Genomic DNA, 72089 nt, shown 5'->3' with positions numbered 1-72089 from the left:
GGACCAGATGCAATGACTAATGACTCTCTACCTTAGTGTTGACCAATCAGTAGAGACCATGACCCTGAAAGGACACAACTGGAAAACTGATGAATATTCCACTGAAATCCTACCCTGAGACCTCTCCTAAAATCCCTGCCTTTAGAAAACAGATAAAAACTCTTAAGACAAGGGACCCAGTTCTCTCTCTCTCTCTCTTGCCCCCCGCCCCACCCATTCCATCTTTCTCAGGTGCATGCCTTTGCTTTCTCTCTTCTAAGCTCCAAGGGCCCTTCTGTTGCCTCTGTAACTTATATCTTGAGTCCATGAAGCCCAGCCGGCTCACTTTTTTCTACCTCTGTGACTTTCTAGATAAACTTCTTACATTAGAGTTCTTGGCTCTTATTTGAACTCAAGAACCATGTTCTAACTCTGCATTCACTATTAATACTTTATTGGTGAGTTTTGGCAAAAGTAAAATGTAACTTATAGCCAATTATTAGAAACTTGTTTGTGACGATATCATTAAAACTTGGGAAATGGAGGTTACATATAATAGGTTACATATCATTTCCTCATAAGGTTATTATGGGGGTTTACCAACCAATCACAGTATCCAATAGAGTTTAATAACATTGCCCAGACATTTCTTGAATCTGCTAATTGGCAACTAAAATTATTAAGGAAACTTTTTATTGATACTAAAAACAGAAAGCTAAGGGTAGAGGAGAGTAACTTGGGGTTTGTATTTTTAACTACAATGTGGTGGCCACACGCTCTCCATTTCCTCCGACTGTCACCCCAGCCGCCAACTTTCAGTACTTTGAGACATTGATTCTATCTTATCTCTTTCTCCTCCACAACAGCTAATAAAGTGGCTTATTGCACTAGAAATTCAATATAGATGTGCCAAATGAATAAAATTATAATTACAAGTCCTTAGCAGCAAGGAGCGGCAGTACTCATGCAGGTGACACCGCGCTCACTGAAGTATCATTTAGGAGCCCACAGCTTGGAAATGCTATGCTCATGAGGTGCACTGTTAATTAATGAACAGCCAAGTGCTGAGTTCAGGAACAAGAGAAGACAATTATAGCTCTGTTGCTGGTGAGGCGGCCCTTTCATCAACATGTGAGCCCTGCATAAAGCCTTGGAAACTTCCATTTTAATAAAAATAACCTTGGAGAATCATAGGAGACAGGAAAGTCTCTTTTATTCCTGGCAGTTTGTCTCCTAAGGTGAGCTTTGTCAGCGTGATGCACAATCCTGGCTGCAAGTTTTGTTTACATTTATTTGCAGGCCACCTCCACGTGCTCTATAAAAGAGATCAGAGAGGGGTTGTGGGCATTGAAGGCCCACCAGGCCGCATTTCATGCTGATTAGAATTAGATTTCAGTCTTAGGTCAGAGGGAAAGGGGTAATTGGGGCAAATTTCTATCAAGTCAGGTACTTTCTCATATGATTTAGGTTCTGAACTCAAATGGGTTTGACCCCTTGAAGATTCCTGCCTCTGTGTGGTATCTCCTAACTCTCCTCAAGTTTCCTGCATTACTAACAGCCCTGTGCACTGGGCAGTCTGCTTTGGGCTCTCTTACTCATTATCTACGTGGGGTTTTTTTATTCTCATCCAAGGATATGTTTACTTTTTCCTGATTTTTTAGAAAGAGAGAAAGGTGAGAGAAACATCAATCAGTTGCACTGCAACTGGGGGGCTGAACCTGCAACCTAGGTACTTGCCCTGACCAGGATTCTAATCCGTGACCTTACAGGACAATGCTCCAACCAGCTGAGCCACACCGGCCAAGGCTATTTATGTTCTTGATAACCCACTCACTCTTTTCCCATAAGATCCCAGTTTTCAGCAGCCTTTGCAATCCGTTGCAACTCTAAAAGAAACACCATTACAATAGTTGTTTGTGGATTGGCAAGAACTGGCCCCAGTAGGATAATTTTTCTGACATCAAAACTCAGTCAGAGATGAGCTGGGAAGCTGATGGCATTTTGTTTAAAAACTCTGCATAGAGAGTTCAATCAAAATAACTAGGATTCAGCCATGTGTTGAAATAGAAGTACATTTGAGCACTGAGGAGGGAAAAGAAGACATAATATGAAACCCCCTTTGCCATAGGATGATGCCAAAGAATCTCAGGAGGGTTTGTATCCTTGTCAATGCTGTCTCCAAGAGCTAAGAGTGGGTGTGAGTGAAAACAGCCAGAATTTAAACTAATTTAGTGATGCTCTGTAGCCGGGGACTCAAGGTCAACAAGGAGTTAAACTGGTCCAAGCACAGTGAGTAGAGGTGGCTTGGTGTTCTAGCAAAGCAAATGCCATGAACTGTGGGAAAGGCAGATTCCCACAGATCAGGTATTTGGAACAAGAATAGCAAGACTGGAGTAACTTGTCCTAAAATGACCAAGGAGGAGAGTAAAAAAAAGAAATATGGTATTTTTTTTTTTAGTTTCCTATTGCTGTTTTACCAAATTACTACAAATTTAGGGATTTAAAACAACATGGATTAATTGTCTTATAGCTTTGGAGTCTAGAGGTCCAAAATGCATCTCACTGAGCTAAAGGCAAGGTGCTGGGAGGGCTGCCTTCCTTCCCGGAGGATCTAAGGGAGAACCCATTCTCTTGCCTTTTCCAGCTTCTATTGACTGCCCCAATTCCTTGGCTCATGGCTCCTGTCCATCAAATCTTTCTCATTGTGTCGTTTATCTGGTTCTACCTCTTCCACTTCCTTTTTCCACTTTTTGTTTTGTTTTGCCTTTTTACTCTATTTTAAGGAGATTTCCTTAATTTTATCTTCTAACCTTTCTATTGCCTTTATCTTGGCTATTGATTGTATTTTTTATTTCCTTTTTCATAACACCCTAGTCCTATGGATATAACACATTCTTTTATACATTTAAGATTGTTAGTAATACTTTGCTTTTTAATCTTTCTCCTCTTCCTCAGATGATCTCTATTTCCTCTACATTCTGCATATTTAACCTTAGGTTCCCTGGGTATCCTCTCTTTGCTTCCTGAACACTGATGGTAGTCATGAGCTATACTTCTCAGTAAAGGGGGAGGAGTCCTCTCTAGAAAAATGGAAGAGCCTCAGAAACTATGTCTACATATTGTCGGTAAAGGGATACTTGATAAAAAAGCCAAACCTTTGGTCGACCTGCATGCTGAAACCCACTTGTTGGCCAATTCCACCTATGCATCCTGACTTAGGAGGACCCTCAGAGCTACTTAGAAGCTCAGGGTCCATGGGTGTTCCCAGCATGCACATGCTTACATAAAATCTGTTTTCATTCCCTAACCTCACAGAACGTGGTGTCTAGGTCTATCACATGCTTATCAATTTCTCCCCAGAATTAGTTTTCTGGGATGTGAGAGGTATTATATAGCAGCTGTTAATCAAAAGAATATCTTGAATAAGGAATTGAAGCACAAAGTGTCTGATCCAAAGAAGGCAAAAGTACAGTAATACTGATATACATTTAAACAGAGAAGGATACACATTGTTTTGATAGGAGTATGCTGAGGAGTTGATAAGAACATAGTAAGATGAAAACAAATGCAATTCATGGTGGCAGAGGAGAGAAATGTTGTCTGTATTGGGGCAGAATTTTGGAAGGCATCCCAGCATGCGGAACCTTTGAAAGAGGAGATTCTGAAAGGAGTGTATAGACAATAGGATGGAATCTTTGAGCAGCAAGAGGTGTTGAAAAGGTATCAAAAAATCCTAAAATGGGCTGTTGTATGATTAGAAGTTATGGGTGTGGAATGTTGGCCCTCTCAATACCAAGATCAGCAGCAGCTTTGCACCCATATCATGATGTTGTTTTGAAAACATGCAATTTTAAGCTTATTCCTTGAAATGTTTTCTTTCCTTTTAAATTTATTTAATTATTAATTTTTTTTATTGATTTCAAAGAGGAAGGGAGGAGATAAAGATAAAACATCAACGACGAGAGAGAATCATTAATTGGCTGCCTCCTGCATGCTCCACACTGGGGATAGAGCCCGCAACCCCAGCATATGCTCTGACTAGGAATCTAACTGTGACCTCCTGGTTCATAGGTCAATGCTCAACAGTTGAGCCATACCTGCTGGGCTAGGCTGCTCATTTTCATTGTCTTCCTCACTGTGATTCAGTCTGCCTATTACTTACTCTTCCCTTAACTACTGTGTTTCCTATTTCTTGCATTAACTTTGTAATTCAGGAGAGATCTGAGGCTTATTGAAGCAAAAGGAAATGGAAAAGAGTAATTTAAACATGTGTGATGGGATGTACAGTTTTAACCTATACCTAGCGCTATCAGAAATCTTGCTAGATCCCAGCTTTGGCTGTGAGTTTCATGAGAATACATTAAAGTATAGATAGTTACAACTAGAGGATCTTTATGGACTAGACACGTTATAGTGTTGCACAACATTAATGGCTCTTAACCCCTGTGCTTCAAAAATAGGTTTCTGGTATAACATGTCAGTACTCTTCCTATTTTGCTTCAATTCTGCTTAGGCCTGCAGAATCAACAATTATCTGGGTTTCTTCCTTCAGTGGAAACAGGGTCACAAGCCACCAGGTGGCAGTGGTTGTTAAAAGTGGCTACAAGTCAATAATACTCTGTACTTATTGTTCCTCTTTTTATTCTGGCCATATTTAAGGACTTGTACATGTTCCAAAGGTTCATATAAAACACCCAACCAGGTCTTTCTTTTCTATGGAAATGTTATTCTCTCAATTTCCCATTTTGAAAGGAAATTTTAAATTATAGTTCACCCTTCTAATTCCTTATTGCTAATATTCAATTAATATTTTCTTCTTACTAAAACATTGCTGATATCATGATACTTCTCTATCAGTCTTCACTTCTTACTAAAACACTGCTGATATCCTATGAATCTTCTCAGTTACTTCCGGTGGCTTCTTAATTACTGAGCAGGATCCAGGCATTTAGTGCTAAAAATCAGAGCTCTTACATCCATACTGATCCATCTTTATGTAACCATAGGATCATATGGTGTTGTCCTTTGAAGGTACTTAATAAAATTTATTCTTTAATTGATATTTGTGTATATACAAATTGATATAAATGAAAATATAAAGAATATTGTCCTTCAACCATTTTTATTACTGCTGTATCTCTCTGCAAATAATATATTAGAAATAAATAAGTCATTCAAAGCCTATATATCCTTGAAGAATAAAGATTACATAAGTTTTCGGTACCACTTCAGAATTTAATCACATACCTATGGCATAAGACATCCTCCTGTGACAAGAACCAGCTTTTTCTTAAATTAAATGGACTAGTTTAGTTCATTTATACCCAGGAAACAAACTCACCAATGGATTTAAGATTTCATGTCGACAGTACTAGTAATACTGTAATGATTTTATTTCATCTTGCATGCATAGAATAATGTATAAGTGCATAGGATGACTCTAGTTATTATATCATTTGAATTTATTTTATAATTTGAGCCTTACAGGTATCATAGGAGGTTGACAGAAGAGTATTAAGTTATTCTATTTTACAGAAAAGGGAATTTAATTTTAGTAGAAATAGGTATTTGTCCATAGTGACATGGACATAGTGGCAGAAATATGACCTATGCTGAATCTCCAGGCTTCTGGTTACAAATATAAGCTAGAAAAACTTTGTGGGTTTTTTTTGTTGTTGTTGTTTTTGTTTTTTGTTTTTTTTACATATACCTGTTTATATCAGTATTTAATAGTCACCTGAAATACCGTGACCTAAAAGAACAGAAGTTGTGCACTGAAGTGAAGCTGGGTAGAATTTAGAGTTCATAGTGGTAAGTATGGAAGGGCTAAGAGCAACAAACCTCAGCCCTACATCAAAGATCCCTATTTCTCAAGAGAAAAAATATGAACACAGTCACATTTTAACATCAGCAATGGAAATAAGAATTAACCAGTCAATACCAGATGCACAAATCACCTTAAGAAAAGAGTTAAGTACCTGCTTCTGGATGGAAGATGAAATTGACCCTTTATTAAAAACAAACAAACAAAAACTCCACAAAAACATGAGGACATCTAAGTTTTGTTTGTTAAGAGCGATAGACTCAATTTCTTGACTATAAAAAATCTTGGTAAACTTCTAGGAATATATTCTAAGAAACTGGAAGCACCAATCAGAAAGAATGTATGCACCCCTATGTTCATAGCAATTTACAATAGCTAAGATCTGGAAACAGCCCAAGTGTCCATCAGTAGATGAGTGGATAAAAAAGCTGTGGTACATTTATACCATGGGATACTATGCAGCAGTAAAAAAGAAGAATCTTCTACCCTTTGATATAGCATGGAGGGACCTGGAGAGTATCATGCTAAGTAAAATAAGTCAGTCACAGAAAGACAAGTATCACATGATCTCACTCATATGTGAAATCTAATTAAGAAATGAAACAGATGAATGGAATGGATCCAGAGACATGGAAGCCTGGAACAGAGTGTGGAATCTCAGAGAGAAGGCTGGGGAGGGTTGGTGGGTGGGATTTAACCAACCAAAGCCCTTATAAGCATATATGCATAACCCATGGACACAGACAATAGGATGCTGAAGGCATGGGGCAGGAGCGGTGTGTGTAGAGGGGACTGGAGAGGGTAAATGGGGGGAAAAGTGGACATATGTAATATTTTCAACAATAAATAATTATTTAAAAAATATCTATAATAATAAAAGTGTAATATGCTAATTAGACCCGCAGCCGCAGCGGCGAGTAGGGGCCAAGGCAGAGGCCTGAGGCCACCATGGTAGGAAGGGGCTGAGGTACAGGTGGCTGCTGTGGCAGGCAGGAGTGAGGCAGAGGCCTGCAGCTGCCACCACAGTGGGGGTGAGGCAGCTGCCATGGCAGCGGAGGCCAAGCCCTTGCAGGAATTTTGTGCATCAGGCCTCTAGTCTACATACACTGAGTGGCCAGATTATTATGACCACCTGACGTTTATAGGCAAATTAGCCATGCACTACATCATATGGGATCTGGAAGCCGAAGGCCTGTTCGAACACCTTTGCTGTCTGCAGTTATAAAGATAAAATGTCTCCAATTTGCAGAAGAACACAAGCATTGGACAGTCGAGCATTGGAAAAAAGTCATGTGGTCCGATGAATCATGCTTCCAGTTGCATCATGCAGATGGCAGAGTGAGAATTCAGTGGAAACAGCATTAAAGCATGCACCCCACATGCATGAGTACAACCCTTCAAGCTGGTGGGGGCAGTGTTATGGTTTGGGGCATGTTTTTCTGGCATGATTTGGGCCCTTTAATTTGTGTGGAACAATGTCTGAATAGCACAACATACTTAAGTATCATTGCTGATCAAGTTCATCCTATCATGTTGATGGAGTATCCCAATGGAAATGGCTTCTTCCAACAAGACAATGCTCCATGCCATGGTGCTCGTATTGTGCAGGAGTGGTTTCAAGAACATGAGGGAGACTTTATCTTGCTTAGGTGGCCCCCACAATCACCAGATCTCAATCCAATTGAGCATTTATGGGACGAAGTTAAAAGAGCCATCAGGCAGCTGGTTCCACAATAATCAAATCTCACAGAACTGGACAGTGCTATTCATCAGGCATGGTGTCAGATTCCTCGCATCACCTTTCAACATCTCGTGAAGTCAATGCCAAGAAGAATTGTCGCAGTATTGAAGGCAAAAGGTGGCCCAACGAAGTACTGATGGGGTGGTCATAATAACCTGGTCACTCAGTGTATATAAAAGCCTAAGCAACCGCTATGGCAGAACGACTGGCGTGACAAGTTGACCAGTCATTATGACACGCACTGACCACCAGGGAGCAGATGCTGAATGCAGGAGCTGACCCCTGGTGGTCAGTGTGCTCCCACAGCCAACCTCCCGTAGCCGGCCAACCTCCCATGGTCCCTCCCCCCAGTCGGCTGGCCAACCTCCCATGGCCCCTCTCCCTGGCTGACCAACCTCCTACAACCCCTCCCCCAGGCCAGTCAACCTCCCGTGGGGTTGAGGGAGGAGGGGCCATGGGAGGTTGGCTCCAGGCCCCAATCAGGACTGGGTGAGACAACCCCAATCAGCCCTGATCGCCAGCCAGGCCGAGGAATCCCACCTGTGCATGAATTCATGCACCAGGCCGCTAGTAAGTAAGTAAATAAATAAATAAATAAATAAATCTATCTTAGTAAATTAATAACACATACCACTGTGCTAAAATAACTTTCCTGAAGCACCTTTAATCCACTATTTACATGGGGAGTTGCCACACACTGGAGAAGATTCAAGTCTGTTTGGGACAAGCTAGACAAACTTTCCATGTTGGAGAAGGAGCAGGAAATCACCTTGGCTCACTTAAAACTGCAATCTTCCAGCCAAGTGTGGAAGAACAGCTCTGCTTTTGTATCCAGGGAAAGTCCAGGAAAATTCAAGGAATTTTATAGAGAATGAAGAACTTCTTCTCTGCCACCCAAATGTAGTTTCTAATCTTCCCCTCCCCTCACCCTCCAAAACCCTTTTCCATAAGAAAATGTTAAGTTGAGCTGTTCTGATTGAAGGAGATGGAGAACCCAGAGACGTGCAGGCTTGGTTTAATTCTGTCTTCTCCATATTGCTCTTGAGATACTTAAGATTCCAAAAAAAGTATCATAAAAAAGAAATCATTTGTAGTATTCAAGATCCTTCTTTGCAAGCAAAAGAAACTGAGTCTAGCTGATATAGGCAGAAGAGGCATTTATTTACTTTAATCCTCTGAAGAATTTGGATTCTCTTACTGGGAGGCCTGGAGAAGTGGATCCTGGGCTGCTTGTCAGAAATAAGCCTGAAGTGGTACCTGGAATTGATGTGATGAGGATACTGCTGCTGCCGCTGAAGCTGATGCTATGGTGGAATTGTTTCCATTGTGCCCTAGAAAGTCATCATTGGGGCCACAGCCACTGGTGGCAGAGCAAGTCCCTGTAACCTCAGTGTTCTGGGGTCTCCAGTTCCCATGCTAAGTTCAGGATTTAAGAAGCCTCACTCACACCCTTCTTCTAGCTGCAAGGGAGGCTGAGAACCTGGAGTCAAGGTGCTGCCTCCAACACAACTCACCAGGTGGGGGATTCCCTGAGCACAGGGCCTGGGTTCACATGCTGAGTAGCCAAAGTGACAGATGTTTCTTATACCTTTGGTCATATTTGTCATTCCCTAAGCTGGCAGCACAGATGAGTTACCTGAGGAACTCTGAGAACAAATAAAATGACAAAATACCACAGAGACCAAATGAGTCTGAATCCCTAGAGCTGGAGCCCAGGCATGCAGACATTGATTCCAGTCTCCACTGGGGATTCTAATACACAGTGAGGGAAACATCACTGGCTGTGATGGTCTCTGAAGTAGTCCCAGCTCTGCTGTTTTAAGGATTCCATTACAACAAACCTAGTGCTCTTTCCACAACTTTTTGCACATTTTGCTTCTTAGGAAACCAACTTTCTTATATTAAAGTGAAGAAAAAAAAAAGAATAATAATTCTAATTTTTGCCTTCCAGCCTGTCTGCATTTTAAAAGAGAAAACCTTTCTCCTTGCTCTTAAGGTAGAAAGAGTGGCTTGCTATCCTCCCACTGCACCCTTGCTGGACTCCCATGTATCCAGAATTGTCTGACATGAGACACAGTCTTCCTATTATGCAAAGTGAGGAATGAAAGAAGGGATAAAAAGTCTCTCTCTGGCCTATAAAGGGAAGGCAGGACAGCTTTTCTGGAACATAGCATGGGCACTCCATAGCAGTCCACTCCACTTATTAATTTAAACTATAGCAGGAATCAGGAACTATGAGAGGCACTAGAGAAACACACAGTCCATCCAAGGCTCAAACACAATTTCTTATCTCCTTGGCATTTCATCCTAATGAAGGACATGTTTTATAAATGTTTTGAAGGAAAATGTCTAAGTGATATCCGAGAATAATAGGCTGGAGGGGTCTGCTCCGGGAAGGGTATTGGATTATGGGCAGGGACCATCTCTCTGATGAAATGACTTTCATGGATTGTTCTAAGAGTTAACATGATCAGATCGGATCTGGAATGGAGCCACTAACTCTCTCTTCCACGATTTTCCTCAAGTCAAAGGCAATTTATTTTTCTCTATTTAAAACCAGGAGGTTAGGCAACCAGATGGGCATTTGCTCAACTGGTTTGCTATTTATACTTTGCAATGTACTGATAAATATTGAATCCACTACAGCAGCAGTTCTCAACCTGTGAGTCGCGACCCCTTTGGCGGTCGAAAGACTCTTTCACAGGGGTCGCCTAAGACCATCCTGCATATCAGATATTTACATTACGATTCATAACAGTAGCAACATTACAGTTATGAAGTAGCAACAAAAATAATTTTATGGTTGGGTCACAACATGAGGAGCTGTATTTAAAGGGCCAGAAGGTTGAGAATCACTGCCCTACAGAAAGCAAAACACACACATTTGGCAAAACCAAAGTCTCCTGAGGGAATTTCTCAGGAAGTGCTGGGGCCATCTTTCTTGCTGATGGTTAACGGGTCTAGATTTGTGCTTTTCCAGTTAGTCTTACCAAGTCATTTGTGGAACAAGGCACAGAATAAATAAAGATACTTACCTGTAGTTCATAACCTTCTGCCTCATGAGGGAAGACCTGTCTGATATGTTCATCCTTGAATTGGTCGAGTTTCCCTCCTTTAATATATGGGAAATGAGATCTCAGGCACTACTTCCTGATCTGGAATTTTCAATGTGATACTGCCTGTTGTGAAGGTGGCCTCTGATGGAGAGAGAACAGTGCTTTAGTCTTAGTTTCCCACTTCTGTAACTTTTCTAGATCAAATTAAAACAGTACGAATAAACTCATCAACATGGAATTAGCTAGAATGCCATCCCTAAAAGACAGGCCCCAAAGTCTAGATTGCTGACTCACTTCCCACACACACCCTTTGGACAACCGCTGGCAAGGATTTCACTGGGTGTGATATTGCTGTCCGTAACTCTGGCCTCACAACAATTGGCAGAAACTACATGGGCTGTAGACTGAAACTAGTGCTTAAGACCGAGAATCCTAGCTCCAGTAAAGCTTTTTTAATACCAGCCCTGTGACCATGGGCAATCCACTGTTCTAGGCCACACTGGCCTCATCTGTAAAATGGAGACAAAGATCCCCACCTTCGTTAGTGGGTTGATGAAGTATCTGAGAAGCTAGTTTAAGATTATTGTAAATTATCACACACTTTATAAATATAAGGTAGAATTATTATGACATTCTTCTCCATTCCTTCACTACCACTGCTTTCCCCCATCCCCCGCCCTTTCAGGCTCACAGGAGTCTTACAAAAAAAAAAAAAAGGGAGCTACACACACACCCCAAGTCAAACTTCTATCCCAGCAGCCACCACTTTGAGAGTGAATCTATTCCCTCAACTCAGTTTCCTCACCACCAGAATGTTCTTTCCCAGGTCTGAGTTCTTTTCACCACCATCATTAATCTGAGGCCTTGGTTCCCAAAGTTGTTTTATTTTCCCAGAAAAAAAAGAGGAATCAGGAAATCGTAGCAAAACCTGGGGAAGGTAAAGAGATATGGGAGGGGAGGGGGCTTTGAAATAGTAATTAGGAAGGTGGAGAAATACCAGTTAGATGTGTCAAGTCTACTGGCAAAACACGTATCAGAAGGCCAAACTGACACACTTTTTTTAAATGTAGAAGTTGATACTGTTTACTTGTTTATTTTTAATTTACATACAGTGAAATTCCCTTCTCTTGGCATACAGTTCTAGGAGTTTTGACAAAGGCCCCCAAATACAGAATAGTTCCATCATTCCAAAAATACTCCTTCTTGCTGCTTCTTTGTAGTCCAATCCTCCCTTGACCTTTAACCCGGCAACCACTGATCTCATGTCTGTCCCTGCCAGAATTTTAAAATTGGAATTGAAAATTTCCCATATGGGTAGTAAATATGGTTTCCTTCTTATCTCAGCATTGCCCTTGGTCTGGATTTTTGTTGTACTGTAGTTCACAGTAATAAAGTTCAAAGAAGAGCTATGGTTTTCTAAGCATTCCTATCATTGTTTTGGCAAATGCTCTCCTGCCTGGATGCCAGAGAAAGGTCCGGGGGTGGGGATATATTGTGTTTGAAAAAATGAACACAACCTCATAGAAAAGCCATTTTCAGCACAGAATTGCAATCCTGGTATAAAATTAGAATTGCTTCTCAATGAGAAACAGCCTTTATTAAAGTAAGAACAAAATCTTTCAGGAGAATCCCAGGTTTGATATAACTTTTAATTAAGTTTCTCAAAAGCTGGAGCTCATTTATTCTCCCCTCTGTCTGCCATTTAGCAGCTCTGTATTCACTGAGACCTTGCTTTGAATTCTAATCCCAATTTGAGTTCTTACACATAATTTTGGTTCGTTCTATGGGTTTTCTAAGATGGTTTGCTTAAATATCATCAATATCTACTTCCTCTCTCCCTCCATTTTCACTATGGAAATCTCTCTGGATAGGACTATTAAGGAATTCAAGCTATCTCTTCTCCATACCAGACTGCAGTTAGTATTTTAAAATGAAATTAAACAAAATGAATTCCCTAAACAAATTAAATTCCAATATGCATTCATTTCTTACTCTTGACTGGAGATAAAAAGGTGATAAAATGAATCTTAGGAAAATGATTCTAGCAGCATTATTATGAAAACCAGGTGAGCTTTTTAGTTTATCTGACTAATGAACAGCTCAATAGTGTGAAAAGTTTTAACCAACTCTGAAATACCAACCAATTTTTTTTGACATCCAAACTAAAAGCAAATGGGAGGCAAAAATCACTGTGGCCTTTCTTTGTTTTTCTTTTTTTTTTTTTTTTTGGTGGCATGATGTTTCAGAGGCAAGATAACCTACATATGCCAAAACCAGTTTGGCTCAGTGGATAGTGTCGGCCTGAGGACTGAAAGGTCCCAGGTTCGATTCCGGTCAAGGGCATGTACCTGGGTTGCGGGCACATCCCCAGTAGGAGATGTGCAGGAGGCAGCTGATCGATGTTTCTCTCTCATCGATGTTTCTAACTCTCTATCTCTCTCCCTTCCTCTCTGTAAAAAATCAATAAGATATAAAAAAAAATTTTAAAAAAGATAACCCACATGTGTATTCAGAATTCCCAAAATCATATTTTCAAAAGTTACCAAGTTAATGCACCTTCACCACCTCTGACCCAATCTGCATTTCAGTGCTGCTAGTATTTATTTGGACTAGCAGGACAGAGGTTTTATATGCACTTAGTATTATGATACCTCCTCCTGTAATCATCTGTTTATTGACTGTAAATTTCACTTGACTGCACAAAAATGCATTCAGAATTGATAATCCTCAAATGTAACAGCAATTGTGTTCATCGAAGGCCATCTTCTAGCTACTTAAACTGGCTGACACCCCATGTATAACATCTGGTTATAGAACATCCTGGGAAAGGAGCTGATTCTTCAGATTCTGTTGGTCTCAACAACTCTTAGATGCTTATACAGGAAATAATAAGAACATACATACATATACACAGCTATGGTTTTGTTTTGTTTTGCTTTTAATTAGCCAATCAATAAACAGTACTTTATTATTTTCTACTATCTGAGAGCATATGGGTAATCATTATGATCACCTTATGTTTTCCAAATAGTGCATTATGATGACATAATCCATGCTTAAAAAGGAAAAATAGCTTTGAATTTAGGGAAGGAGGGGGTAACAAAGAGTCAGAGAATGAGGTACACAGAGTGCTAAATTTCTGAGAAGAGTTATCCTGCTTCCAACCTGAAATACCAACCACACCTCTGAGTAATGGGTTTAAACCCAAGTAATCAGAACTTTAGAAGTGGAAGTGAGATGATGTGATTGAGTTCTTTACATGTGAAGAAATTCAAGCCTAACAGAGTTAAGTATTTGGTCAAAGTCACACAGCGAGCTAGTAAGTAGAGTCACAAGCGGAACCAGGCAGAGGTCACACACTACTCTACTTACTAACTCCATCTGAGTCCTGAGGAGAGAGGCACCTATAGGCCCAGCTCATGGCCAGCTCTCAAACTTTCAGAGGCTAGAAGAGTCCCAGGTGCCCAATGATGGTTCTTTCTGATGAACTTATTGAACCTTGAGGGATTCCAAAAAATACTTTCCAACCAAATACCCTCCTCAAACAAAGAAGATCCTCCTGATGTTCTGAGGGAGTTAATGGACACAGTCAATCATCTCAGCTCTTTAAGATTCCATGAATACCAGCCTTCCTCTGGCCTTGTAGCTATCATAATGATTATAATGGTATCAGGTATATAACATATAATATAATAATAGCATAATACAGTGAAAATAACTTTTATTTTCACAATTTTACTGGAATTATCTAGTTTTCATTGAGCATTTAATGTTATAGGTGTCTTGCTTTATACTTTAAAAAAAATTTTAACTCTCACAATAAATTAACCTAGTGGCCCTTATGCTGCCCATTGCCTGCATGTAGTCAGATTCATATCTAGTCCTTCCTTTGTTCTGTTCAATATTATAGGAAACTGAATCCTGTACGTTACATTGCCCAAGGTTTCTTGCCAAGTGGCTTTCAGTTAGTTTTAGTAAGGGGGAAACTGGCAAAGATGAGAGGGTAGGAAGAAGGGAGACGCTGGGCATTTCTGCTCATTTCCTTAGGTTTCAGGCAACCCCTCCAAGGGTGCCTGTGCCCCTCCATCATTCTAGCTCATCCTAGGTAGCCTAGGGTCCAGAGCTTTGGTAACACAATGTTTTCCCTTATTCTCCCAGCCCCAAAGGTAGCAGGAGCTTCCTGGTGGGTTGCCTTTCCATCTCTGCTTGCCCTTTCAGTTCTCCCAGTACATTTACCATTAGTTTACAGTCCTAAAAATTTCCTTTGGACTCACTGGCATGGATTCTGCCATTTGGATTGGAACTTGGCTCATAAAACATTATTGTCTTCATCTTACACATGAAGAACCTGAAGTCTGTCTCACACCAGAGAGATTACTATTTACTAGATACTATGCTGAACACTTTATGCATAGTATTTCATTTAATCTTCACAAGAGGTAGATTATTATTTCTATTTCACAGGTAAGAAAATGAGACTCGGGGTACATATATGATCTGCCCAGTGTCATACTAGTTAGTGGGAGACTTAGGAGCTATATTGAGAACAGTCTCTAGATAACAGTAATTAATTAATAAATGCTGGAAGACGGGGCCACCTCTTGCAGAGTTTAATTGGTCAGACTTTTCTGAAAGTTTATGAGACTGGAGAAAGGAGAACTTTGCTGCATTACATTAACTCAGTTTACAAGAAGGTTCAAGGTCATGGCAGCTGCTTTGTAAATAATCACAGGACTAAAAGCAGTGGGGTGCTACTAATTGTTTAACAACTAACCTCTGGGGGCGGGGGAGGGCAAAGTCCTGATTCATAGCATTTGCTAATTTCCATAGAGTAAAGGATCCCACCATGGCTGATTTCAAGCTATTAAATACACACACACACACACACACCACTACAAGACTCTTCTAGAATAGATAAATCAATAAGAAAAGAAACAATACAGTTTTTAAAATGGATGTAAGACTTTAACAGGTCATTTATAAAAGGCTATACACCTTTTATGACCCACAAGTATTTGAAAACACACTCAAAATCATTACTCAAAGAAAAATGCAAATTAAAACCACCAAGAAATCCCGCAGAAGTAATAAATCAAAAGTAACTGGCAATACCAAGAATCTATGAGGATATGAAGCTACTAATATCCTTATTTATATTTTGCTGGTGATTGTGGACATTTACAAAATTTTTATGCAATGCCTTCTAAAGTCAAACATTTGCTTATCCTATAACATAATTTTCACTCATGGTAGCAAAATTGAATACATATATTCATCAAAAAACATGTAAAAGAATGTTTTCACCAACTCTATTCATAATAGCCAAAAGTTAGAATAGCCCAAATGTCCATTAAGATAAAAATAGTTTCAAAAATATGAAATATCACCCTGCCATGTGGCTCAGTTGGAGAGTCATCTCATACGCCAAAATCTTTCAGATTTGATTCCCAGTCAGGGCACATACTTAGATTGTGGGTTCCATCCCTGGTCAGAGCACATACAGAAAGCAAATGATTGATGTCTCTCTCTCTCTCTCTCTCTCTCTCTCTCTCTCTCTCTCTCTCTCTCTCCTTTTTCTCTTCCTTCCTCCCTCCTTCCCTTCTTCTCTCTAAGGTCAATGAACATAACCTTGGATAAGGATTTAAAAAAGAGAAATATTTCCCTGCCCAGGTGGCTCAGTTATTTGCAGCATCGTCCTATGAACCAAAAAGTTGAAGGTTGATTCCTAGTCAGGGCACATACCTAGATTGCATATACCCAGGGTTTGATCCTTGATCAGAGTGCATATGGGAGGCACCAATCTATGTTTCTCTCTCACATCAATGTTTCTATCAAAAAAAAAAAAAATTCAAACATATCCTCGGGTGAGGATTAAAAAAATTTTAAAGATTAAAAATATGAGATATTTATACAATATAATAATGTCTGGCAATAAAGAATAATGAACTTCTGATGCCCTCCCCTCCAAAAAAAAAGTATAGGTGAGTTTCAAAAAATATAATGAGCAAAAGAATCCAAAGACATTCTGTATGGCCTTTTTATATAAAGTTCAAGAACAGAAAAAACTAATCTATGGGGATAAAAATGAGAATGGTGGCTATTTGAAGTGGGAGGAAATATTAACTGCAGACATGAGTTAACCTGCTAGGAAGTACACATATGTAAAGCTTTCTCAACCTGTACACTTGAGATTTATATGCTTTATTATTTATAAATTATGCTTTGATTTTTTTTTAAATAATCTTTGTGTCCCGTGGACTTTTTGTCTCTGGATCATGCAAATGTAAGGTTTCCCAGATGCGAGACCATTCAAGCCCAGCATATACTTGAGCACATGTTTCTGAACCAAATGCCAGAGAAGCTGTATTAACCTTACTACTGTCTTTAGCAAACTTACTTTAACATGAAACCTTAACCTTCACCAGCTCCCTAATTCAATATTACACTTTCTTCTTAGGGTCACTGACTCAGTAACTAAGAAAATCTGAATCTTGGACTCAGACAAAGCTTGTTTGATGAACTGCATTATTTGTGTGTTTTTTATGTTTTATTTGTTTTCTGATAATTTACCAGGTTTTAACATATTTACTAACCTCTATATTTGAAAGGGGATCTAGATCTTTCCAGTGACTTTTAATTTTTTTATTTATTGAATGGGAACTAAGTTCTCAGACTATTTCTTCTTTCCTTGTTTCATTAGTTGTTACTACCCTTAACAGTTCATATAAGCTTTATGTCTCTATAATATCACTAGTTACTCTTCTATAGCTTAATTTAACATTATGTGTCTATCCATCTACCCTCTTCCCTGTCAACTAATTACTCCCCAAATATTTCCTCTGCATTATTTCATTTGGTTTGTCTCCTCTTTGACTGGTTATTTTGAGCCTTTAAAAAAAAATGGTCTAAGTCAATTAAAACAAAACCATTATAAATTCCACATAAATAAAGTGCAATTGAAACAACTATGCCATTAAAACAACAAAACATATGGCATTATTACCAGCTGTATGAGCTTAAGGAACTTTCATTGATAAAATGTGGCTCATGACATTTTAATTTAGGTTATCACTTATGATTTACTGATTATTTGGATACAGTGGTACTATTAGTTATGAATATATCTATTTTTAGTTTTATAAACCTACTAGAGGCCTGGTGCACAAATTCGTGCATGGATGGGGTCCGGCCATGAGGCCGGCCAGCCAGGGAGAGGGGCCGCAGGCAGTTGGCCTGCCGGCCCCGCCCCCAATAGGGGTGTTAGGGGCTGATCGGGGGCCAGGCAGCTGGGGAGGGGCCAATCAGGGCCTGGATCAGGCTGGTTGGCTGCCACAGTGGGCATTATAGCCACCAATCATTCTGGTCATTCTGGTTGCTCTGCCATTCCGGTTGCTGGGCTTTTATATATATTAGTATAGATAGTTATTTATCTTTTTCAAAATATGAAGACTAAGTAGAATTTCAAGAAATATTAAAGATAATTCTACCTCTATTCCCCATATTTATATATAGTGGGAAAATGGAAAGGGAGAAGTTTAGAGTAGTTAGATAATTTACCCAATGTCTTTTACTGAGGAAGAAGCTAAGCTTGTCTAGCACTCAGGTCTCCTTGACAAACTATTGAATGAGAGAACATATTTGCCAATAATACATATGATAAGGGGTTATATCCAAAATTTATAAAGATCTTATAAAATTCAACATCAAAAATCAAGCAATCCCATTAAAAAATGGGCAAAGGACCATAAAAAGCATTGGTAAGGATGTGGAGAAAAGAGAAGCCTTCTGCACTGTTGGTGGGAATGCAGATTGGTGCAGCCACTGTGAAAAGCAGAATGCAGTTACCCCAAAAAATAAAAAATGAAATTGTTTTATGACCCAGCTATTCCACTTCTGGAAATATATCTGAAGAAACCCAAAACATTAACATGAAAGAATATATGCACCCCTATGTTCACTGCAGCATTATTTACAATAGCCAAGATTCGGAAGCAGCCCATGTGCCTATTAATAGATGATTAGGTAAAAAAAGCTGTGGTACATTTACACAAAGGAATACTGATCGGCCATAAAAAAGAAATTTTACCTTTTGCAACAGCATTGATGGACCTGGAGAATATTATGCTAAATGAAATAAAACAGAGAAAGACAAGTACCACATAATTTCACTTAGATATGTAATCTAGTGAATAAAATAAATTTATAAAACAAAAACAGACTCATAGAGAGAACAGACTGACAGCTGTCTGAGGAGATGGGGATTGGGTGAAAAATTGAAGGGATTAAGTAAAAAAAAAAAAAAATTACACAAAAATACAGAGACACAGTGTGGTGATTACCAGAAGAAAAGATGGGGTAGGGGCAGGTAGAAGAGAGCAAAGGGGAGTTAAATAGTGACAGAAGGAGACTTTACTTTGGGTAGCAAACACACAAAAATATACAGATGATGTATTATAGAACTGTATACTTGAAACCTATATAATTTTATGAAGCAATGTCATCCTAATAAATTCAATAAAAATTAAAAAATATAGAAATTGAGATTAATCTTACCTTTGCACACCAGACTTTCCCTTGCCAGTTACATTCAAATTAACTTTAAACAGATGAGTTTAAAGTTCAACTGTTAAGGGACATGAGGGCATAAACTCTCCGCAGAAACAAGAAAGCGATGGCAGTCATATGTCAAAAATTTCAGTTTTGAAAATTTAAAAACAAATTAAAAGGGCGTGTTAAATGCTCCATTTTTCTTAAAAAGGAAAAGAAAATTAGCACAGCAAGCAAAAAAAAAAAAAAGAGGGAATCTTAACTAGGTTAGAAATATTGAGAATGGAGAGAAAAATAATTAATGAGAATTACATTCAGAGCAGATCGTTGGGGAAGATTTGACAAGAGAAGCAGATGATGAATTCAGGAGAAGATTGGGTTTTAGTTAAAGGCAGGAACTTTTGAAGATAAGGTCAAGGATATTTCTTCTCAGCAGAATAGCACACAGTAGACCCTTACTAAATATTTGTTTAGTAGATGAATATATGAATGAATGATTTGGGTTGAGTTCTAAAGAGAAGAGTGGAAGATGGTAATAGAAAAACTTAGAGAGTCAGTTTGAGGAAGGTGGGGCTGGTTGGATAGAGATGGGAGTTAAACAGCCTATGTATAGAGGCCTAGAAGCTAGATTAGGGGTTAGCCAATTATGGCCCATGGGCCAAATCCAGCCCAGCACCTGTTTTTGTACAAGCAGCCCATGAGCTAAGAATAACTTTTTTATTTTTAAATGATTGAAAAAATCCAAAGAAGGACAATATTACATGACATGAAAATGATATGAAACTCAATTTGCAGTGTCTATAAATAAAACAATGTTTTTGTTGTTTTATTATTGCAGAAGGGAGCAGCCTGCACCTTACAGGAGCAGTAATAATGTGCTTTATAAAAATTATCTCTTTAAATTCTCACAACAACTCTATGGGATATAATTCATTGTTCCCATTTCACTGATGAGCAAGGTCACAAAGTTCATTAGTGGCCGAGTCAGGAGCTATACCCACAGCTATGTGCCTTTCCAGACTTTCCAATTTCTCCTGGGATAAAAGCCATCGCTCTGGAAGTAGTGAGACTATAAAATGCTTATAAAAGAGGGTGTGGGAGTATGCTGAGCACTTAGAGGGCAATTTGGAACTGAATCAGAGGAAGGAGGGAATGGTTTAGGCAGACACATTTCTAAGAGATGTATATAGATTAATTCATTTAATTCTCACAACTCCTCCAGGAGTTGTATACTATTTTTAATAATCCTATGTTGGTTAAAGGATGGCTTCCTTTAAGACCACTTTCCAGGTAAAAGGCCCAGGATCTGGGCACTCAACACCTTGAGGCGCTTTGTCATAAGTGGTTGGGGTGGTCTCTGGCTGGAGATAGCCTCTGGCCAGATTCAGTACTCTGCGCCTCTGTGTTGTGTTCTTGTCTTGCTTGTAGGAACAAATTTAAACAAGAGACAAGTAGCAAAAGCAGGTGAGGATTTATTTGTAGGAAAAAAGTACACTCAGAACCTGAGTGGGCAACTCAGCCGGCCGAAACCATGTTTGAAAGTTCAGAGAATTTACACCCCAAGGCTGAAACACCCCTAGATAAGGAGCAAGTCACCCCCTCTCTCGTGTCTCAAAAAATATATATATATATCTTGAAACGATAAGGCTCTTTCACCTGGGTGTCATGCCACAGGCAGACCACATCCTGGAGGGGCTCTAAAGTTTTCCTCCTCACATCGGGGTCTGGGGTGTGCATCTCCATTGTCTATTTTTGGTTTGTCTCATCTGACACATCTCCCCTCCAAACCTCAACTGCCTCTTCAGCTCAAATCTTTCTAAGGACCTACTCTCACATTTTGATGGGTGACACCACTGGGTCTCTAAAGGCTCATCCAACCCTAAGCATCTATGATCCCACCTTCAGAAGCACTTAGGGAAGGTGTCCAATGGACTCAGCTTCCACCCTGGTGCCCTGCATTCTTGCCCTAAGACTTCTCTCCCAACCCCCCATCCCCACCCACTCCCCCCATAGGCTTTTGAGACCTTCTAGCTAATAGCTCTCTGGTTCTTCTCTGATAGTTTATTCTAAAGAGACTTCCTAAATCACAACAAATTAATCAGTATTTGAAGAAATGCAGCAGATGAGTTTAAAGTTCAACTGTTAAGGGACTTGACGGCTTAAAGGTCCACAGAAAGCAGGAAAGTGATGACAGTCGTATGTCAAAATATTCAGCAGCTGTAAATTTAAGGAAGCTCTTTGTAGCTGGCGCCTTTACTTCTGATTGTCACCTTTGGCCCTGAAAGCAGCCACTTACTTCCCCACTTGGAACTTACTCCTGGGAGGCTGCTGACAAAACAGGAAGTGATTAGAATGTCATTTGTTTTTACAACTCTCTGAACTTTGGGAGTTTTAAATCAGGGGTTAAAGTATCAGTGCAAAGTCCCATACAAAGACTGACTTAGTACTGAGCTTTGCACAGCAGCCTTTCCCTTGCCAGTTACATTCAAAACAGCAAGCTTTTTTTTTTTTTTTTTAATACAAATTGGTGGGGGTGGGGAGAGAAAAAAGGAACTGGGAAAAGAAGGAGAAGGGAACTTAAACCTTCCCTCCCTCCCTGTCTTCCTCAGAAAACCAAACATGGCATCTTCCATGAGGAGCTTGTTTTCAGATCACAGCAGATACGTTGAGTCTTTTCGGAGGTTTCTCAACAATTCCACGGAACACCAGTGCATGCAGGAATTCCTGGACAAGAAGCTGCCAGGCATAATAGCAAGGTAACAAAAAAGGACGCTTTGTCAAAGGGACAAGCCTCGCGTTTTCCTTTCAGTGATCGATGGGTGGAGCCCAGCCTGCAGGCTGGCGAGGGGGATAAGAACCGCCGCTGATTGCAATGCCGGCTCCGCTCCCTCTTCCTCCCACTGGGCTCCTTTTCCTGTGATTCTTTAGTTCGACTTTTGCTTTAAACATTCAAAGGATCCCATTTGTGCAGCACTTCCAGCTGCGTGAAGATAAGCATTAACTATTTGAAGGCACAAATCCATGTTCACTTGGGAAAGGAGAAGATGCAAATCTTTGAGTTCAGATTTTTTTCATCCCTCCTCTAAATTTTGCATTAAAAAATGGCCCAAAAGGAGTCTAATATTCTTTTCATTAGAATCAAATATAAATAATTACCAAACGATATTTGCTCCTGAGGACTGAGTGGGTGCCTCTTAGTTCTCCTAATATCCATTTAAATTCATTTTTCTTATCTATTATTATAGTTATCACGCTCCAAAAAAATTGTCTTTTCCTTTCAACTTAATATTAGCAATGTGGCCCAAAAGAAAAAGCATTTTCCTATTACCAGTGAACCTCACTAGTTCCTATCCTTCGAGCAGACTGCTTTTTTTGGTGATTAATGTGTTCAATTTGTGCCAGGGCTGATAAGCATTATGGGAGTAACAGATTCCACATGCTAAAGATAATCAAATCACCTATGTAGGGGTGGATTGCTGTAACTTACTCTGCTTCAGGAAATAATGATGGAAACTGGGAAGAAATGACTGACTGTCGATCCAATCAGCAGCAGCAAGGGAAACTGAAATGTTATTTTTTGCTGGCTTTCTCTAGTATAGGCCTGAAATTCTTTCCCCAATATGGTACTCTGCCTGACCAGAGAGACCTTGCTGTATGTATATGGGATTGTTTCCCTTTCTATTTTTTATGGCTTAGTTTTTAATATGTTTTAATTTTTTTTTTTTAGTATTTCAATTTACAGTTGACAATTAAATGTGATTTTTAAAAGCAGAGTATTATATAATTTTAATAATTAAAAAGTAATAGAATAATGGTGCAAAAATTAAAGCAGACAGCAAATACAAACTTCTTATCTGGGATCTAATTATAGTTTATTTCTTTGGGTCTTCTTGTTAATTTCTAAAGTTGAAAGTAATGAGTTAATTTCTGAGTTCTTTTGCAGACCTAAATGTCTGTGTTCATGTCTGTAGCTATCCAGTTACTTGGTTTTCTTTAGCCATCAGTGTGGTTTGAAGAGGCACCATGAATGGATATACATAATAAATGATGACCCTTCTCTTCAAGGTGTATACCATCCAACTGGAAATATTGAATGTGGAATTTGTAAAAGACTCAAGAACTTTCAAAGGCATAAATAAATTTTCATTATAGTGGTAATATATAATTAGAAATTATCTAAATCAAAGTATCATTTATTTAAAAATTAATCCCTGACCCCTACCCCCTGCTACTCCCTCCCAAAGTGATGTTTGGAATGAGCTTTAGCTGAAGGAGCTTTAAAATTGCTGCTAAACGTCGTTTCTAAGTTATATAAATACACAACATGCCTGCTTTATTTTTCATTCTAAAAAAACGTTCTTTGAAAGTCAAATGGTTCTAAAAAGCTTATAACAACAACAGCAAAAACAAAAAAAAGAAAACACAAGAAAAACTGGTTCCTTGCCTTACTCACTCCCAACCCTGACTCCCATTTTCCAGAGGCAAGCACTTCCACCATTCTGCCAAAATCTTTTAGTTGTTTCTGATAGAATTTTCTTTCCTAATTCTAAATAATAATTGCTAATATTTGCTGTGTGCTTGCCGTGAGTAGACAGGTCTAAGAGATTTACATGAATTAAATCATTTAAAACTCATACTCCCCAATGAGTTAGATACCATTATTGCAATCCTGTAACATATTATTATTATTCTATTTCATGGGTAATAAACAGGCAGAGAAGTTAAATAACTTGCTCAAGGTAACAAATCAATAAACTGGGATTTCAACCTGGTGGGGAACGTCCTGCCTGCGGGCCTTATAAGGCCCTCGAAATCATTTGGTCTGACCCTGCCAAGGCATTATGGGTGAGTTAATTAAATGTTTGACCAAATATATCAGGCTAATTTTTAAAAATATATTTTTATTGATTTCAGAGAGGAAGGGAAAGGGAGAGAGAAAAATATCAATTATGCAAGAGAATCGTTGATCAGCTGCCTCCTGCATATCCCTTACTGAGGATCTAGCCCACAACCCAGGCATGTGCCCTGACAGGGAATCAAACTGTGATCTCCTGGTTCATGGGGCAATGCTCAACCAATGAGCCACACCAGCCAGGCTAGCAGGCTAATTTTTAAGTAGATAATTGTGTACTGCCTGCAAATAATGTTATAACTGTCCAAATGGGCCTTGGCATAAAAAAGGTTCCCACCCATATGATCCATAGCCTCACTGTGCTATCCACACATATAAGCATTTTAAAAATTAATCAAGAACATAAATAGGAATGGGTATATATATTAAGACTCATGATTATGAGTTGGAAGATAATTAGAACTAAGGAAGGCAACTCATTCATAAAAGTCCTTGACTCTACTTTCCAATGTCTTTAACTTTAGCCAAAGAGCAGACTTGTTTACATCCTAAAGCCCAACAAACAAATGTATTTTCAGTTCATGTCTCCCCTCTAGCAGTTAACCCTTTTCTTTTCACTCTTTCATCCTATTTCAACAATCTCTCTGGATCTTTCTCCTCTTTATCAAGCACACTTTAAATCCCACTGTCTTCTGTCTTCTTCCCTCAATCTACTTTTAAAACTGATATTATCAAATATATTAATATTGCCAAATTCAATGGAGATTTTCTTTTACAAAAATTTTCAGTAGTACACTCTGCCACCTTTGACACTACAGATGGCTTTCTCCTTCTCTAGTACTCCTATCATATCTCTGAGCTTTGCTGTTTTCCTGTCTTCTTTTTGTATGTCCCATAATCCAGTGACTTTTAAAAGTTGGTATTGCCTCATTATCCCACTACCCTTCTAAGTATCTGCAATATCCTTGGGTGATTGGAATCTACCCTTCTAATTTTGACCATTACTTTATGACAATAATTCTCCAGAATACATCATTTATCCTGATCTCTCTCACCCAGAGTAAATCTTGCATATCAAAATGTCCAAATGAGTTCAGATTTATCAAAACAAAATAAAACAAACAGACAAAAAAACAAAAAGAAAAGCCTTGAGAACACATACTAGTAACATTGCCATCAAGCTGTATTCTCCAGTTTCCTTTTGGGCACCATGCTTCACCAAGTCATTGTGCATTCGCCAAGCCTGAAACTTGGCAGTCATTGTGCAGTCAGACTTGTTTCTGACCCCTTTACATCAACCTAAAGTAAGTCATAGTGTTGTTTTCCAGGCCATAAATTCCACTCTATTTCTAATACTAGAGCTATAATGTCAGGCTTTATCATCTCACATATTGCTTGAGAGCAAAGGAGTGTCTTATTCATTTTTATCTCCTCAGTGCCTAGATTAGGCATACAATAAATGTTTGCCTGTTTGTTGAAAATAGCAAGAAGAAAGGAAAGAAGGCAGACATAGAGATAGTATGAATCACCTCAACCTTTCCCCATATACAGCGAATGCCTAATTACATCCCAAGACTCAAGGACTCACTTTTTCTTTTCTTGTTCTCCAAATCAATTCTCAACAAATGATTTACCTTACCTCTGAGCTGTTTATAATGTGCTTCTAAAAGTCTACCAGTTCAAGATTGTTAATGAATAGAACCTATATTTCTAAAGATTTCTAAAGGCAGCAAGATAACTGCTGAAAAAATTGGAATCTTTCATGTTGGCCTAGCTTTTGTTCGCTGTAATTTTAGGCTGCTCTCTTCAACTAGACTTAATAATCAGATTTTTCCAAGCATCTAGCACATTTTTCTTAAACTACATATTTTTTTTTTTTCAGGATTGGAGACAAAAAATCCGAAATTAAGATTCTAAGCATTGGTGGAGGTGCAGGTATGAATAACATTTTAAAATTTGAATTTCACTCCAGACTAATGTTGTTTGATGGTAATATTGTACATTCTTTCGGAAAGCTACTTTGGGAAGAGATTAGGTTATTAAAACTAGTAAGGGCAATACCACTTCAACTAAGGTTAATGTCCCCATAGATCTAAAGGGTTTATGACATCAGCCTTCATTACTATCTGTAATGTGGATAAGTGTAGCTTTATTTTTCATAAATGGAAAAACATAGGATATATTTGATTAACTTTTATCCAAAATGATTTTAACTGTTCACAGAAAAGGAAAGTTTCATAAGACATTTCTTAAGGTTGTACCACTTTAAAGTGTGGTTCGTGGACTGGTTGCTGGTTTGTAAACAGTCCAGGCGGAGATAAGAAGCCTGAACTGGAATGTAAATAAAGGCACAGCTCCCTTCTTTGAAAACTTGCTGCTATGGGGAAAACTATGCTGAATGACATAATTGATTTACCCTCTTGTGGACCTATTCTTTGAGTTGCACTTGCCTAATGCATTCCCTTCCTCTGATTTTGTTCCAAATCTGCCCTCTAAGAATTCAGCACACTCCCCAGCCCCCTTTTAAAAGCTTTTCATTGTATTACTACTCCTAGAGTCAGTACCTTTACCTTAGGGAAAAATGGGGAGTCTGGAAAGGTATATTGAGGTGGGCATAGTTTCTGACTCTGCCACCAATGAACTATGCAGCCTTTGCTGAAACCTAGACTTCAGTTGTCTTATCGGCAAAATGGGAACAATGAATCATATCTCATAGAGTGGTAGTGAGAATTATGTAGATAACACTTATAAAGTTGTTAGCACATTGTTACTGTTCCTATAAGGTGCAGGCTGGTCCCTTTTGTAAAAACAAAACAAAAAATTTCATCACCACACTTAGTCTCATATCAAACTCCTGAATTGTTTGCCTTATATTTAAGTTGCTAGTCATCTGGAGGCCTGAGTTAATATATTAACACAAAATTCGTGCACGGGTAGGGTCCCTAGGCCTGGCTGGCGATCAGGGCCCATCAGGGCCTTCTGGCTGCCGGCCAGGACCTTCCTTCATTCCACGCCGCTCCCTGCTGGTCAGTGCACATCATAGGGAATGGTCAAAGTACCAGTCGGTGGAACTCCTGAGGTGACAATTTGCATATTAGCCTTTTATTAGAAAACTAGAGGCCTGGTGCACAAAAATTTGTGCACTTGGGGGGAAGGGGGGGTCCCTCAGCCCGGCCTATGCCCTCTCGCAGTCTGGGACCCCTCGGGAGATAACGACCTGCTGGCTTAGGCCTGCTCCCAGGTGGCAGAGGGCAGGCCCAATCCCTAGGTGCAGCCCCTGGTCGGGCTCAGAGCAGGGCCGATTGGGGAGTTGGGGCGCCGCCCCCTGTCATACACAGAGCAGGGCGGATTGGGAGGTCGTGATGCCACCCCCAGTCACGCTCAGGGTAGGGCCGATTGGGGGGTTGGGACACCGCCCCCTGTCACACTCAAGGCAGGGTCGATAGGGAGGTTGCGGCGCCACCCCCTGTCACACACAGAGCAGGGCCAATCAGGGGTTGGGGCGCTGCCCCCTGTCACGCACACAGCAGGGCCCATCAGGGGGGTTGGGGCTCCGTACCCTGTCATGCACAGAGCAGGGTCGATCAGGGGATTGGGGAGCTCCCACCCGTCACGCACAGAGCAGGGCCCATCAGGGGGTTGGGGAGCTCCCCCCTGTCACTCACAGAGTAGGGCCGATAGGGGAGTTGGGGCACTGTCCCCTGTCACACACAGAGCAGGGCGGATCAGCGGGTTGGGGCGCCGCCCTCTATCACCCACAGAGCAGGGCCAATCAGGGGGTTGGGGCACCGCCACTGTCACACTCAGGGCAGGGCTGATGGGGAGGTTAATGCTCTACCCTGTCACACACAGAGCAGGGCCCGTGGGGGGGGGGCGTTGGGGTGCCACACCCTGTCACACACAGAGCAGGGCCGATCAGGGGGTTTGGGTGCTGCCCCCGTCATGCTGATCCGAGTGCCGGGAGGCATATTACCCTTTTACTATATAGAATAGAGGCCTGGTGCACGGGTGGGTGCTGGCTGGTTTGCCCTGAAGGGTGTCCTGGATCAGGGTGGGGGTCCCCACTGGGGTGCCTGGCCAGCCTGGGTGAGGGGATGATGGCTGTTTGCAGCTGGTCACACACCCTTCAGGGTGGGGGTCCCCACTGGGGTGCCTGGCCAGTCTGGGTGAGGGGCCAAGGGCTGTTTTCAGGCTGGGGGTGACTGAAGCTCCCAACTGCTCCTTTTTTTCTTTTTTTTTTTTTTATTCTGGGCCAGCTTTAGCTTGAGGCTTGGCTCCAGCTCTTAGGCCTCCGCTGCTGAAAGTAGGTTTCTGGCCTTTGCTTACAATGTTGCGATCCTGCTGGCTGAAGTCTGGTGGTATTTGTTACATAGTTTCTTAAACTGCAGGCTCAGAGGCCTGCAGCCGCAGGCGGGAGCGTTGGTTTCCTCCGTCACTGAGGCAAGCCTCATGTTAGTTTCAAGCTGCCTGGCTGCAGGCCGCCATCTTGGCTGTCAGTTAATTTGCATATCTCCCTGATTAGCCAATGGGAAGGGTAGCGGTCGTATGCCAATTACCATGTTTCTCTTTTATTAGTGTAGATGTAGTCATATATATTGTTCTATATTACTCCTTCCCTCCCTCCCTCTTTCTTCATTGTTTTCTTTTCAAACAATCACTACTTAGTATTTGTTACCATTTGGTAACAAGTGGATGTTACATAGGGACAAGTGGTAATCTCTTGAGTCTCTTATGTGTAAGAGTTTTAGTACCACATGAATGAGTGAATTGTTGGCCCCTATTAACACAAAAATAACCAAGAACATGCTAATGGAATAAGACAGCTACTTTTTCATGTTATTATTTGTTCATTTATCACAAAATACACTGTGATATAATGTAATAAGGATTAACCCGTAAAATAATTTTACTTTATTATCATCTTTCACCAAGAAAATAGAAAATAACAAGGACAAATAAGAAAGGATATTGCCATGAATGATCTTATAAAAATTGCTTAAGCTAAAATATTGCATTATTTCTTACTGGTATTTTAAATCCTAAGGATTATAAGAGTGATAAATTGCCCAGAGTTAATTCATTTAACCAAGACAGTCACTTCCAGTGTCCTTTGCATATACGTTTCAGGCACCCAACAGGCAATGATACTATCATTTGATAGTGTCACTTGTACTTGGACAAGAAGAGAAGCCCTACAAGGAAAAGTAATTAAAAACAATCTCTATCTTGGCCAAATTAATTGACCTTTTAATATAAAGTTAATTGCATTTCTAATGTAAATCTATCCAGATGCTTATAAACTATCTAGAAAAAGGAACAGTTGGCCTACACAGTGATTCCTTACATAAAGGTGCACATAGGAGCTCATTTAAAGAATTTATCAAAACAAAGGGAACAATACTTGGAGTTCTTCTGACTGAGCCCTAACATTGTATTAAAAACAAGCTCTGCCTTGGGGATGATATGGGCGCCCATTAAGGGCACTCTTCATAAGAAATTTGTCAGAAATACAAGAAAAAATCCAAGAGAAATTCAAGGTATTGATACTTAGCTTTCACTGTTGAACTGAGCTCCATGAAATCAAAAGCAATACATTTAAAATCCTTAGGTCTAGATGTCCCTGGCACAAAAGAGCAGTGCTTGGGGGGTAGGAGACACCCCACTCAGTTAGTTTGAGTGCTCATACACCAACTGGGAGATGCTCACCTGATAACCTGTCATTGCCTAACTGCAAGCACCTTGCAGAAGAACAACATGGGTGAGAAACTTCCTATCCTTGCCTTAGAGAAATGGTTTCCTTAGAAGTTCCAGTCTACATTGGATCTGAGACTTTTGCATTATCCTGTGGCTTCAGTATCCTTCCAAATCAGTCACTGAACTCTAATCCCTGGCAAACAAGGTCACTGGCCCTGTCTGGTACCTTTGGCTCAGCTCCCAGAAAGCATCTACTTCAGTCTTAGCTTATAGTCCTGTCTGGTTTTACCTCCTAGATCAGTGATGGCGAACCTATGACACATTTTTTTGGTTGATTTTTCTTTGTTAAATGGCATTTAAATATATAAAATAAATATCAAAAATATAAGTCTTTGTTTTACTTTGGTTGCAAATATCAAAAAATTTCTATATGTGACACGGCACCAGAGTTAAGTTAGGGTTTTTCAAAATGCTGACACGCCGAGCTCAAAAGGTTCACCATCACTGTCCTAGATGTTCTCCTCTTGGTCGCTCTGACACCTGCAGATCATCTTCTGCATATCTTTGTTGCAAATATCCTCTCTGCATTCATAATGCTGCTACCACTTCTCCCCACCACAATGGAAAAACATACAAAAAGCAAACCAACTAAAACTTTCCTGCGTGAAACTGCTGCTTTTATATCACTTAATGCTCATGCTCTTTGGGGGCCTATTTGATTTCCTTTTCAGAAACACAAGCGGGCGGTGCTTGTGTACCCTTTCTGTCTCCCGACCCTTCTGTAAGGATCGATGTTTGTGTGGAAAGGGTTTCAGTTAAGAGAGAATGTAAGGTATTTGAAGAGATGTTTGGAAATTCAGGTTAGAAGCCAAGCAATAATTAGGACTCTGAGCAGTTCAAAAAAAAAAGGAAATCAGTGCCTAACATTTTGATGTCACCTTTAAATAATCTATGTAAATAAAATACAATTTTTATTTACTAAGCAGTACTAAGCAGTACTGCTATTCATAGATTATACAGGAAAATGTATGAAATAAATATGTGAACCAAAAACAAAACAAAAAAAGAAAGAGAGAAAATCAGGAGAAAAGCAAATCATGAACAAAAGTTCAGACCATGTAGCTTTTACAGAGGTCAAACTGGGAAGTATAAGTCATGTGCTGTGAGCTTTAATGAAATACAGTGAGCAGCTCCGATAGCCTTATTCAGGGTCTCAAAGTATTCAGCACTGCTTTTCAGATATTGAGAGCAACTGCATTGTATTCTAAGTCTCATAGAATATGCTCTTTGGTCCATCTTTGACATTCATGCTTCCTAAAATTAAGCCACTCAACAGAGATCCATTATTATTCAACTTTAAAGAGTGTTGTTTAAATGGTACATCAAGAAAAAGAAACTTTTGCTAAGGAAGAACGCTATTAATTTATAGTGTATACACTTTTGCCTCGCAAAATGTTCCAGAAGGCAGTGTGGGCAATGTGTTCTCCTTGCTCTGGGCTCTGCTTAAAGGAGAATCATTTTATCTGCTGCACTGTTCAGTTCTTCAAATGCCAGAAAGTTTTATAAGGGTTAGATAGGACTATAACTCAGTTTTATTTTATCTGGCTTTCTACTTCTATTCTTGTTAACCTATTGTGTACCGACTCAATTGCCATACCGTATATAATAGTATATACATATGTTTATAGTTTTTTAATCCACTGAAGCAACTCACATATGAATCACAAGTGGTCTGAACTCTTGCATAACATTTTTTGTTGTTGTTGTTAATAATATTTCTGACTTATGTTGACAGAAGTTAGGTGGTTTTCTTGTACTACAATATATGGACACCAGCATTCCTACAGGGGTTACAAAATAAAGAGTTTAGAGATCATTAACATCCTCAATTTACAAATAAGAAAACTGATAACCACCAAGACAGAATAAAACTCAGGTCTCTTGATTTTAGTCCAGTCCAAGAAATTGTACAAAACAATATAGACATTAATTTTTGACTTGGCAAAGGAGAGAGTAGGTACTCAATAATCACCAGCTGTTTGAAAACCTAATCTTATGAAATTATTAACCTTTTCTCTTTTCATAAATGACATGTTAAGGTGACACAGAGGTTTAGTTTTCTAAGAGAGTTGGTAGAAGTGAAACAAATAATTAAGGCAGACACAGGAAGAGCCTGTATGTCTGCTTTCGCAGCCAGGAGGTGGTAAGTAGCAAAGGTTAGTGCTGTCCAGTGATTCAGAGTAAGTCAATAATCTATATCAGCAAATTGGAGAAATATAGAGAATTGGGGGAATTTTTGCCCAGAAAATATGAATGTGCCTTTCACCATTTTCAAATATTTCCTGCTGATCAAACTCCAGAATATTTGCCCCTAAAGGGCCAGTGGTGAAAGAGAGAAAGATTTCTTGGTTCAGTATTAGAGTTTACTAATGATCAAACCTGTCCAGAAATGAGAACACACATTTTGAGAGGTAAAGACCTATAGATACATGAACTTGTAAACTTCATCTCAGCACAGGCTGGAGAAATACTTATCATACATGTTATGGAAGGGACTTAGGCACTGGTTTCTTAGGTGGTTAGGCTATTAAACATACTTTTAATAAAAATAAATAAAAAGAAGTATGATCTTGTGAGTAACCTTCTAGAAAGAGGTAGGCAATTCTCCTGAGTGGTGTGGCTAAGACCATGTTTGGTTATAATTAAGGAAGTGAAATTTATATAGGACTTCTACATATGCAGACAATTTTTAGTCTTCATTTTAATTGCTTATTACTTGAAATGAGTAAGAGCTGATTTACTTATGTGCAGCATACTAACAATTACTCCATTATTAAGAAGGATATGAACTCTAGTGATTCACTAATAAAACAGGATTTAGGACCGTCTACTTCAGGTAACCAGTTTGGGGCCTCGGATGTAAAGGCATTCATAACTATATTCATAACTTAAAAATAAACTATTCTCCATATATATTTTTACCAAAAAAAAATAGTGTACCTCATTGTATTGTATGTAAACCTTTCGGTGAACATGAAAATATTTTGGTTAAAGACAACTACATTTCGGATTTGAGACAACTAAATATGATGCTTACTATACAACATTGGAGCCATTGTCATTAAAACCAGAGTAAACAAGATTGGTTTGGATAATTCAACAGGAAACAGAAAAACATGGGATAATGAGTAGATGAAGATGAAACTATCATTATTAGCAGATTAAATGACTATCTACTTAGAAAAACAAATAAACTCAGTTATACAGCCTTAGAATAAGAATGCAGTAACCTGGATTCAGGTAAAATAGGTAAGAAAAACAATGGTAGATCCACATTCTTTTTTGTTTTTGTTAATATCTGAGCATTTTTCATGAACAGTTTTGATTCTTTAAAATGTAATTGAAAGTCCCTGGCACGTGGTTATCTGATTTTGCTGAAAGATAAATTTGTATCTTGCCAGTTTGGGACAGTCTCTTAGTGAATAGGCTTCCGCTTGACACATACTGTTGAAAAAAACTTTCTGATTCAATGCAAACACTCATGCAGCTCTGGTGTGGGGTCTGTTGTCATCCTCGGTTTATGCAGACTGAACCCAGAAATACAGGCCACAAGGGGTGTGGGCAGGTTATAGAGCAGTGATGGCGAACCTATGACACGCGTGTCAGAGGTGACACGCGAACTCATTTTTTGGGTTGATTTTTCTTTGTTAAATGGCATTTAAATATATAAAATAAATACCAAATATATAAGTCTTTGTTTTACTATGGTCTCAAATATCAAAAAATTTCTACATGTGACACGGCACCAGAATTAAGTTAGGGTTTTTCAAAATGCTGACACGCCGAGCTCAAAAGGTTCGCCACCACTGTTATAGAGCTTGGGGTCCACACCCAGGGTCTTCTGCAGCTTAGTCTCTTCTAACAGTAATAAACTGATGGAAATGATGTTAAAGTATTTGCTAATAATATACTTAATATAAAATATTTTTAAAAACTATTTGAAGAAAAGTTCAGATATTTACTGAGAACTATTTGAGAAGATTTAGAAAGCCAACATGCAGTAGTGATGAGGTTACAATGACATGGAAGCTTTCATGTACAGAAGGAAAGGGTATGAAAGGAAACAAAATGTTCCAGAAGGTAATGTGGCATTATGTATCCAGAAGGGTTCTGCTATTCTTCTGATACACAAAGGACTGGTCATGCTGTTTGTTAAAAAAGCGACGTGCTTGGTAAATAGCCACTCCCCTGCTGTCCCATCACAGAACCAGCCGCTGCTTCAGCGACTCCTCCTGGACTTGTGTGCATCCCATCTACCCAGGCCCCACCTACTCTGGGACCCCTGCCCTCCCGGCCCCCCCCCCCACCCCCCTCCCAGGACTCCAGCAACTGGACTGGTCTTGCCCCCCAGGGATCCTCTAAGAATGTGCTATAGTTCTTCAGTCTGCATCCTATCTCAGCAGCTGGCACCGTGGATGGGGTTTCTTGTTTTGTTTTTCCATATAATCAAAGATCAAGGGTCGCAGTCTAACCATTAATTCTGGTTCTTGGAATAACTTTGAAAAAATGATGAGTATTTGCATAAAATTTTATGGTTTGTTGTCAAGCTCCTCATAATAGCAAAAAACTTAAAACTAAGTATAACTATCTATCTAAAACTATACATAAAACTATATGTATAAGTGTATACTTTCACATATTTTATAGCATTTATAAAAATTAATTAAGTCAATTATTGCACGTATATTTAGAAAATAGTATCACCACTACAAATAACACATTCACATAAATTTTGACATATTTGTGGTATACCTCTCTGTGAGAAAGTAAAAATAATCTATATACATAATGATCTCACGTGCAGTTAAAGAAAATTATTTGTTCAAAGGATAAAAAAAAACACCTAGGAAATAAACTAAACATTAACTTTGTCTTTCTCTAGTAGTGAGATATTTATTTTCTACCTATACTTGTATAAGTTTCAGGTTTTCTATAATATTAATTTCATATCCAAGGGCAGGAAAAATAAGCCCAATTAAACCAATAATGTTACAGGTGATGAAAGTGATGGTAAGGCGTGGACGACTGGGGTCTGACAGCTCCTTTAGCTCTGTGACTGGCGCCCAGGCGCTGTTCTGACACATTGTCATGATGAACTGGCCTGGACTGGCCACGTGTGACTCACCAGAAAGAGTATCGCCACGTGTGACTCACCTGTGAGAGGATCGCCACGTGCGACTCACTCACCGGGGAGAGGATCGCCACGTGCGACTCACCGGTGAGAGGATCGCCACGTGCGACTCACCGGGGAGAGGATCGCCACGTGCGGACTCACCGGGGAGAGGATCGCCACGTGCGACTCACCGGGGAGAGGATCGCCACGTGCGACTCACCGGGGAGAGGATCGCCACGTGCGACTCACCTGTGAGAGGATCGCCACGTGCGACTCACCGGGGAGAGGATCGCCACGTGCGACTCACCGGGGAGAGGATCGCCACGTGTGACTCACCTGTGAGAGGATCGCCACGTGCGACTCACCGGGGAGAGGATCGCCACGTGCGGACTCACCGGGGAGAGGATCGCCACGTGCGACACCGGGGAGAGGATCGCCACGTGCGACTCACCGGGGAGAGGATCGCCACGTGCGACTCACCGGGGAGAGGATCGCCACGTGCGACTCACCGGGGAGAGGATCGCCACGTGCGACTCACCGGGGAGAGGATCGCACCTGCACAAATGCTGGAGGAACAGTGCTCCTGTGAAGCCGAGCATCCCCGCAGAGCCCACACCTTCTCCGTGATGAGGCTGGGGCGATGCTGACCGAAAGGACGGTAGTTGTCCGCTCTCTGTGCCTAGTTTTCTGTTGATTATTTCTTGCTTCTTCTTCCACTAGCACAGCAGGCACTCAGACTCCCTCCTCACACTAGGGTGTAAATGACTAGTAAGTTCCCTCGGCAACATGCAAGTTTTAACCGCTGTTAATGCGGAGGCCAGTGGAGGGCAGCACGGGAGAGAGACTGTGAAGGTTATTTGAGGGCGAGGGTGAGAGGAGAGGGCGGAGAGTGCACCAGAGCCCGCGAGAGTGTGCCTGATCCCGCGAGAGTGCGGAGCCTGCGCAGGCGCCCTGGTATTGATGACATCACGGACTTGTGCTTACCTTGGACTGACTTTGTCAGTTCATGTAGTTTCGTCTTGTAAATCCTATCATTGATGAGATCAAGGTAGAAGAGTGTTAGCACTTCCCTAAGTGTAGCTCAAAATAACAGAAATATTACAATAGTATATGTATATTAATTTATCTCTATGTTTGTGCTGAAGTAGCAGTCAACTATTATTTAAAGTTTACAAATGAAAAGCTAAGGCAAAATTTAGTCTTTCCTGAGTTGTCTATCTAATATCTCTATACTTCAGTGTTCAGCTCCCTTTGGGGCATTTTCTCTACGTTTATATTTCATAAAACAATTGGATAGCATGGCTTTTCTTAAGCCTCCTGCAGTTGCAAAGCATTCGTTCAGTCAGTATTATTCCTGGGCCAACAGCCAGAAGGCACACCAAAGCAAATGGCAATGCCCTTTTGACTCAGAATTTATATTTATAATCCCCTTCCTGAGACCCTACAGCTATTTTAATATTTTACAATCATTTTCCCATACTGAGAGAACTACCTCAATACTGAGGCATTCAGGATGAGAGAGAGAGAGAGAGAGAGAGAGAGAGAGAGAGAGAGAGAGAGAGAGAGAGAGAGGAAAAGAAGTGATCTTGTCAAAAATCTTATATCTTTCACACTGTAACTTAAAATCAGATTGTTCTCACACTGGTTGCAAACCCATAGCTAAAATTATTTTTCATCACTAAGCCCAAGGTTATCTGGGCAATTTTTCTTCCTAGAAGCAATTTTTTGTGTGTGCTTGTATTCTAGTAGAGGGAACAAGGAAGATAATCATCTTAATGCAACATGTAATAAAATAAATTTTTCCTGCTGATAATCTGAAGAATTCACATGTATTTTGATATGAGAAATGAAGCAGGAATAGATGGAAATCAAATGGCGGGAGATATCTTGACAGACTTTAATCCCCTGTTTTCTTGACCTGTAGATTTTCTCATTTGGAGAAGCCACAGGGTTCTCAGGTTGGGATTTGTGACTCAGTGTAGTAGCATAGGCTCAGTTAGAAGGACAAGCCATCATGAATGTATGACGAGTGCTTTTCCAGCTTGTCATTTTAGTCTGGAGCTTCTGCTTAGGAAGGGAAATCTTCATTTGCCTCATTCCCAGGCTCTTTCCGATGTCTCTGAAATGTTATCTTTTCCATGAACTGTACTTGCCCACCCAGTGGGAAATTACAGAGACCCCCTTCAGGCTTCTTCTCACTGTTTTTTGCCTTGGTTTTGTCCATGAGACTTAACACCATCCATAAAGGTTGGATGTTTATGTCTGTTTTATTTGTTGCTATATCTCCAGTGATTAGCATCTGGCATTCAGTAGGTGCTCAAAAATATTTAATTAATGTATACTAACTTCAACTTATTGAGTAATTGCTATATATCATGAACCGTGGTAAATTATCTCCATATAACATCTCTAATCTTTGCAATGACCCTATAGCAGCCGTGGGCAAACTACAGCCCGCGGGCCAGATCCGGCCTGTTTGAAATTAAAAAAAGACCGTACCCTTTTATGTAATGATGTTTACTTTGAATTTATATTAGTTCACACAAACACTCCATCCATGCTTTTGTTCCAGCCCTCCGGTCCAGTTTAAGAACCCATTGTGGCCGTCGAGTCAAAAAGTTTGTCCACCCCTGCCCTATAGCATAGACCAGGGGTCCTCAAACTACAGCCTACGGGCCACATGCAGCCCGCCGAAAACCTTTATCCGGCCCGCTGGGTGTTTTTGCCGCCGCTGCCTGTTGCTTAGCAGCTGACTAGTTTTTTTTTTAAACTATAGTCCGTCCCTCCAACGGTCTGAGGGACAGTGAACTGGCCCCCTGTTTAAAAAGTTTGAGGACCCCTGGCATAGACCATATTATTCCTAATTTATAGATGTGTAATTTAAGGAGTAGAGATATAAGAACTTTTGTATAAAGTAATTTTGGTGAATACTATATTAGTTTTTCTCTTTTTAGCCTTTAATATTTTAATTTTTTTTTCCATTTTTAATCAGATGACTTTGGATTCCAAGCAAAAACTACATGTCTCTGCTAACTCATTAAATATATACTTGAAATTCAGGAAGTGAAGAAATGTTGTCTAAAAGATGAAATTCCCATCCCTCCCCTTTCTTGTTTTTGAAATTTTTTATAAATTCTATATCAAGGATGTCAATTTTATTGTCCCTCTTTAAATATAGACATGATACATTTAAAATATGACTCATATGAAAGCAAACTATTATAACCACAAAAATATCTGTCTGAAAAATTAAGCAAAACACTCATCATAGCCCAGGAAGGAGAAGTAATGCTATAGTTGTGGCTGATTTGAGGAAAGGGTGATACAAAGGAAAGAGATTTGCAAGAAAGGAGAGTTTGAAAATGTAGTTTTCATTTAACTTCCCAAATAAAAATGTCACCATATTCTGTTTGATAGAAATAACATAGGAGTGAACAGAACAGAAAAAAGTCCACAATCCAACCTAATAGAAAATTTGTGATTGGTGTTGATACATGACTGGATCTTTCTAATTTTACTCAAGTTCCACATATCGATTAACTGAGAAAATCAGTTCATCATCATAAAGTGCAGACACCAAAATTATTAATTTGCTTAGGTAGTTATAAAGGGGAGAGGGGAGAAGCTGAATGGAGGAGGTCCCGGTTTGGCTCAGTGGCTAGAGTGTCAGCCTGTGGACTGAAGGGTCCCAGGTTCGATTCTGGTCAAGGGCATGTTCCATGGTTGCAGGCACATCTCCAGTAGGGGGTGTGCATGAGGCAGCTGATCGATGTTTTTCTCTCATCAGTGTTTCTAACTCTCTATCCCTCTCCCTTCCTCTCTATAGAAAAATCAATAAAATATATTTTAAAAAAAGGAAGGGAGGGGAGGGGAAAAAAGGAGAGGAAGAAAAGAAGGATGGTGTATTTGAATAGAGTTGCTTAAGCATTATAATTTTTCCATTTGTCACAAGAAACTTTGTATATTTTGTTCCAAAGCTTTGGGGAAAACAGACAACTGTTGACATTATATGTCTTAAGGCTTAGGATATCCAAAATAAGTAGTCTACAGTTGTCAGAATTATGATTAAGCAATGTCTAATGAAATCATCTGTGAAATGAGACTGACTAAAAAATAAACATGCATTGCCTTATTTCCCTTAAATGCCTTTTTTTGGATCTCAAATTTAAGATTCCCAGAAGGTTTTGCAATGCACAGTAAAAAAGCAGGCTGTTGGCTTCCACATTTCTTTTGTTTACCCCTGATTTTGCTCAGAATTTCTGAATTATTTGATTGATTCATTTCTAGTTTACTCTCCCCCATTCTGTGGGCACATTAGTTTAGCTTGTGTGCTCTCTAAAAGCATTTATAGAGCGCTTAATGTCTGATACCGGAGCACATTCATAATGTTGTAGCTCCTGCTCAGAAGGATTCAGTTGAGAAAGAACAAACGGTCTCCTTCCTTCTCTTTTTTTTAAAAAAAAATCTCTTTACTGCTGGTTCATGGTTTTATAGGGTCTGATAACCCTCATATACTTCTCAGTGATTGATGTTGTTCAATCTACCATTTTAGAGTCTTTGATTCTGTTTAAGAAACTCATTGGAATCCAGTCTCTGCTAGTGAATAAAATAAGATCAAGGAACTCAAGAACATTTTATCTGTAAATTGCCATCGCCAGTCAATTGATGGGTAGTCTCTGAGGATTCTGATGATACTTCCAGACTCTATGGGAAAGACTACCATGGCATCAGTCTTTTGTGGAAGTGTTCAAGATGCATAGGAGTTAGTCAGGTGAAGTGAGGAGGTAAGGGGAAAATAATCCTGTAAGAGGAGAAAGCATGGGAAATAGAGTGTGGAACAGCATGGTGTATATGGGGCAAGAATGGGATGAGAAGGGTGGAAATGTAAGAATCTGGGTTTCTGGAGCCAAAAGTTTCAAAATACGAAGTTGTGAGACCTGAGAAAAAGGGGCCAGGCAGGGCGGTCTACGCTAGTTAAGAAGTCTGGGCTTTACCTAGTTGTTTAATCATTAGAAGGTTATAAGCAGGGGAGTGATGAGCTTGTTGAGCAGAAGGAAAATGATTGCATTTGAGTTTCAAAATGTGGTGATTGGGGTCTAAATTGTTGTAGTGATGGCTTTGAAGAAGTCAAAGTTCAGAAAACATAGACTGAATTTTTAGGATATTACCACAATATTCTAAGAGATAGATTATTTGAGCCTGAAAAGGCATTGCTAGTAGAGATGAGAAAGAGAATGTAAATAAACGTTTTACAGGAAAACTTGCAGATGGCAGGGAAGGAGGATGAAGGAAGGAGCGGAGCTTAGATGGATATTAAACAGTGTAGGTGATGTACCATGAAAATACATATAACAAAATGCTAAATGTTTAGACTAGATTTTAATATTATAGAACATTTGAACTACCTCTTTGTTAACTTTTTGTTGGGAAAGAAGCTCATATATATCATTTTTAAAACAAATGCATGTCTCCTATTTTTGAAGGATACTAGAAAATAAACTATGTAAGATATGATACCAATAAATATATTATCTTACATGCTCTCTTTCTATCTATCTCTATCTATCTATCTATCTATCTATCTATCTATCTATAATAAGAATAATAGAGTCCATTATAAAAAATAAATATAGCACTGACTTATGAGCATGGTGATATTATTTATTGTCAAACTCAGGATACTTTTAAGAGTGAAAATTGGAGGGAGTGGGCAAAATAATTAAAATTATTATAACTTTAAGAAATATTTATTTATCAAACAAGGTGTTTTATTTTATTTGTCTATATATTAAACAGTTATTTTAAAAACCTATTTTCAAAAATAAAATTTTAATAATCCTTTGTTAGAAATAAAAACAACTTAAAATAAGAAATAAATCCAGATAGGGCATTAGCACAGTAAGCATCAAGTGGAACTGTCCCTGGCAAGCAGGAGTATGGTCACCTGAACTTACAAATTCAGAAATGGACTTTATGTGCTAACTCCAGAGGAAATAGTTTCATTATCTCCCCTTGTTGTTCATTCATTTCTGCTAGGAGTGCTAACTCCAGAGGAAATAGTTTCATTATCTCCCCTTGTTGTTCATTCATTTCTGCTAGGAGTGCTAACTCCAGAGGAAATAGTTTCATTATCTCCCCTTGTTGTTCATTCATTTCTGCTAGGAATCCAACAGTGACTACATGGATGGCTCGTGTCCACACATGGGCTCACACTCTAGAGGTTGTTATGTGAACCATGGTTTTTATGTCTCAATTGTAATTCTAGCATTGTGTGCTCTATCATTGCCCTAGGACAGGGGTGGGCAACCTTTTTGTGAGTGCGTGCCAAAACCAGCAAAATCTCTGACTCAAAATTCTTCTGCGTGCCAACCCTAATTTTTTGAGAACATGTTATGCCTACTTGATATCTCTTAAGGTATACATATGTGAAGAACCTTGAAGAAATAATAAAGTTCATTCGAGCGACAAAAACACAGTATATGATGATGAAAAATACATTTATTTTTTAATGTATACATGTACTCTGATAGTCTGACAGAAAACTTTATGACTCTGTTTGATATTATCAGTGGGACTTTTGCAGCTGCATCACTGATGACAGAGATTTCACATCAGGTTTATATTTCGTGACCTTCAGAGATATGCACGAGCTACTACTTTCATCCATCAGGTTACTCCTTTTACAAGACTTAAAAAAATTCATCACTGAGAACAAAGATTCACAAGCGTATGTGGATGAAACCAAAACACTGGTCGGATCTAGGAAGGCAGGGAGAGTTAAGGCAGAGGCATAGAAATTGCTCTTCCCCTCTCTCGTCAATCCATGTCTATGGTCTTTAAGATAACTTGTTATGTAAAATTATTTATTTATCTAAGATGCACCTACACTGAATTTATCTGAAAAATTAAGAAGTTGATATTAAGAAAAAAATTGTAAATGAAAGATTATAAGAGAGGGTTTCGTGTGCCAGTAAAAGTTACTGGCGTGCCATGTTTGGCACACGTGCCAGGGGTTGCCCACCCCTGCCCTAGGAGAAGGTACTGGCTGGCTCTAACTGTGGCAGAACATTCTGCTGGTTAGGAAAGTGACAAGATAGGAACATACCCTAAGGATATACTAGATACATTTTGCCATTTGGAGAGTGCCAAAATATCAGGGCCCATCTTAGGGGAAGAGCTGATCAAGCCCCAGGGGGAAAATGACTACATTTCAACTATCTGAGTTTCAAAATGTGATAATTGGGGTCCTCATAATTGATAATTTTTTTAATTTAAAAATATATGGCTAAGGTGGTAGAGGCAAGAACAGAACTTTTGGCTTCTGGTCTTTTGGGGCAAGTGGGAATCTTTGTTTCTCATTAGCCTACAGCTTTTCTTAGCAGCCTTTGCCTTGGGTATTTTATTTACCCTTCACAAATAGTTACTGTGGAGAAGAATAAAAACTTCCTGTGCCCTTTTAGTATTTGGTCTCATTATTAAATAGAGCAAATATTTTAGAGTTAGCCAAATGTGCCTTAAAGTTTGGACATACTAATACCCCCTGAGTGTCAAATTACTCAAGTCACCTTTTCTGGTTGGGAATAATCTTGTGGAGTTTGTGACAGTATAGTGATCAGAATTAAATGAGATGTTCCAATTAAAGTCCCTGTACCATGTTTGATAAATAGTAGGTGAGCAATAAATGGCAGCTGGAATTGAAAAGGAAGAAATGAAAGGTGTCATGTTGGTAGGGCCAGCTTTGGAGAAAACTGTCACACAGGCTCTTCATTCTCCATTTCAGCCTCCATCCCACTCCTCCCCCCAGTTCCCCACCATCTCCTATTACCAGTACTTGGGGGCTCTTATTACACCATTATACTCCCTTCCTGTCTCACATTAGCATATTGTGTTCCTGATTTACCTTCCTCATCCCCTTCCTCTTAGACCTTCAAGTCTCATGATTTATGGTTTTGTCGCCTGCCATATCTAACCATGAAAAAGTTCTGTCAATGTAATTTATGCCAAAACATTAAAGACTAAAATCATTTTAATACGCTAGTCTTGCACATAGGTCTGTTTTAGTGAAGGTGTCAACATCATAACCTAAGAGAGTAAAAGTGCAAAATTTAAATTGGGAGCATCAGTAATAGGGAGAGAAGACATCTTTTTAAAGAGAGGAACTCAATAATAATAAAAACGAACAGCTGACATTTATTGGGTGCCGACTCTATCTTGCACTGTGCTTTATATGCCTTGCCTCACATAACACTCACAACCAATAAATTATGTGCCATCATTGCTATTTTTTTAAAAATATATTTTATTGATTTCTTACAGAGAAGAAAAGAGAGAGATAGTTAGAAACATCGATGAGAGAGAAACATTGATCAGCTGCCTCCTGCACACTCCCTACTGGGTATGTGCCCGCAACCAAGGTACATGTCCTTGACCGGAATCGAACCTGGGACCCTTGAGTCCGCAGGCTGACGCTCTATCCACTGAGCCAAATTGGTCAGGGCATCATTGCTATTTTTGTGTTGAGGAAATTACAGCTTAAGAGGTAAAGCAAATCGCCAAAGGTCATATATACCTAGTAAGTGAAGAAAACAGGTTTTGGACTCAAATCCATTCAACTTACCACCATCTCTCTCATGCAATCACTTACAGGCTAAATTTTCATCAGGGCAGGTATCTATTTCTCTTCTTGTCATCATTTGCTAGAGCCTAGTACAGTGTCTGGCCCATAGTGAACAATCAATTAATAGTTGATGCATAAATTAATGACTAAATATCAATTCCACTAAAACCTCCTATCCATTTACCTCTCTGGTATCAATCTCTTTCTTGGAGGCTGTGCCTTGCCCAATATTTCAGAACTCTGAACTGCCAGAGTCCCACGTATAATGCTCTGCTTCCTACATTATACCTCCATCTTTCTGTCCTCTCTACCTGGAGGTATAATGTAGGAAGCAGAGTTCCTTCCTCATTTCCCCAGAAATCTCTGGGCTAACTTCTATTTACCCTATAACACAGAGCTCAGGAGTGGTCTTTCTCCATGAAGCTTTTATCTCTTTAGCCTCTTCCTATCCTCTCCCTCACTGTCTCCTTTCCTCTTCCCACCTCAGCCCAGTCAGGGTTCTCTTCCACTAGACCACAGTCTGACATATTTTTGTCTCCTTTTTTGTATCTGACATATTTTGCATATAACATATATTTTGGTATGCTTCTTGCCTAGCCTAATTTATTCTAAGATACATATTCTTTTATATTTTAACATAATGGGGATACATTTTCCAGTTAATGATATCTTAAAATTTTAATTAACTTTTTTTTCTGACACTAGTACAAAAGGAAGGATTGATTACATCCTATGATCAGTGGCATCTTAGATTAAATGTAATACAATAATAGATATTGAATAAATGTTATATGAATGAATGAATGAATGAATGAATGAATAACAATCATAGCCCTCCTCAAATTACATTATTGTTTTTGCTTACAACCTAGCTGTTCTGCGTCATAGACAATGGCGCAGGGAAACAATTGAGCATTATTCTTTATACATGCTGGACTTTCCTAGTAAAACTAAGACAAATAAGCTAGCTGAAATTATTCTTAATCATTTCTTTTTGGACCAATGTGATCTGTTTCCTATGCTTATATTCTAGGTGAAATTGATCTTCAAATTCTCGCCAAAGTGCAGGATCAATTCCCAGGAGTTCCTATTAACAATGAAGTTGTTGAACCAAGTGCTGAACAAATTGCCAAGTACAAAGGTACCTGTAACCCATGGTGCTTTATGTCAAATTCTATCCCAAAAGGCTTATCATCCCAAATGTGTCCCTTTAATCATTAACAGATTGTTATTGTAGTATGTTCTTAGTAAGCTTAATGGGAGAGGAACTTAATCAATTTGTTTCCTTGGCAGGGATAAACACCTCAGAATATGAACAGTGAATAATTAAACTTGTTTACTTACAGACTTTCCGTCTTCACTGGCCACCAATTACTGTTTTTGATGTTTATTCTTAGAGACAGAGTTATCAATTCATTCAGAAGTATTTAATCAGAATCTCTGTCCTTAAAGATCTTAGGATTAATAGGTTATAGTAGAAATCTGAAAACTTTTTCTGAAAAAGGCCAAGAAGTTGTAAAATTTTAAATTTAGAAGGCCACAGAATCTGTCACAACTAATCAACTCTACCATAGTAGCACAAAGGCTGTCATAGAGAATACATAAACTAATGCCTGTGGATATATTCCAATAAAGCTTTATTTATAAACACTAAAATATGAATTTGTTATTATTTTCACATATAACAAAATAGTATTCTTATTTTGATTTTGTTCAGTCATTTAAAAGTGTAATGGCATGAGATATAAAAGACAGAGGCATGGAGTCAGGAAGTAGAATCCTATGTTTTTAGCTTGCAGTTCATTTAAAAATAGGTACTGGGCCAGATGTGGTCCATAGCACCATATTTGCTGACTCCTGGGTTACAGAATCATATCACCTGTTTTATATCAGTTTTCCATCGATAAAACCCATGAGTTGATTCCCTATTAATACTGAAATAATATAACCTATGTTTGACCAGTGTCCTCCTAATTATTTCTTATTGACTTTTTCTTTCATCTCTAAATTCATTTAATACTAGAAAAAAATTAAGATGAACTCTCTGGTCTTCCAGAGCTATATAAAAAGGAAAAATGTGTTTTATATTTGTTATGTGTATAACATTGATTGCATTAAAATTCTAAGTGGAAATAGGTTCCACATTTGCAATTAAAATAGATTGTGTGCCACCTCTTTCCTGTATTTTAGAGTTTGTAGCCAAGTCATCAAACCTTGAGAACATAAAGTTTGCTTGGCATAAGGAGACATCATCTGAATATCAAAATAGAGTGATGGAGAATAAAGAACTTCAGAAGTGGGACTTTATTCATATGATTCAGGTAAGAAGTATTTATTGTTACAAAATGCTCAGAAAGGAGATTTTTCAGAAATATATATGAAGAATGCCTACTCTTCTAACTTTATAAAGAAAAATAAGAATCTGATTTTATAAGTGAGCATATTCAAATTGAGGATAAAGATGTTGATAATACTAAGAAATTCTCTGTAACATTAAAAATGCCAGTTTTCTCTACTTAAAATACTTCCAGAGTTACTGATTTTTTTTTTCACTATTGCCTTAATTAATTTTCATAGGACTGAAAGTTCATAGATAGATCTGAGAACAGTAGATTTGAGGATGCAGAGTGTAACATATCCTAACACAGTTCTCCAGTAACTCTAATGATCTAGACCGGTGGTTCTCAACCTCCCTAATGCCGCGACCCTTTAATACAGTTCCTCATGTGGTGACCCCCAATTTCGTTGTTACAAATTGAACATAATTAAAGCATAGTGATTAATCACAAAAACAATACGTATTTATATATGTGTTTTCCGATGGTCTTAGGCGACCCCTGTGAAAGGGTGTTCGACCCCCAAAGGGGTCGTGACCCACAGGTTGAGAACCGCTGATCTAGATGGACCAACGTCTCAAGGTTTTTCTGAATCCTCCTGCTTTTGCCTTCTGTTGATGACCTGGGTAATGTGCATGTGACAAAAGGGGCAGCTTAGATGATTCCTCAGGTTACTGAAGTGTAATTAATACCAGTTAGTCATTCAGTAGGAATTTATTTCCATGGTCCAGCACTGGCAGTAAAGGGGGTAACTATTCAGTAGATAGTATGGAGACATATTTCCACTGCTCTTTCTGGATGGCATAGGGGTGTATAGGCATCTCTTAGAAGATGTGTATATTTTAGAAATACCACAATTAATAACAACACGTTTCTTATTTTCTATAGTCCACAAGAAGAATTACTCCAAAAGAATAAACTTAAAATTGGCATATTCAGGCAATCCTACACCTCTGCTTTCTTAGCTGGCAAGATCCTTTACCTGTAAGGGAGTGCCCAGCGAGCCTATGATACTTCTCTATTGGACTTGCTTCCCACCTCCTCATACAACTATTTTATACCTCCCTCTCTCCCCTACACCTCCTGTAGCCCTTATCCCACCACTCATTCCCAACCAATGGCTCACTTCATAGTGTAGGGAAAAGAGAAACCATCAGATGGAAACTCATCTTTCTTCGCCCTCCAAATTTACAAACAAAGCTGCAACATCCCCTGAGGGGTCCCGGATTGTGGGAGGGTGCAGGCCAGGGTTCATGTTCGGGGCTGGGGAGGGACACAGGAGGTTGGCCAGGGGAGGGACATGGGAGGGCTCCAGGGCATGTCCAGTCCATCTCGCTCAGTCCCGATCACTGGACCCCAGCAGCAAGCTAACCTACCAGTTGGAGTGTCTGCCCCCTGGTGGTCAGTGCACATCATAGTGACTGGTCAACTGGTCAACTGTCTGCCCCTGGTGATCAGTGAACGTCATAGGGAGTGGCTGAGCAGCCTTAGCATATCATTAGCATATCATGCTTTGATTGGTTGACCGAATGACCAGATGACTGGACACTTAGCATATTAGGCTTTTATTATATAGGATGAGTAGACTGACTCTTAGCATCTTGTGACCAAGCATGTAACTTCATGCATTATCCAATCCTTTCCTAGAGAATCTGTTGACATCAGAGCTTTTCACATTTTCCATGATTTAAAAAAAGCATCTGTAAGCACATGATGAAGCTAGTACAAAGGTACAAAGGGCTTAATTTTAAAGAAACATTCTGTGAAATGGAGTCTGTGTTTATGGTGCCAGCACCATTTTCTCCCAGAAAATTAAAAGGCACCAAATATGGAGTAAGCTTAGAAGCATCGCCTCCATGTGGAGCAGAGACTGAGTGTCTCCAGCTGTAGATCTCAGTGTTATTAAAGCCAGAAAGTGTAAATTTAAAACCATTTGGCTCTAGTTGAGCAAATAAAAGTTTCCCTTTCCCCAAAAAAATGTTTATTCTATCTCTCCATATAACATTTTTACTTTTTAGGTTTCTTAAGTGTATTGTTCAGTAAAATCCACTCCACTTGAAAATCAAACTTTCCAGTGAGTATCTGGTCCAAGCACACAAAGATGTTGACGTAGAAAAGTGTCTCATGTCTCTTTTCCTTCATTTCTAGATGCTGTATTATGTAAAAGACATCCCAGCTACCCTGAAGTTCTTCCACAGCCTCTTAGCTCCCAGTGCTAAGATTCTTATTGTTCTTGTGTCAGGTAAGTTCTCTTTATCCAGCCTGGATAGACCACAGTAGTGCATATATGTATGGAGGCCTGTTTGAAGGCCGTATGAGGCAAGGCCTTCACAACAGCCCCCAATTTAGGGGGTCTCCGGGCATTAAATGCCTATTTACTTCTTTCTCCTGAGAACAATTTTTTATCTATATATAAATTCTTTTTATATCACATAGAGCAAATGCAACTGTTAGTAACTTTTTAAATGAGACTAAAAATACTAAATATTTCTGTTTGCTCCTTTGTTTCCATTGAATGTCTCTCTCTTTACCCTCTGTGATGTTTATTAATAAATAAATAAAGGTTAAACTATTTGGGGTGCCATCATATTCGGCTAATTTGCATTTCTAGAGCCATTATTAATACCGTTCATTACAGGTTTTCTCAAATAACTATTAAAAATAGTTCACTTGTTTTGTTTTATGTGCTTTCTTTTCCAAATAAGGCATTTGATCCTCTCCTGTTGCTTCCAGGGATATAATAAGTACCACACAGAGAGCATAAGTATACATGTTAGCAAATGAGACATTGTAATTGTTGAATTCATTAATTCATAATTTCTTTCATTTGTCAATCTTTATGGACTGTCCATGCAGTGCAAGGCAGGTTAATTGTAGATACAGAATAGTTTCTATCTTCTTAAGCTTATACCAGACCCCATACTCAAAAATCCATGTCACAAAATTCATTTTTTCTTAAGTATGAAGAATGGCTTTAAGGATGATAAACATGGTTGTTAGCCTTAATCCAGGGTTTGAACTCATGTGGCGGTCTGGCAAGTGAGCACTCCTGTACACAACCTCTCCTGCAAGGGAACATTTTGATATACTATTTTTACCTCTGGTTAGTTAAAAATACTCATTTAAGTGGGAGAGTTCTGTCTTCCTATTTAGAAGTGCTTATGTGAACTGGATGCTTCCTGCTAATCTCTCTCTAAAAAGGACACTTGGGTAAAGCACTTTGTTCTACACTTATCAATTCAAAAGTAAACTTAATTATCAACAATAAAAGCAGCCTATTTTTGACAATCTGTATCCAAAGTACAGAAAAACTGTTGTAGACAGGAACAGCAATTCATCCAGAAGTCATATGTTTGATTTTAGAACGTATTGAATATCCATAGAAGACCCACTCTTACTTATGTTCGGTTTATTCTTAAATATTTTCAGAAGTAAAGTATCTGAGTGTCAAGGGGCAGCTTTCTATGAGTAAATGTCTACAAATAAGAAAAAGACAGCCTGTTTAGCAAGTGGCATGAGCAGTCTACAAGCAACTGAGAATTGACTAAGTGTCCTTATGGATACAAGATTCTGCTGGCTATATCACAAATCAGTTAATATAATCCATGGTATATTGGCATCAAGAAATGTGCAAACCAAAACAGGCCCAGTGAAACATATGATGATACATGAAGCAAGAATGCTGAGGCACTTCCTAGCAGTGTGAACTTATTCTATGAATCTAAGTTTACTCAAGGGCTATTTCTGGATAATCATACCTACATTATTGCACCTATGCATATATGTGATTCATATGTACTATGTCTATATACTTTCATTGGGAAAATAAAAAAGTAAAGATTTAAAATCAGATAGCTTTTTCTAAAGTACTTTAAGTCAAATATTATTTAGTCAGCGTGGTTTGATGGTGAAAATATTTTACCAACTTTTTCGGTTTGCAGTTCATAATTCTTCATTATGGCACACAGCATTGTAGATAGGTATATCTGCAGGAGGAAATATTGTTAATGGTTACTGATCCTAGACATAAGCATGCAACAAATAATAGTTGTTGAATTAGTAAAAGGACTCTCATTACTTCCTTTCTTTACCATATACACTTCTTTCTTAGAAGATTTTATACAGCTATAAAAGAAATGTCTACATTTATTTTTAAAGAACCACTTAGCAAAAGGAAAAATAGGTTTAGGTATTTTATTTTGGACTTTCTACTTCCCTCTTAAGGTTAAAAGTTATAGCTTTATTGCTTCTGTTTATCTGGAGAGTTATTAAGTATAAGTAAAAAATTAAAAACAAACCATCTTATACAATATAGTTTCTTTTGCAGTAAAAGAAAATATTCCACCTTTAAGGGGAATAAAATTGTCATCAACTTAGTGTAACCTGAATGACTAATACTTAACTCTTAACAACCCAGAGTAAATGACTGAAGTCCGCATCTCAAGCCACTTGGTCATCTATCACTTGCTCTGTGACTCCTGAGGAAACCTGGGTCATGCTTCTGATGGTTGCCAGCCACTGTTTGCTCCAAACTTCTCACAGTTCAACTTTGGATTTCTTATGGCCAAACCTTGCATGTGCTGCAGCTACCTTTTTTGATTGTGTTCTGCTTTACCCCAAACATGGGCATAGCTCTATTTCCTTTGTTCTTTGATTTGGGGAGACGTTGACGACTATGAGAAGGAAGAATAGCAGAAACAGAATTTAGTATCTTTTTCCAGCCTTTCTCTTGCTCAGTTGGGGCCCACTTTCCCTTCACTAGTCATAACTTCTCTCAGACTTCACCCATATCCTCTTAGCTCAGTACTTTCTCTAAAATACCAACTCCTTACTTCCCCCTTCCATAGAGCAAACTCCCTTTTCCTCTAGCTCTCTCGCCTCGATAAATCTATGCACCTATAAATTTCTCTTATCAACAATAGATTTTCAGCCAAGATAAATTATATTGGCCACTTAGTGTATAGAAATGACTGCAGTTTCCTTTTATAATAATAGCAGCAATTGCTTTGTTGTATTAATACAGCCAATATAAATATATGGGTCAGTGCTTAGAAAAATAGTCATGGTAAGTTTCCAACAGTGGAGACAAATTTAATCACAAGAAATGTCCAATCAGATTTGTCTTATATCATTGCCAATCAACATGTATAGGATTGATCCACATTTTTTTTATTTAGTCTTTTTTTTTTCATTTCATTTCAAATCCCTGTCTGCCAGACCATTCTGTGGATAATAAACAAGATTGAGAAAGCTCTCCAGGGCATCTGAGGTGCCCAGTCAACTTCCCTCCTCACCCGTATATAAAAGCCATTGCCCTAAACAGCCTTCTCAGCCCAAATTATAATTCTTGAAACCCAACTCTCCATACTTGTCCAATGAAAACATTCCTTAAACTCAAATATTGCCATAAAACTTGGAACACCTACACCAAAATGATTCACATTAGGCTCTGTTTTTATCAGGATTCTCGCAGTCACTTTCTAAATGGAATCCACTTTATAATTATCTAGAAGTGAAGAAACCTGTTTGTATATTTCCTTGATTCCAGGGTAATATTGTCATTCATAGCGTCACTGCAGTGAAGAAAATTGAGTGCTCATTGTAGACAGATTCCGAAAGCCTAAATTAAATTTCATCATTAAGTTAAATGTATAAGAGCACTCATCTAGCCATTGTCTTATCCAGGCAGATAAAGGTATGTCTGCATTAACATCTTGTTCTAGGTGGTCATATTAAATATCACAGCTAAGGCTCTTGTCTGTCGATCTTAGTCACTGACCTGTTATTGAAAGGACAAGTTATTTCTTCTTAATAGACTGAGTTACTCAGTCATTTGAGCACCATATAGATACTCATTTTTGCAGTTATTACATTAGAAGATAATGAAATATGGGGTCAGTTTCTAGATTTAATTATGCAGAGTACCTAGTTTGGCTAAGGGTCCATGTGTGTTCAGCCATATTCAAAGCACAGAATGCTCAGTTCCACACTGGCTGCCCTGGGTGGTCATTGTGTACGCTTGGTTCATTCAGCTTTTATTGAGCTCCGGGAGTAAGTCAGTGCTGGGCTCTGAAGGTTGCAAAGATTACTTTTCCTTTTCCTTTGAAAGGCTGCTAATTTAATGGAGGATCCAGACCAGACAATATAAACACTTTCAGCGGTTAGAGGCATGTGGGGAGTTTAAGGAGAGTTCCTTGAGAGCAGCAGGCTCTGCCTCTTATTTCTACTCTCAGATCTTGCAAAGCCCTTGGCACCTAGAAGACACCCAGTAAATGTGTTTGAATTGAACTGAATAATTGCTTATTATTTCTCCTTTATGTGATCCAAGCTACTTGTTCTGAATGTCCTTCCAAAAAACACACAAGTAAATACCATGTTTTAGCTAAAACTTACCACATGATGGACATGGAATCAGATAGATAACATCGACAGTTCTGGAGATTTGAAGATAGGTTTAATAAACAGAAATAAAAGACTCACTAAAGAATATTACATATTCACACACACACAGTCCACACATGGGTGGACAAAAGCAATGAAGGGGAGGCAAGTGGAACTAATGAGAAGAAAGAGAAATTGAAGTCAGAATGAAATGCCAGCATGTGCTGGTTGGCCCATTAGAGTACGTGTTGCTTGAGGGGAGAGAGAGGCTTGCCTCTGTGTTGCTAAGGCCCCATTACAGAGCTAGCCCATTTCATTTAACTATAACAAGCAGAAGTTCCTGATTATGAAGATAAAAGATTCAATTTGAAAACAAAAAGAAGAAAACTAAGAACAAAAGAGGTGTATCACACACTAAAATTATGTCAGCAACATGTTTTTCTGCAAATGGAGTAGCCAGGTATTAGTTGAATGAGTTGTTAATTAATATGCAATGTATCTGGTTAAGGGGGCTTAGCCAGAAGGAGGGCACTCAAGTTGTGTGTCCTTCCCTCTCCTTACCGGAATAAGGAAGGAGGTAAATCCTGTGTGTGATTTTTAATACAGCGGGAAAAAACAATCCGATTTATTCCATGTTGAAAACAAAAGTAGCACCATATGCTGTGCCCACCGAGAGCCATTATGATAATGCATCCGTCAGAAAGTGTATAATTGCTCAGCTCAGAAAAGGCACCGAGTCACAGAACACTGACACCAGCACATTTTCTGCAATTAGTGTTTTGTTCTTTTTTTCTTTGCCAGGTTGAAAAATTATGATAACAGAGCCTCTCCTCAACCGCTGAAATATTTATGTTCTTATAAAGTCTTATTTGTAAGGCAAATTCTTTTTCGGGAAGACAATCTCTGTATTGGAATGAAAGATCTTTTAATATATACTCACGACCCTCATTTTTTTCCCATTGGACTGAGGTTTTATTGTTTTCGGCTTCATTCCAATTCCTAGAGCATATCCTGAGGTTATCACTTCCTCCTCTGAAATATAAGCAGAACATCAGTTATCTAGGCTATTTGTTTTTTCTATTTCCTGCCTTGAATAGTCTCTTCTGTTTAGTTAAATCTGGGGACTTCAGCTTAGTCTGAGGGCGAAGGTCAGGCGTGTTTGAGCATCCTGTGATTACATGCACAACTGTGTGGGTGTGTCTTGTTTGTGTACTTTTCCAGAGAGTCAGTTACTTTCATTAGATCATTAAAGGGGTTTGGGAACCGAAATAAATTCAAGCCTTTGAAATCTTCACTTTTAATCCTGGAAGTTCATAGCAAATATAGTTCTCTGTTATATTGCTTTGGCCAAGTCCAGCTTAATTATGTAACCCTTCAACAATGTTTACTATGTGCCAGTCATGGTTCTAAGTGCCTTACATTTTAAACTTATCTTAATTTCTCCAGTTAATCCTTAGAGAAAGTCTGTGGGTAGATTCTATTATTATTCCTGCGTTACAGTTGATAAAACTGAGGCACAGGTTTAAAAAATTTAGAAAGAGGAAAAGCCAGGCTTCATACTCAAGTAGCTGGGCATTAGTGTCCATTTTTTTAAAAATATATTTTATTGATTTTTTACAGAGAGGAAGGGAGAGAGATAGAGAGTCAGAAACATCGATGAGAGAGAAACATCGATCAGCTGCCTCCTGCACATCTCCCACTAAGGATGTGCCCGCAACCCAGGTACATGCCCCTGACCGGAATTGAACCTGGGACCTCTCAGTCCGCAGGCCGACGCTCTATCCACTGAGCCAAACCAGCTTCGGCTAGTGTCCATTTTTAATTCACTGTACCATCTGTGTATGTAACAGCCATTATTACAGGCTTGTATTAGAAGGTCCACAGATCGATTTTCATTTGTTTTGATTTATTGTAATCATCGATTTCTGAACAGCAAGTTTGCTTTTTCACAGTCTCAAGATTATAACCAGTAGAAATGATCAAACTAATTTCATAATGTAATGTTCATTTATTTTGTAAGTACTTATTATACACCTGCTGTGTGCTTAGCATTGTGCAGTGATTCACTTAAAATATCTCATTTAATATGTTCCGGTGCATTTGAGGTAAGTATGGTTGCTCCCATCTTATAAAACTGAGATTCTGGGAGACTAAATAACAAATCTCATTTCAATTATGAAATGTCAAAAGAGTAGTCCAACAGTCTATGTCTCTCTCCCCTAGGCTTCTCTTGGCTTCTACACTGGGCTGGGTTTTCAAAAGTAAATGCAACAGATATTGCTAAAACATCCTCTAATGTTGGGGACAAAACCTATAGAAATCCACCTAGCTATTGGCAGTCCAAAGCAGAATGTAGTAAGTGGATAGACACGAGGCTTTAGTTTGAGTAAATCACTTATTGTGCTCTTTCTTTTGATTCCAGTTCTTACTCTTACATGCTCTCCTCTGAACTCAAAACAAACAAACAACTGTCTTGCTTCTGTCACCACCTGGATGTCCAATAGGTATCTCAAATTTACATTTCTAAAATCATGCCTGATGTTACATTTAAAACTGCTCCTTTCTCATTCTTCCCACTTCCAATTAATGGCAATTCTCTCTTTTTAGGTGCTTGGGTCAAAATTATTGGGGTAATTAGTGACTTTTTTGTTTTGTTTTTACTCACACCCAGTAACGAAATTGTTGGCAAATGGCAATATATGTAGGAGTGTAACATAAAACATCCAACCACTTCTCATCACCTCCAAGCTCACTGGTCCAAGTTCCCATCATCTGTCACCCAGGTTATTGGAGTCACCTTTTTACTATTCCCCCAGCCTCTGTCCTTATTCCCCTATACTTGCTTTTCATCTGTGTGGCCAGAGTGATCTTATTAAAATGCAAGTCAGGTTAAGTCACTCTAATGTCAATATGGAAGCCCCATTTGGATACTGAAATTTAAATAACTTAAGATGAATTATAACGTAAAATACATTTTCTCAGTCACACAAGCCACAATTAAAATGCTCCATAGCCACAAGTGGAATTCATTTAATTCCAATCTCACCAGCTTCCTAACTAGTTCTTAAACATGCCAAGAATGTTCCTGCCTCAAGCCCTTTGCAATTGCTCTTTCCGCATCCTGGAGTAATCTTCCCTCCTCTGGCAGCTAGCAGGCACCTGGGATCCAGGCTGGCTTCCCTCAGGCTGCCTGCAGGCACCCGGGGCCCCGGGCTGACTTCCCTCTGGCACCGGCTTCATCAGGAAGGATGTCCAGAATGATGTCTGGAAGACATCTGGTCTAATTAGCATATTACCCTTTTAATACTATAGATGGTTTGTCATGTCTGTGCTCAAATGTCATATCATAAGAGAGACTGTCTACATACAGTGGTTCTCAACCTTCTGGCCCTTTAAATACAGTTCCTCATGTTGTGACTCAACCATAAAATTATTTTCGTTGCTACTTCATAACTGTAATGTTGCTACTGTTCTGAATCGTAATGTAAATATCTGATATACAGGATGGTCTTAGGCGACCCCTGTGAAAGGGTCGTTCGACCGCCAAAGGGGTCGCGACCCACAGGTTGAGAATCGCTGGTCTACAATCACCCTATATAAAACAGCAAACCATCCAACTCTTTGACCTTCCTTATTTTTTGCTCTGATTTGTTATCATTTGCACTTAGTATCATCTAATATATGATTGATTGATTTATTTAACTTTCTCCCTACCCTCAACCCTTCAATCCTTGAATAAAGCGACACAAAGGCAAGGATATTTTTTAATTGACTATTCTATCCCAAGTATCTAATGCATTGCCTGGCAGGGTAGGTAAGTGAAAGAAAGAGTGAGTGAAAGCATGACTCTGTTCTCTCACAGGAACCAGTGCCTGGGACAAGCTATGGAGAAAATATGGATCCCGCTTACCCCGGGATGACCTCTGCCAGTACATCACATCCACGGATGTCACTCAGATGCTAGACAAGTTGGAGATTAAGTATGAGTGTTATGACCTTCTGTCCACCATGGATATATCTGACTGTTTTATTGATGGCAATGAAAATGGAGACCTGCTTTGGGATTTTTTGACAGAAACCTGCAACTTTAGTACCACAGCCCCACCTGATCTCAAAGCAGAAATTGTAAAAGATCTGCAAGAGCCTCAATTCAGTGTAAAGAAAGATGGAAAGGTTCTATTTAATAACAGTCTGAGTTTCATAGTGGTTGAGGCATAAATATCAATCATGAGAAGAATGTATTCAAAAATTATATTTTAAACAATGTGGATCATTTATGTCTGTATTAAGATTACAAATACATCTCATAATGTAAATAGAGCATTGTCTCATATGTAAAATCTAGAAAATCCCAAGACATTCTTGGACTTCCACGTACACCATATATGAAATTGCCGGCCTTATCCTATATCTTCTCCAGTAAAGAGACTACCTGCAGGCTAAATACCACAAATGCTGGAAAAATGAGACAACTAAATTTTACTGGCTTGTTGACAATAAAATCCTTTCCATTTATTAATCGTACTGGAATTTCCTAGAACATCAATAAAGTATATACTATGGATTCTTTAAATAATAGTAAAGTAGATGCTTATTGATACTTTGAACACTAAAAAAAGTATGTTTATTGATTTTTTCCCCTTTTTCGAAGTATTTGTCTTTGTACATCCAACTATTATAACTTCTATTTTATTTTTATTGATTACTAAAACAATAAGATTTCAGGGGATTTTCTTTATTTTAATTTTAATTATAAACACCCATGACCCTTATAAAATAGTACATCTCTTTATATAAGTAAATAATTGATTTTAAAATAAATAAATAAATAAATAAATAAATAAATAAATAAATAAATTTTTAAAGTAAGTAAGCTAACTTTTACTCCCTGTTAGAAACAAAACAAAAATAATGTTTTACTAAAACACTCATGAACTTTCATTCTCCCAGGAATGAAGCCCTTTAACACAGTACGATAGTCTCTCTCTTTCACAGTACAGAGCTACCACTTAATGCTGCATATAGTCACTTTAAAGAGTTAATGTCCCTCCCTAATCTCTTAGCTGAGGCCCAGGAGTACACTGCAGTATGGAGCCTATTTGCATTAAAAAAATGCCTACACTTTGTTGTTCATAATAAGTAAAACTGTCTTGCATTGCCCTCTTTTCTTGGACAACTTCATCAATGTTTTTTGAATTATAAGTTCCAACAAATGAAATGACAGTTATCCAATCAGATTCTTAAATATGAACCCTGAACCATTAATCATACTGATATGTACTACTGACAGAGGAAATCCATGAAGCACACATGATTAATTAATAGGTACCATGGTGACCTTGAACAATTTTGCCAAAATGATGGAAATCAAGGCTCTACAGAGAAAATTATGGCCTTTTCTAAAAAGTGCAAATGCAAAATAAAACAAGACTAGAGCTAACGTGCTACTTGAAGATAGAAAAGAATAGCAGCCCATAGATGGTTATTTGTAAATATGACCTTTTCCTCATCCCTATACAGCCCTTACTGTAAAATACAAGGATAGCTCTGGCTGGTGTGGCTCAGTTGGTTGGTCATTATCCTGTGCATGGAAAGTTTGTTGATTGGATTCTGGGTCAGGGCACATGCCGTGGTTGTAGGCTTAATCCCCAGTGGGAGGAGGTGTATAAGAGGTAGCCAATCGATCTTTCACTCTCTCATTAATGTTTCTCTCTCTCTCTTTCTTGCTCTCTTTCAAATAAATGAATAAAAAATCTTTTAAAAAATACAAGGATAAATAAATTTGCACTTGCTTCCATATAACACTCAGCCTCTTTAAAGATGAAATCTTCATGAGAACATACCAGTTGGTGGTGGAAAGCTACATAGGTACAAGGGATAGAACTATTGGTTTCTGTCTACTCTGCATGATATTACAAAGGATTGAGGCAGTCACATACTGACTTTTCAAGGTTATTCTTGAGGCTCACAAAAAAAGCCTGTGACATAAATTTAGAGCATTGTAATATACATCACTGTACATCTCTCAGTGTTTAATATAGTGCCACACATATGGAAAGTGCTAAATAATGGGTTTTCAGTGAATTCTTTTCAAACATCTCTATTATACCTATGTGTTTATATTCTTATTGTAAGCACCGCTTACACACACACAAAAATATCAAAACTGTTGCCCCAAGTATTAGTATAAACTTTAACTTATTTAAAGTGGAGCACAATGTTTTAGGGCCTGGCTATTTGCTTATTATAAAAATTGGCAAATGTCTTCATTGAAAACTGTCAATTTGGGCAAAATATTTCAAGTTTCTAGTGTACATACATAAAAACAGATGCATAGATCATAGAGAATATTAGATCTTAAGCCTGTCAAACTGCACAGGCCCAAACGTATGTTTGTTATATTTCAGATGTTTATTAAGAATAGCTAACTCAAAATATGTTGACATTTTAAAAGCACATTTGCATGTGTTTACCCCCTCAGGATGTGGTTTCTAAGAAAATAAGGATTTTTTTTGCTAAGCCCCGCAGGGGGGATGAACGTACGAAATAACCTTGTTAGATGAAGAGGTCGGATCAGGCTTCCTGGGTTTGTATCTTGGTTCTGTTAACTCACTGAGCAATTTCAGGCAACTTATTCTCTCTCTATTCCCACATTTCCTTATCTTCAAAATGAAGGTAATTATAGTCCCTACCTCACAAGATGGTTGTGAGGGTTTCAGGGGTTAAACTACATAAATATTCTCATAAAGTAGCAACAGGCTCAAAGGGAATTAAAAAAACATTAACTATATTATTAATTGCTCATAAAATTCAATAAAAATTTCAGAGCAGGTAAAAAAAAAATTAAATTAAGGTAAATTATGACTGAGGCCAGAGAGCTAGTACTGAGAAGAGCCAACCTAGTTCCTGACCTTGACATTTCTAGTCAAAGGTATATGGCCTCTCTGTGTCAATTAGCTGGTGCTTCACAAAACTCAAGGTGCCATCAGGGTTGGACCACTTAAGCCCCACTTAGGGAATCTGCCTGCCTGACATTGTAAGTGCCTGCACTCTGTACTGTGTGAACTGACCCCATCTCAGTTCTGTCTCTGAATAGACCAATGGGTGGGACAGATGACATAAGACAGCAACCCATAGGCTGGCCAGTGTTTGATCGGAGTGGTTCCTTTTGAAAAGTAGGAAATGGATCATTTTGATTCTCTTAGAAATCTAGTTATAAATCTGGATGATTCCGGCATTAATTCTTTCATTTAGTCATAAAATACATCATTCAGCCAATATTGACTTTGTGAGGGGGTGAACAAAAGTCAGATAGTGATAGTCACTGTTAAGACAATAAAAGTAGATAAAAAGAATACCAGATGGCATAACATTAGTCAGAGTGTTCAGGGAATTCATCTTTAAAAGGGAGAGATTTGCACAGAGGTTTAAATGAAGTGAAGGAGCAAGACAGGTGAAGAGTGAGGAGAAGAGCGTTTCAGGAAGAAGGAAGTGCAGGTACAAAGGCCCCGATGCGGAAGTGAGTTTGACATATTTGAAAAACACTCAGGAGGCTGGGTGGCTTCCCATACAGTAAGCAACCCAAAGGGTCGCGATAGATTCAAGTCCAGAGTCGCCACTGGGGCCCACATGTGGGAGAAGCTCACTAGGATGCCACAGAAAGAGGAATGGAGCCGACTTGCAGAGAGAATAAGACCAGATGGCCTTTAACAGGAGATGAATTGGGCTGTCCCAAGTTCTGCTTCTTGTCATTTCCAATTCCTGTCTATCCTGAAAACAAATACCTTTCCCCCCAATGTGTCCTGTGTCTGCCTCAAGCCTCCCAAATGTCCTAGTTAGAATGGTATATAAGGGCTCATTTCATTATTTTTTAAATTATTTTATTATTATTAGTTTTAAAATATATTTTATTGATTTTTTACATAGAGGAAGGGAGAGGGATAGAGAGTTAGAAACATCGATGAGAGAGAAACATCGATTAGTTGCCTCCTGCACATCTCCTACTAGGGATATGCCCGCAACCAAGGTATATGCCCTTGACCGGAATCGAACCTGGGACCTTTCAGTCCACAGGCCGATGCTCTATCCACTGAGCCAAACCAGTTTCGGCTCATTTCATTAAAAGATCGGTTTATTATTACTCCATGCTGATGGTAAGGAAGCCAAGATACTGGTAATACAATGGCTTAACTCAGTTCTCAAATCGAGTTTGTATCAGAAAGTAAACTGGACCCTATACCATCTGACTTCATACTGCATGTCTATATATTGGGCTAATTAAATTTATGATTCTTGTTCATTCTAGATGCAGCTTGTCTTAAAGAATAAGACTTCATAGAACTAAATTACCTTTGCTCCCAAAAGTCCATCTGAAAACCGAAAGGAATCTGATTACAAAGGGAAGAAGTAATTAGAGGGTCAAAGTGTACTATAAAAAATCTTCTTCTTTGAAAAATGAAATATAGCTCTTTCTTAATACTATGCTTCACTAATAAGTTTGTTTTATAATCTAATAACAAATACTTAGATTCTCCCATCCATTTGCCTTAACTTTTGTTTTTATTTCTCTATTATTGCTATCCCATCCAGGAATCACCAATTTCATGTTTGAATTATCTGTCACCATGTCCTAGCTCCCCCGTGATTCATACACTGAGGGACACATCCACAGTATGAGATCAACTAATGCAGCGTAGTTAAAGCTACGGATTGTGTAATCCATTTCTCAATGTGATATACACCTTGGAAAGGCAACTGCAGTAAAAGGGAGTTGATTTAAGAGGCTCCCTGGGCAACGACAGTCACAATTTCCAAACATGCCCCAAATTCATTAGGGCTGCATGTCAGATTGCCGTAATCTCTGCAGCAATGGATTAATAAATACAGCAATGCTCAGTTCTGGAGGCTGCAATGACGCATTGTGAATATTCTGTATAAGCAGTGTCTTCCCATGATCATATTCTCTTGAAGAATTATCTGTGTTTCCTGACTCATTCTAATGATACTTGAAGGACTTTGCAAACAACCTTCCTTGGGTAGAAAATGTTGGTATAAATCACAGTGGCCATCAACTACAGTCCAAGCTGGGTGAGTTCTCCAAAGATAGTTGATACAGAAGATGCAGGAAAATGTCAGTACCTCTATTTATGTCCTACAGCTAACTAATGCCATGCTAATTTCATTTCTATGCCGTGGATCCTTTTTCTCCATGGGTTGATGGATGAGTTTCATGAGTTAATTCTCTAGTTTCCAACGCAGACAGACCGGATATAAATCCCAGGGTTCTGTAGAAGAGGCAGTTGTTCGACACTACTTATTATCAGCACAAGCACATTGCAGCCTTAGCTTATTTATCAAGATATTGCTACTGTTTTCCAAGAGGCTTAATCTACCCCATGACAGCTTTTAATGAGAGGTGCTTTATTCTCTTTGTGTTTTGTTTCGACTTCTTTCTCCTTGTATAAAAGATACCAGAAAACAGGACAAGGAAATTAGCCAGGTCTTACTGCCTCAGAAGAAACCTCATGGGGTAGATTTGTTTGGACAAGTTTGGCAATCCATGAGTTTCCCATCTGTGAGTCTTAGGATGGTGAAGTAAACATTGGCTCCCAGGCTCACCTGCTTCCATATGTTTTCTTTGGTCTCCTTAATTTCTAGATTACCAGTTTGAAAAGGGGTTGATCTTGGAAGGAGATTCTTTGCTAGATTAAACAAACCTTAAATACTTTTAAGGCCTCCATATTAATAATAGTTAATATTTTTGAGGGCTTATGATATGTTAGGCACTGTGCTACATTATTTAATCTAATTCTCATAACAAGTTTATGAGTTAGTCTTTTTATTCCAATTTCATAAATAAGGGAGCTAAGGTTTAAGTTGCTTATATAACTTCCCCCACATTCTCACAGTTGGTGAGAATTCTGAACTAGAATTTCAACCCACACTGATCAACCCCAGAGACCATTTTCTTAACCACCTTATCTTGGCTGCCTGTAATGTTGATACTTGTTGATTTTCTGTTCCTGTCTCTCCTAACTCTCCAAGCCTAATTTTAAGAATTGTCTACCAACTTCTGAATTGATCTATTATTTTGTCTGAACATAAATATGATCTCAATTATTGAATATCCATAACAAAAGAGACTTTGTAATGGCAAATGATGAGACTTAGTTCTTTCAGCAGGCCAGAGTGTTGAAGGTGATGTGGCAGAAACTGATTTCTAATAGCAATCCTCCCCCTCTAGGGTAACATAATGTGTTTTTTCTTTTAAGTTAGGTCCATGGCTGCCCAGGTGACTACATTTCTCATATTCCTTTTGAGTTACATGTAGTCAGAGGACCAAATTCTAGCCAATGGGATGTGAGAAGCAACAATTTGTGGGACATGCGGACAAAGGGAGATGTATGTTCTCTTTCTGCTTTTCTTCCTTCTGGATGGCTAGCATGTAGATGTGATAGTGAACTACCTCAGACCATGCAGATAAGAGTGGCACTGTGGAAAATGCAAAGCAGTAGGAAGAAGGAGTTGGGTCCTGGGACCCAACGGAGCAGTTGCTACATCAGGGGTGGACTCTCTTCCCTCAGATTGCTACATGAGAGAGAAATAACGTTCTGCCTTCGATGTATAATGTTAACTTATTTGGAGTACCAGTGGCTGGACCAGCCGTGGGCAAACTACGGCCCACGGGCCGGATCCGGCCCGTTTGAAATGAATAAAACTAAAAAAAAAAAAAGACCGTACCCTTTTATGTAATGATGTTTACTTTGAATTTATATTAGTTCACACAAACACTCCATCCATGCTTTTGTTCCGGCCCTCCAGTCCAGTTTAAGAACCCATTGTGGCCCTCGAGTCAAAAAGTTTGCCCACCCCTGGGCTGGACCCATGCCCTAACTCCACTGAAGTATCCAGATTATATAAAAACTGCTGTTTGAAATTTTAACCCTGCTATTTCTGGCTTCTGTAAATGCTTGCTGGCTTGAATAATAAGGAAAATAAGACTACTCCCAATTCAGAGAGGCCATTTAACCTTCTCCAGATGAAGTTATCAGTGCTGGCACCAGGCCAAGCCTTTGGTCGAGGTCTCAAAGGGCCAGCACATAAGGCCCTTTAAGAACTTGCAAAGGGAACCTTAAAAACCCCATATTTGGAAGACAAAGAAGGTAAAATCGTATAAATATGGGAAACTTCGTGTGTGATTTTACCCAGAATTTGAGAGACATTTTCCTCTGGGCCCGCGCGTAATAAATGTAACTCCATCTCTCTAAGCGTTGCTTGGTTCTTCTCCGGTTTTTCGGTAACACCACAAGTAAATTAATCTGACCCAAGTCTTTCCCATCTTTTTCAGAATCTTCTTTCTAATCTAAAAAACAGGAACATTGAGAAAAACTTTAAAAAATTCAACACAGGTTGTATTGGGCCTATGAGAGTGGATGACTGCTTTCGAGGACATTATTATTTTTTTTTTACCCAAATAGAGCAAAAATATCAAGATGAGAAGTGTGCTTATTTTATTAATCACGTGGATCCCAGATGTTTAGCCTGCATGATGTCTATTATAGTAGTCCCCCTTACCCACAGGGCATACATTCCAAAAACCGCAGTGGATGCCTTAAGCCATGGATGGTACCAAATCCCATATATTCAATGGTTATTTTTCCTATGCATAGATGCCTATGAAAAAAAAAAATTATAAATTAGGCACAGTAAGAGATTAACAATAACCTAATATTAAAATAGAACAATTATAACAATAAAGTCAGGGTTACCTGAACACAAGCACTGAGATACTGCCACAGATGAATCTAATAACCTAGGGTTAACAGGCAGGGAGTGTATACACTGTGAATAGGCTGGAAAAAGGAATCATTGGTTGTTTTTGTTTTGTTTTGTTTTGTTTTGTTTTGTTTTTCATGTATACTTGGCTAAGCTGTGGTTAGCATTTTTTAATGTCAGTTTTTGTCAATTTAAGTATGCTCCTCCACGCTTATATCACAGCCCTCAATCTCTGCAGTGAAGGAATCATTATGTGGACGATAAATTCATGTTAATTTAACAAGAAACTTGTGGATTTTTCTTAATTTAAAATAATATTTAGATAAGCAAGTATATATAAAATCTTAACGGGGCCCTCATTTACAGCAGGGAGTTAAAACAAGAAATTCATGTACAAAATGCTACATTTAACTCAAAGACATCAATATATCTCTTGCTTTTGTTTTATAGCAAGAATTTTTAACAATACTATTCAGGAGAGAAAAAAAATTCTCCCTTTTCAATGAAAAGGTTATATTTAATTTTAATACCTAATTTTATGCCTTCATTTATATCATGTGCAAAATTATCTTAAATATTTGCTATGGATGAAGTGGTTTTCTACCAAATTGGGCCTTTTCATAGTAGAAAATGTTAACATAAATTGTAGCATAAATCACTGCCTTGTAGAATACCAGAAGGCGCATATAAAAACCCATATCTTTACTGCACATATTTCCCATTAACCATAATCTATTAGTAATTGAAGTTCATTACAAATTCGTGTAGACTTTATTGCTATCATGCTGCATGACATACCGAACCTGGCTTGCATAACAAGAAGTCCTTGCTGGGAAATATCCTATTAACAATGACAGTGCATTTGTCATTGTGATAATAAACCCAAGAGCTGCCTGTAGACTATAAATTATCGAGGCACCATTTGTGCTGCCCGGCTTGAAGGTTTGTCAGCGCTTCCATTTTAAACCCCCGATTTTCAGTGAGTTGTAACTCAACTATCAGAATCTGCAGCGAGTTGCAGCTTTGTGTCCAAGGACTCAGCTCTGGACTCTTTTGGAACACTTCTTAAGTATGATTTACATTTCCAATCAAAAGAACAAAGGTCTGCTGGCTTGTGCACATAGTATTGAAAGGAATCTGCAAGACATAATCATTTCTCACCAAGAACAGTATGTTTAGGTGGGGCCTAGATACTTAAAGAGTTTGAAACAGTCACAGTTTTGTGCCTTAAAAAGACATTATTTAATTTTCAGGAGGGTAACCACTAAACTCAAAAGTCAGGCAGGCAAGGCGACTTCATATGCCAAGTGATTTTTCCTTTCCTGCAAAGAACTCCTGCTTCCAGCCCCTTTAGATCAATAATTTGAAAACTAGAAGCATTTACATGGAACAGTGAGAAAACATCACTGAGAAGGGAGAGGGGCATTGGAGAAGCAAATGTCAGTTTGAAACAGAAACAGCCACAACTGTGTAAATAGATGTGCCTTTGCTCAGAGGCGAGCTTTACAGTCTGCAAGGTTTCTCAGCCAAGGAGCTGGATGTCAGCTGGACCAGTGCTTTCTGCATTTCACGGGCACTGGTTCCACAAACTTTCATCCTTATTTACCTCCAAAGGGAGTTTTACATAATTACAGTTGAAATCGCCCCAATTCCCAAATTAAGGACATGCATTTTCATGGACACCATCACCAGAACTGAGTTGCAAGCCTCAGGGTCCTGCAGAAAGGGAGGGCTAGGGGCTGACCTTGTTTGGATACTTGAGGGCAAGACCAGATGCTGGGTGGGATGGGAAGGCCACGGTGACAGAGCCTTGGCCTGGCTCTCAGAGGTGCTGACTGCCAAGGGAGTCTGAAAAGTAAGGAAACAAATATGGAGTAAGAATACATAAAAATATACAAATATAAAGATGAAGTAAGACATAAATGCAAAACTATGCTGTATATAGAAACTGCCTGGGGGAGTGTAAAGCAATACTTTTTTAAAAAAAATTTGTTTTTCCTCAAAGAAAATAGGCCCCTCTTTAAGCACAAGTCCCAGGATTTTGTGCTCATGGAAAACAACCACAAAGCTGTAGAGGTCCTTTTTAAAATATTTTAAAAATTGATTTTTAAAGAGAGAGGAAGGGAGGGAGATAGTGAGGAACACCAATGCTAGAATCAACTAGGCCCTGCCTCCTGCATGCCCTCCACCAAGGATGGAGCCCACAACCTGGGCATGTGCCCTGACCAGGAAGCAAATCAGTTTGATGCACAGGACAATGCCCAACCAACTGAACCACACCAGCCAGGGCAAGCAATTAATTCTTACTAGCGAATTAAGGAAACGTTTTCATAAACAGGACACATTCGAGCTGGATCTTGAAGAATTCCACTGTTTGTTTGCTTTAGAAACCCCCAATTCCCCAATGCAGAGCCCTTTTCTGGGATATGTCACAACATGAGGAGAAAAATAGATTCCTATTACTGGAATGACCACTAGTGGTCATGATCATTGGGGTGGGGTGGACTAATTCATACTTGCATAACTTCTAACAGAGACAATACAAAATCATAGCCAGAAGGTGCCAATTGCTTAGAGAGATAGGAGCAACCAAAGCACAGTGAGAAGGAATAAATCTGCTTTTTATTTCAGGGAAACTCTAATATCTAGGTCCTTCTAGCCTTCTTCCAACAGAACACTGGGCCTTAATTATTAAGTGATAAAAAGCAAAGCAAATGGGTTCTTTTATTGAATTTATTGCCTAACATCATTTAAAGAAAATTAAATAGTTCAGGCAATACCGATTCAATCCTTTGCATAGCAAATTTACTGGGAGAGACTACATGAAAAAATCCTAAATCTGTATTTCAGATACTATGTTAAGCAATATAATATATATTCATTTCTGGTAATTATAAAGTAGGCTTTAGTATTTTTCCACTTCACAGAAAGAAAACTGATACTTCAGCAAGATGTGGAAACTAAGACAGGTTAAAGTTTGCTTAATATCAAACAGACTTGGGCCGATCAAATTGCATAGGCTGTGCCACACTCTAGTCTCTCTCTCTGCACCCCTCCTATTGTTCTTAAAATAATCGCTAGTAAGAAGCAAGAGCATTGAGATGGCCAGCTCCCACCATCCAAATCTAAGGTCATATTACTAAGTAACTAGGCTTTAATTTCTTCTTTCTTTTTAGGCCCAAGTACTTTGCTCTTCAGTCATGTATCATTCTGCTTTATTTTGTTTTCTTAAGAGCAATTCCAAAATACAGTGATTTCATGTTTAACTAAGAAAAGAAAAGCAAATGTTATTTATTCATAAAGATAATGGGTTCTGTCAAAATTACAGAATAGTATCGTTAGCTTATTTAGCATAAAATCCACAATTCAAGAGCCTCCTTTCATTTGAAAATAGTCCTGTCTCTACAATGATGTAGCCTATCGAGTTTGTCCACACCAAGATAAAAGTCTGCCACCTTCACTCAAATTCCACAGTGTGCTCAGACTGTTTACTTTCCCTGTTAACATCTTTGCCATTTGATGGTGGATACCTGTTCTTTCAATTGCTTTCTTCTCAAACTCCATCCTAGTGCTCCAATAAATCACAGACATTTTCCTAGCAAGTTTATGTCTTTTTGTAATAGTGAGCATGGCTTGCATAGTCAACAGAGTATTGAAATATTCTGAACAAATGGAATAGGGTCATTTTGATTCCAAATATTTGCCCGGGCAATAGTGAGCCATTTGGAACCAACCTGAAAGCCAATGAAAGCATGATGAGCCATCTGCTCATTCTCTCTTTCTCATTTTCAAGAATTTAAAACAATTATTTCCATTCCAATAGCACCTTTCTTTCAAAGAGTATGCCAATTGCCATGTATATTTCATTTATCAACCCAAACTTTTCACTAAATAAAAATAGATAAATCAGGAGAAAGTAAAACTTACCATGTGACTTATCTAAAACATACCCCCACATTTTTCTTCATGGAAGACCAAAGAACAAGGGCATCAAATTTCTTACTCCAGAGATAAAGCATATGACTTCAGTAAGTAATGATTTCTTCTCCCTATGCTGACCAAGTCCCCATGTCTTCATGAGCTAAAGAGGATTTGAACTTAGAATAGGGAGTATGGTTATTGGAGAGAGAAAAAAAAGTTAGACATAAGAGAGAATTCTTATGTTGGGGTGTGGGAGAGAAACACATATGCCCAACGTTATGCCAAATATATGAGGTAACACACACACACAAAAATCCATTTTAAAATTGAGATCTGATAGGACAGTGTATCTGGGTCTTCCATCCTGGCTCAACCCCAGTGAGACAGCAAGCCACAAGGAGAAATCTTTGTGCAATCACAGGCAGTTACAGCAGAGTAAAACTGTTACTTCTAGTAGAGCATGACTAAGGCTGGCTCAAAGAGGGCAACAGAGGACACCACACTTCAATATGTGTAGCCGTAGGCTAAAGAGTGTCAGGAGCAAGTGTTCCCACGATCCCTATCTACTCTACCCGCTACCCCCCAAATGGGTGTGCAAGGGCAGAGACATGGCCAACAGATCTCACGTTATGATGATATCAGCCACAGAGGGCTGCTTGGAAGCCTGTGGGAGCACAGTGGATGCCAGTGATCACATTTCACTGCTGACAGAGACCATGGCACTGTGTCACATCACTGTCACTATACAGATCAAATATCAGCACTAGTTCTCCCCCAGAATGAAGCAGAATCTCCCCCAATTTATAGTGTTCATATTAGAAAGAAGGATAGGTAGAGAAAATGTTTCTGACTTTGAGCTTTTACTTGATATGACTAAGTAACCTGTTATTTGTCTAAATTGACCTAAAAATGATGGTATCACATTTTGTACCATTAAATGGAAAAGAAGTTGAAAGCAAGAGAAAGTAAGTCAAATTTGTGAAAAAAGTAAATTATAATTTTGCTCTCTGACTTTCAAAATATGTATCAATCACTCATGTATGGACTCAAAATCTATATAAGTCTGTTTCTTCCTCCTCTTACCCTCAAAATCTATATTTCCAACATAAGGACATGCCATATTGTTTTTGGTGTGATGATGGAAAGATCATTCCCCTGACAACAAAACAGGCTTGATTTCAGGTTTGATATTTTACAGTCTAATAACCTCTCTTCCACTTCCATAAAAATTTTTCTTAATCTGTACAGAGCTCACCACCCTGAGCCAAACTCTGCTTTCCACCTAATTTCTATACATCACCTCTTGGGCTTAGTGCATCACAACCAGGGGAGATTATCTCGTAAACACAGCCCAGTACATATGTATTTATGGCTATGCACTTTGTCCCATCATAGTTCCCCCACAATTAGACAGAGCTCTAAGTCAGTAGTTAAAATAAAGTCAGTTTCGACTAAAGAAAGCCACACAAGAAGCCCTGGTCTCCAGGCTGTCCTTCCCTATCTATTCTATAAACCCCATGAACTCCTTTTCTGATCACATCTTCTAATTATACCCATTTCCTAAAACTCTACCACTGTGACTTATAAAACTTCTGGTCCGTTATGATTAGACTCATTACGTTCTGGACCCTGACTCTCTCTCTCTCTCTCTCTCTCTCTCTCTCTCTCTCTCTCTCTCTCTCTCTCTCTCTCTCTCTCTCTCTCCCGTAGCCCTTTCAAATGATAGCTTTTAGCTCTTCTGCACTCTCATACACTGACCTTGCAGAATGGATGGCTGTCATATCACACCCTCATGGCACTTTCCTTCCTATTTTCCCTTCTTCTCCATGGAAACACTTTGCTTTGAATCTCAGATGATCAGGCTATTCCACACACCAGTCCTCCTTGTTATAGTTATCAACTCATGGTCAGGCCACTTTTCATTTTCTGAAGATTTTTAAACCTGACTTATTGTCACCTTTTTTATGCTACTTCTGCTTCTTGGTGATGTCAATGTCCTAATCTAATACAACATTTCCAATATCACGGCTTCTCAGACCCTGAGCTACTCTCTCCTATAATCCTCCTATCTATGTTCCTCGGACATTTGTTTCCATGATTTTGCCATAGCCCTTATCATGATCTAAACTACATTTCCTCTATATCCTCTATTTTCAGCATCACACTCTCTGACCATCACCTGCTATATTTCCAGCACATTCCCTCCAGTATCCCCTCTCCAACCTCCATTTGACCCTTGCAATATATCAATGATATCAATATTTCACTTTTTCTGACCCATCTAGGATTCACTCCTCTTCTTATCCAGCCTTAATTCTGTGACCAAAAACTATAGTCCCTGAAAAGCATATATCCATGACTTCTTTGTCCTTATCTAGCTTCATCATAGTAAAAAACACAGCCCAAGTTCAATCCAACTTTCTGTCTATTCCATCCCTGCAACTGTGCAAATGAACATGACTAAAGAAAAGCATAAAACCCTGATAATTGACCTCATTTTAAATTCATGACCACTAATCTCAAGCGGACTCTTACTGCTAACTAAAATTATATTTCCATATCCATTTCTCTCTCACTCTACAAGTAGACTCTTTCCATCTCCAATACCTCCTCCCCTACCTTCCTATCTTAGTTGATGACTTGATTCTTCCTCTTCCTCAGCTTCGCATTTTACTGAGAAAATAAAAGCAACCAGAAGACAACATCTTGCAAGCTCCTATCACAACTGCTCACATACTCGCATCTGTCCCCATACACTCTGCGTTCTCTCCTGGTACTGTTGTTGCACTGTCCTACTCGCTAACACCAACACCTCTGCTTGGACCCTAGGTGCCACCTCCTCCAGTGTGCTCCAACATCACAGCAGCATTTATCTCCTCTTTTCCCTGAGCCATGGTTTTCTTTTCTCTACTGACCTTTCTTATCAACATAATAACTTACTGTCTATTCTCCTACCTAAACAAATTTCTGTTTAACTAATTCTATTTCTTCATTTAACTACCATTTATTTCTGTCTTTCCTTTTACAGGAACTCTCCTTGAAGGCGTTTCTATACTTACTGTCATTCATTTTCATATCATTTCATTCTCTCTTTTTTATTTTAAATATTTTTACTGTGGTATAATTGACATACAATAAACTGCATGTATTTAAATTGTATAATTTGGTAAGTTTTGATATATGTATACATATATTAAACTATCACCACAGTTAAGATATTGAACATATCCATCACCCTCAAAAGATTTCTAGTGTTTCTTTGTAATCACCCTCACTTCTCCCTCCCTCCCACCCCCACCCCACCATCCCCAAACATACTGATTGGCTTTCTGTCACTAGAGATCAATTTGCTGTGTCTACAGTTTCATAAAAATGAAATCGTATAGTATGAACTTTTTTTTACAACTTAATGATTCAACATTTATATAACTTGCAAAGTGATCACCCTGATAGACCTAGTACTCATCTGACACCATACACAGTTATTACAATATTATTATATTCCCCATGCTGTCCTTTACATCCCTGTGACTATTTTGTACCTACCAATTTGTACTTCTTAATTCCTACCCCTTTTGCACTCACCCCCAGTTTTTCTCCCCTTCCCATCTGGCAACTATCAAAATGTTCTCTGTATCTATGAGACTGTTTCTGGTCTGCTTGTTCATTTATTTTGATTTTTAGGTTCTATATTTAAGTGACGGAGTATGGCTTGGTTCTCAGGCCTTTGGGTGTGGACTGGAATTAGCTTCCCTGGGCCTCCAGCTTGCAAATGGCAGATCATGGGACCTCTCAGCCTCCATAATTGCATAAAACAGTCTCCCATAATAAATTTTTGTCTCTATAGCTCTATATCTTTATAGAAATCCTATTGTTCTGTTTCTCAGGAGAACTGTGACTAATAAAGCTTTGTTTCTAGGTCCTCCTCATCTTCCTGACCTCTTAATTTTAGAGGGCCAAGGACGCAGCACTCACAGCTGTTTGCAAACTCCCTTCCCATGACTGGGGCTCTGATTTCAAGAATCCATAAATTTTCAAAAGGGCTATTAAGCATAGTGCTAGAAGATCATATTATAAAGGCTCTAATTACAATAGGCCCAACATTGGGTAGTAAATATTGGACACTGTTTTTTCAAGAAGTTAGGTAACAGAGAGGAAATTGAGCAGAACCACAGGATTTTCTGGAGGAAACT

At 38.8% G+C, this 72089-nt stretch overlaps 1 protein-coding gene across 1 annotated transcript; it reads left to right on the top strand.

Annotated features, from left to right (window-relative positions):
- Nucleotides 1-21622: 21622 nt before the first annotated feature.
- On the top strand, nt 21623-56878 carry HNMT (histamine N-methyltransferase). The gene is made up of 6 exons (XM_036320909.1): nt 21623-21903; nt 25882-25934; nt 44517-44624; nt 45674-45804; nt 47968-48061; nt 56063-56878. The coding sequence occupies exons 1-6, from the start codon at nt 21767-21769 to the stop codon at nt 56416-56418; spliced, it is 879 nt and encodes a 292-aa protein (XP_036176802.1). The 5' UTR covers nt 21623-21766; the 3' UTR covers nt 56419-56878.
- The last annotated feature ends 15211 nt before the right edge of the window (nt 56879-72089 follow it).

The sequence above is a fragment of the Myotis myotis genome, unplaced genomic scaffold (assembly GCF_014108235.1).
Source record: "Myotis myotis isolate mMyoMyo1 unplaced genomic scaffold, mMyoMyo1.p scaffold_m19_p_8, whole genome shotgun sequence".
NCBI classification, from domain to species: Eukaryota; Metazoa; Chordata; class Mammalia; order Chiroptera; family Vespertilionidae; genus Myotis; species Myotis myotis.
The sequence above is the reverse complement of the archived record's forward strand: the minus strand, read 5'-3'. Positions and strand labels throughout refer to the sequence as shown.

Coding starts and splice junctions, on each gene's coding strand:
- HNMT (XM_036320909.1), top strand. CDS start 21,767: ATGGCATCTTCCATGAGGAGCTTGTTTTCAGATCACAGCAGATACGTT. Junction 21,904..25,881: donor CTGCCAGGCATAATAGCAAG/GTAACAAAAAAG, acceptor TTTTTTTTTCAG/GATTGGAGACAAAAAATCCG. Junction 44,625..45,673: donor ACAAATTGCCAAGTACAAAG/GTACCTGTAACC, acceptor CCTGTATTTTAG/AGTTTGTAGCCAAGTCATCA.